This window comes from Elephas maximus, chromosome 24, assembly GCF_024166365.1.
Source record: "Elephas maximus indicus isolate mEleMax1 chromosome 24, mEleMax1 primary haplotype, whole genome shotgun sequence".
NCBI lineage: Eukaryota > Metazoa > Chordata > Mammalia > Proboscidea > Elephantidae > Elephas > Elephas maximus.
Window position 1 is genome coordinate 56382353 of NC_064842.1, and position 72089 is coordinate 56454441.

Sequence of the window (72089 nt, forward strand, 5' to 3'; positions counted from 1 at the left end):
TCCTAGAAACACACTACCTACCTAAACTAACAGGAACAGAGACAGAACAACTAAATAGACCCATAACAAAAGAAGAGACTGAACAGGTAATAAAAAGACTCCCAACAAAAAACAGCCCTAGTCTGGACAGATTCACTGCAGGTTTCTGCCAAACTCTCAGAGAAGACTTAACACCACCGCTACTAAAGGTATTTCAGAGCATAGAAACGGACGAAATACTACCAAACTCATTCTATGAAGCCATCATATCCCTGATACCAAAACCAGGTAAAGACACCACAAGAAAAGAAAATTATAGACCTATATCCCTCATGAATGTAGATACAAAAATCCTCAACAAAATTCTAGCCAACAGAATTCAACAACATATGAAAAATGTAATTCACCATGACCAAGTGGGATTGATACCAGGTATTCAGGGATGGTTTAACATTAGAAAAACAATCACTGTAATTCATCATATAAATAAAACAAAAGACAAGAACCACATGATCTTATCAATTGATGCAGAAAAGGCATTTGACAAAGTTCAACACTCATTCATGACAAAAACCCTCAGCAAAATAGGAATAGAAGGAAAATTCCTCAACATAATAAAGGGCATTTATTCGAAGCCAACGGCCAACATCACCCTAAATGGAGAGAGCCTGAAAACATTCCCATCGAGATAGGGAACCAGACAAGGATGCCCTTTATCACCACTCTTATTCAACATTCTGCTGGAAGCCCTAGCCAGAGCAATTAGGCTAGATAAAGAAATCAGGGGCATCCAGATTGGCAAGGAAGAAGTCAAAGTATCTCTATTTGCAGACGACATGATCTTATACACAGAAAACCCTAAGGAATCCTCCAGAAAACTACAGAAACTAATAGGAGAGTTCAGCAGAGTATCGGGATACAAGATAAACATACAAAAATCAGTTGGACTTCTCTACACCAACAAAAAGAACATTGAAGAGGAAATCACCAAATCAATGTCATTTATCGTAGCCCCCAAGAAGATAAAATACTTAGGAATAAATCCTACCAGAAATGTAAAACACTTATACAAAGAAAACTGTAGTACACTTCTGCAAGAAACCAAGAGACTTACATAAGTGGAAGAACATACCTTGCTCATGGACAGGAAGACTTAACATTACAAAAATGTCTATTCTATCAAAAGCGATCTATACATTTAATGCAATTCTGATCCAAATCCCAACGACATTCTTTAATGAGATGGAGAAACAAATCACCAACTTTATATGGAACGGAAAGAGGCCCTGGATAAATAAGGCATTACTGAAAAAGAAGAACAAAGTGGGAGGCCTTACTTTACCCGATTTGAGAACCTATTGTACCGCCATAGTAGTCAAAACTGCCTGGTACTGGTACAACAACAGATACATGGGCCAATGGAACAGAATTGAGAATCCAGACATAAATGCATCCAAATATGAGCAGTTGATATTTGACAAAGGCCCCAAAACAGTGAAATGGGGAAAAGACAGTCTTTTTAACAAATGGTGCTGACATAACTGGATATCCATCTGCAAAAAAATGAAACAAGACCCATACCTCACTCCATGCACAAAAACTAACTCAAAATGGATCAAAGACCTAAATATAAAATCTGAAACGATAAAGATTGTGGAAGAAAAAATAGGGACAATGTTAGAAGCCCTAATACATGGCATAAACAGTATATAAAACATTATAAAGAATGTAGAAGAAAAACTAGATAACTGGGAGCTCCTAAAAATCAAACACCTATGCTCATTCAAAGACTTCACCAGAAGAGTAAAAAGACTACCCACAGACTAGGAAAAAGTTTTTAGCTACGACATTTCCGATCAGCACTTGATCACTAAAATCTACATGACACTGCAAAAACTCAACTGCAAAAAGACAAATAACCCAATTAAAAAATGGGCAAAAGATATGAATAGACACTTCACTAAAGAAGACATTCAGGTAGCTAGCAGATACATGAGGAAATGTTCACCATCATTAGCCGTTAGAGAAATGCAGATCAAAACTACAATGAGATTTCGTCTCACTCCAACAAGGCTGGCATTCATCCAAAAAACACAAAAGAATAAATGTCGGAGATGTTGTGGAGAGATTGGAACACTTCTACACTGCTGGTGCGAATGTCAAATGGTACAACCACTTTGGAAATCGATTTGGCACTTCCTTAAAAAGCTAGAAATAGAACTACCATAGGATCCAGCAATCCCACTCCTTGGAATATATCCTAGAGAAATACAATCCTTTACATGAACAGATACATGCACACCCATGTTTATTGCAGCACTGTTTACAATAGCAAAAAGATGGAAGCAACTAAGGGGCCCATCAAAGGGGGAATGGATAAATAAATTACGGTATATTCACACAAAGGAATACTATGCATCGATAAGGAACAGTGAGGAATCTGTGAAACATTTCATAACATGGAGGAACTTGGAAGGCTGAGTGAAATTAGTTGGAAAAGGACAAACATTGTATAAGACCACTATGATAAGAACTTGAGAAATAATTTAAACTGAGAAGAAAACATTCTTTTGTGGTAACGAGAGAGGGGAAGGAGTGGGGTGGGAGGGGGCATTCACAATTAGTAGGTGAGAACTACTTTAGGTGAAGGGAAAAACAGCACACAGTACAGGGGAGTCAGCACAATTGGACTAAACCAAAAAAAAAAAAAAAAGAAGTTTCCTGAAGAAATTGAATGCTTCCAAGGCCAGCGTAGCAGGGGCAGGGGTCTCGGGACCATGGTTTCAGGGGACATCTAAGTCAATTGGCATAATAAAATCTATTAAGAAAACATTCTGCATCCCACTTTGAAGAGTGGCATCTGGGGTCTTAAACACTAGCAAGCAGCCATGTAAGATGCATCAATTGGTCTCAACCCACCTGGATCAAAGGAGAATGAAGAACACCAAGGACACAAGGAGATTATGAGCCCAAGAGACAGAAAGGGCCACATGAACCAGCGACTACATCATCCTGAGACCAGAGGAACTAGATGGTGCCTGGCTACAACCAATGACTACCCTGAGAGTGAACACAACAGAGAACCCCCGAGGGAGCAGGAGAGCTGTAGGGTGCAGGCCCCAATTTCTCATAAGACAAGACTTAAGGGTCTGACTGATACTAGAAGGACCCCGGTGGTCTTGGCCCCTAGACCTTCTGTTGGCCCAGGAAAGGAACCGTTCACGAAGCCAACTCTTCAGACATGGATTGGACTGGACAATGGGTTGGAGAAGGATGCTGGTGAGGAGTGAGCTTCTTGGATCAGGTGGACACTTGAGACTATGTTGGCATCTTCTGCCTGGAGAGGAGAGGAGAGGGTGGAGGGTGTTAGAAGCTGACAAAATGGACATGAAAAGAGAGAGTGGAGGGAGAGAGTGGGCTGTCTCATTAGGGGGAGAGTAATTGGGAGTTTGTAGCATGGTGTATATTGGTTTTTGGGTGAGAGACTGACTTGATTTGTAAACGTTCACTTAAAGCACAATAAAAATTATTAAAGAAAAAAAAGTCAAATTACCCAATTAAAAAATGGGCAAAGGATATGAATAGTAACTTCACAGAGAAGATATTCAGGAGAATACCAGATACATGAAGAAATGCTCAGGATCATTAGGCATTAGAGAAATGCAAATCAAAAGTGCAATGATCTCATTTCATCCCCAATAAGGCTGGCATTAATCCAAAAACCACAAAATAATAAATATTGGAGAGGTTGTGTAGAGACTGGAACAATTATACACCGCTCATGGGAATGTAAAATGGTACAACCAATTTGGAAATCTATTTGGTGCATCCTTAAAAAGCTAGATGTAGAAGTACCATACAATCCAGCAGTCCCACTCCTCGGAATATATCCTAGAGAAATAAGAGCCCTCACAGGAGCAGATATATGCACACCCATGTTCACTGCAGCACTCATTACAATAGGAAAAAGATGGAAGCAACCATGAATGAATGAATGAATGAATAAATTATGGTATATTCACATAATGGAATACTACACAACTATTAAGAACAAGGATGAATCTGTGAAATATCTCATAACCTGGAGGAAGCTGGAAGGTATTAGGCTGAATGAAATTAGTCAGTTGTAAAAAGACAAATATTGTATGAGACCACTATTATAAGAACTCAAGAAAAAGTTTAAACAAAGAAGAAAATATTCTTTGGGTGGTTAAGAGGGTGAGGAGGAAGGGAGAGGATTATTCCCTGATTTGATAGTAGACTATGACTGTTCTAGGTGAAGAGATAGACAACACACAATACAGGGGAGGTCAGGACAACTGGACTAAACCAAAAGCAAAGGAGTTTCCTGAAAACAATCAAACCCTTCTAAGGCCAGAATAGCAGGGACAGGTGTCTGGAGATCATGGTTTCAGGGGACATCTAGGTCAACTGGCATAACAAAATGTTTTATGAAAATGTTCTGCATCCCACTTTGGTGAATTGCGCTTGGGGTCTTAAACACTAGCAAGCAGCCATCTAAGATGCATCAATTGGTCTCAATCCACCTGGAGTAAAGGAGAATGAAGAACACCAATGACGCAAAGTAAATATGAGCCCAAGGGACAGAAAAGGCCACATAAACCAGAGACTACATCAGCGATGATGCCTGGCTACCACTGATGACTGCCCAGACAGGGAACACAACAGAAAATCCCTAATGGGGCAGGAGTACAGTGGAATGCAGACCTCAAATTCTTGTAAAAAGACTAGATTAGGGGGACCCCGGAGGTCATGGTCCCTGAGCCACCTGTTAGTCCAAGAGTGGAACCATTCCCAAAGCCAAGTCTTCAGACAGGCATTGGACTGGAGTATAAGACAGAAAATGATACTGGTGAGGAGTGAGTTTCTTGGCTGAAATAGACACATGAGACTATGTGGGCAGCTCCTGTCTAGAGGGGAGATGAGAAGGCAGAAGGGGACAGAAGCTGGCTGAATGGATACAGGGAATACAGGGTGGAGAGGAGCGCGCTGTCTCATTAGGGGGAGAGCAGCTAGGAGTACATAGCAAGGTGTACATAAGTTTTTGTATGAGAGACCGACTTGGTTTGTAAACTTTCACTTAAAGCACAATAAAAAAAAAATTAGTTGACAAGTGATGTCTGTAGCAATAATCCTCTGTGAGTATTGTAATATATTCTGTTATCATGCTTTTTTAAAAGATTAAAGAAACATTACGTTGTATAAAAAGAAAATGTTCATAATAGAAAACATAATTTCAGAGCTCCTTTGATATGACTTTTAAATTATTCCTCTGTGCAACAAAATGCCAGGGCAGAGCAATTTAACAAAATTCTTGAGATGAAAATTTGTAATAACAGTGGGAAGTGTAAAAAAAAAAAAAAAGACAATACCTAAGATATATGTTAATTATTTCTAGGACTCCAATTAACTGCTTGTTTTGTTTTTATTTCTTTTTTTGAGGAAGAGTGTTTATTTAAAAGATATATTGCTTTATTCCATACTTCTTTGAAATGAAGCCATAGAGATAACATATTTGAGTATTAAATGGAAGTAAAGGCTCTTTAAAGTGAATAGGTTACTACACGTATCTTAAAAAATTTTGTTTTATAAACCACCTAATATATTTCTTAAAAACACTTATCTCGTAGAATTATATAGGACAGATTAGAGATAGATGTTGTTGTCCTCAGTTGCCCTCTAGTAGGTTCTGACTCATGCTGACTCCAAGAGTAGAACTACTCTATCAGGTTTGCAAGGTTGTGACCTTTTGGAAGATTAGACTGATTATTCCAAAGCAAAATCAAGAACAAGTATGATATCACTTTGAATACCATGAGGCCCCTTCCTGCTATCTCAACAGCCAAATATCTGCATATATTTTATATCCCTTCTGGAAAATTAGAGACAATAATAAAAATAATTGAAGGAAGTTCCTATTATGTAATACACACTGCTTTACTAAACCTGAGAGCTTTCCAGTACAATTAATAAAATCTTCCTGAGCCTTCATGTGTGGTATATGGTTCAAGCTTTGGTCTGAATATTACATTTGGTTGAATATTGTTCAGCACTATACAAATAGGACAGAGAAAAGTACCACTGTAGAAGGAAAGAAAATGAGTTTTATTTCTCATTTAGTTAATCTAAGGTCCACATTTACTATTTATTTATAGCATAAAAATCAAAATTAAACTTTTTGTAAGTAGTAATCTTACCCAATCCAGTGCCGTTGAGTCGATTCCGACTCATAGCGACTCTATAGGACAGAGTAGAACTGCCCCATAGAGTTTAGCTGTGGCTTATTTTACAGTGTTAGAATTTTGAACTGCCACTTGAGATTCAACAAGTTAATGTCACATGCGCACAGGGAAATTCTTTATTTTCTTTTTTTAAATTATATTTTAGGTGAAAGTTCACAGCTCAAGTTAATTTTTCATACAAAAATTTATACACATATTGTTTTGCGATGTTAGTTGCCATCCCTGTAATGTGTCAGCACACCTCCCAGTTCCATCCTGAGTTTCTTGTGTCCATCCAACCAGTTCCTGTCCCTTTCTGCCTTCTCATCCTGCCTCCAGGCAGGAGCTGCCCATTTGGTCTCGTGTATCTGCTTGAACTAAGAAGCACACTCTTCATGAGTATTATTTTATGTTTTATAGCCCAACCCAATCTTTGTCTGAAAATTGGGTTTTGGGAATGGTTTTAGTTCTGGGTCCACAGAATGTCTGGGGGCCATGGCTGTGGAGTTCCTCCAGTCTCAGTCAAGCCATTAAGTCTGGTCTTTTTATGTGAAATATGAGTTCTGCTCCACACTTTTCTCCTGCTCTGTCAGGGGCACTCTGGTGCGTTCCTTGTCAGGGCGATCATTGGCACCATCTAGTTCTGCTCTCAGGCTGACGAAGCCTCTGGTTTATACGGCCATTTTGTCTCTTGGGCTAATATTTTCTCATGTCTTTGGTGTTTTTCATTCTTCTTTGCTCCGAGTGAGTTGGGACCAGTGGATGCATCGTAAATGGCCATTTGCAAGCTTTTAAGACCCCGATGGCACTCACCAAAGTGGGATGCAGAACATTTTCTTTAAACACTTTGTTACGTCACTTGTCCTAGATGTCCCCCAAAACCATGGTCTCCAGACGCTACTCTGTCCCTCGTAGTGATTGTATGTGTTCAGGAAACTTCTTAGCTTTTGCTTTAGTCCAGTTGTATTGACTTCCCTTGTATTGTGTGTTGTCCTTCCCTTCACCAAAAATGATTCTTTTCTACTACATAGTTAATGAATTTCCCCTCTCCCTTTGAAATTTTATTTTTAATCTTTTGGATTTCTATTTCATGTCTTCAGTGGATTCTAGCAACCTGTCATTTTCCTCTTGTATAGCTTTCCTAAGTTCCTCTATCGCTTTGTCTGTGTGTTCCTTGGCTTCGCCTGAGTTTTGCCTGATCTCCTTCCTGATCTCCTGAAGAGCTCCGTATATTCATCTTTTGAATTCTCCCTTTGGTAACTCTAAGATTTTATCTTCCTCTGGAGGTTTCCTGGTTATTGGTTTTGGTCACTCACTGGAGCAATCATGATCTGCCTTTTTATGTGATTTGAAATTGACCGTTGTCTCTGAGTCATCAGTAACTTGTTATATTTATTTATTGTATGTTTGCCTGTGTCCTTTTTTTTTTTTTTTTTTTGATATGCCCAAATAGGCTGGGTGTATGAGCTACTTTGGTTATTGGTGTCTTTGAAGCTCTCACATTCTGTCACCAGGTGGTTAGAACTGCTACTAGCTGTGTGAACCCAAGAGTATATTTATTTTCATGTGTGGATTCAGCTCAGGTGTTCAGGTAGTTGGTTATCAAATGTGTGGTGCAGGCTCTCACCTACAGTCCTAGAGAGGCAGGGCTATGTAGGGGTGATTGGAGCAGGCACAGGTATCTGGCCGCAGTAGGTGATTTTGGGCTAAGCATGTTGGGGGTTTATGGCTGCCCCTGAATGCCTAGGTGGAAGCTATGTTCCTGTCCCCTACAGCACACAGATGGGTAAGTTTTTGTAGCCAGATTTGGGCACCTAATGCTGTTGGCTATAAGGACTGGGAGGCACCACTTATTCTTGAAACAGTGTCATGGGTGGCTAGGTGGAATGGGTGAAGTCGCCAGCCATCAGGCCCCTGATGTGGGTTGGTGAGGATCCTGCTTAATGGGCAACGTGGTGTCAAATCTCACAAATCTGCCACTTCCCCTTAGTTGTTCCCGTTGAAAATAGGCTTCAGGTATATACCCTGTTGTATTTTTTTATTATGCTAATGAGAGCCTATGCTGTTGAATAGGCCCACACAGGTCTAGGCAGGGGAAAAAGCATTTGAAGCCTGTGGACCCCTTATAAGTGTGCTTAGATAAAGGGGCAGTGCCTGCCCTGAGTTTCCACCTTAGGGGTTGTGGTGTTTTTTAGAGACTAGTTTGGGTGCTATTAGTCTTGAGTACCCAGCTTATGGGAGTTAGCGGGGTTTTTTTGTTTGTTTAATTTTCCCCTGAACCCAGGACACCGATTTGGGCACAATAGGCTCTATTTCTGGCTTGGGGGCGTGGCAATTGTTGAATACAGCTAGACTGGTATTGGAGCACACAGGGTAGGTGAGGCGAAAAGAGGCACTCCTTTGCTACTAAGGTCCCAGAGGGAAAAGGGTTATTTTGATCCCGCACAGTAGGTTAGATGCTTGCACTTAACTTTCACAGATTCAGCATTGCTTCCCTTGTCTCTGGAGGCTTGTGCAGACTCTTCACTGCCCTGTCTCTCTCGACGCGGTAAAATGTGTCCTGAGTGCTACTGCTTGCCTCAGCCCACATGCACCAGCCTATCCTGTCCGTTGGGTTCTGACTAGCTCATGTCTAGCATCTCTTTGCTGCTTCTGAACTGTCTCTCCCACCCCCTGCTGCTCAGTCAAACTCCTTAACTTTGTCTTTGATGTTCAGGGCTTCTAGATTGTCACATATAATTGATTCACTTGTTTTTTCAAGTCTCTGTTGAAAGAGGGACCACAGGAAGCATCTGACTATTCCTCCATCTTGGCAATATTTTCCAACAAAAGTTCTTAGATCTCTGAACCCTGAATACTAGTTCATAAATTATGTCAATAATACATTATATTATGAAGGCTGTAGTGGCTTAGTCCTTCTTGATGCCAGGATTTGAGTCTTACAAAAAATAGCCGCTTTATCTCCGAACGCATGTAGTTATGAGAAAATACAAGAGCTAGCCTAAAATATTTGAGCAAAATTATGGCTCACTTTAGCTGCCTAGGTAGTACCTTGGTGGCGCAAAAGGTTAAGCACTTGACCACTAGATGAAAGATTGGCAATTCAAAGCACCCAGAGGTGCTTTGGAAGACAGGCCTGGGAATGTGCTTCCAAATGTCACCATCTTGAAAACTCTGTGGAGCAGTCCACACATGAGGTCACTATGAATAGGAATCAATGGCAACTAACTAGAAAAACTAGCTGTCAAACTTTAGAATTGTTTCTTTTGGAAGTAAAAAACAGTAATCATTGTTAAACAAAAGGACTGTGAATGAGAAGATTATATCGTATAATGTTATTAGACATACATACTATGTATATACACAATGGAAACCCTGGTGACATAGTGGTTAAGAGCTGTGGCTGTTAACCAATAGGCTGGTAGTTTGAATTCATTAGGCACTGCTTGGAAACCATATGGGGCAGTTCTACTCTGTCCTGTAGGGTCTCTATAACCAGGGAAAGAATAGTACTGTGTTTTTTGTTTTTTTTTAATTTGGCCAGAATAATACAGTTTATGTAAGAAATCTCTTTCTAAAAATGGGAGCATACTTTTAAAATAAACCAATTTTCTTAGTTATATTTTGGAATTTTTTCTAGATTTAAATTGCATTCAAACTTCCCAAGCTAGACATTTTTTTTTTAACATAACCTGAGGCCAATATTTATTAATTAAAAATATGTCTTATACTTTACAAAGAGACTAGTTGACAACAAAAGTATAATTGACCTTAAAATCCTCAGAAGACTGAGTCTTCACAGCTTCTTCAGAATTCTGATGGATTCTCCAGGCAGTGGTTGTGGCACATAAGTTCACAGGTATGGCACCTGAAAACTGCAGGATCTGAGATCAAAAGGTTTCACAGAACAAAATATTCTGGTTAACTTGGGAAGTTCCATTTCCCAACCCTCATTGCCCTTATATTTCCTTCTCCCCAATTCCGTCTCCCAGGCAAGTCCTCAGTCTATCGGCCAGAGAATTTGTTCTTGGAATCTCTAAATTCGTGGCCATCATTGGGGCAATTTTCTTCACAGCCAGTTTCCTAGGATCAAAGGAGACAGAGCTGCTGACCACTGTCTCCAAGTGGGTACTGCTGGTGCTCAGGCCATCATAGGCTGGCTCCACTGTGGAGGGGTTAAAGCTGTTGCTGCTGCCACTGCTGGAGGAGCTTGGCTGCTTCCCGTGGTGTACAGATCTGACTTGATCTTGACTCTCTCGGGGATAGCTGCGTCTACTTTTCCGAATTTTTCCTGCCTCCTTCAGATATCACAAGGCAGCTTGGCCACAGAGTTGAAAAAGGCCATTGTTGCTTGTCAGTACTCGTAACTTTTTACTTGTAACTGCTGCCCCTGGGCATCCTGAAGCCACAGGTACATCTCCCACCATGACTCATACTCTTCTGGCCTTTCTTCCTTAAAGCCTCAGTGACAGTGAATTTTCCATAACTGACTTGTTTTTTCAATTAATATGTGATTGTACTCCTCATTGAGATATAGCTGATCTGGTGTACACCTCTCTAAAATAGGTTCAAGAACAAAATATGGGACTTTTCCCTCTTCAAAGATTGAATCGATGTTGCTTTTTCAGTACTCGGATGCACTGCTGGTGCAAGGTCATCATTTTGGGGAGATGGGCACACTTGGAACCAAAATACACCTGCATCTTAGAATTCATTCTGTGGTCAGTAAATTGGATTTTTTCCTCTTCCTGGTGTAAAGAGAGTGCTTTTTGCTTTGGCTGCAAGGAGAATATCAACTCAAAGGAAAGAAATGGAGGATAGTTGACCAGCATCATGGGTAACAGGAGGTCTGGCGACACTGGCAACACATCGGTGGGGACATTTTTCAGCTTGGCTGAGTTGGCTCCAGACGGCTGCAACTTCTCTGATTTCTTTTCATTCACTTTAGGTAATTTCTGAACCAAGTCCAAGTTTTTACCAGTGCTTTCAGAATCACTTTTTTTTTTTTTAAGTCCGTTTTCTCCAAGTGCCTTGGGTGAAGTTTTCACGATCTTTCTTTTTCTTCCAGGGCTGGTCATAGCTGAGGTATGACTCAAAAGACATGGCGGGCTGCTCAAATTCATCATCCATACCTGCCTCTCTAGCTTTAGGGAGGAAGCTTGCTGATTTTCTATTCAGATTGGAAGTTTTTAGTTTCTCTTCTTGAGTCTTAAGATTGTTGGAAACCTTCTCTCTTAGCTTGGGCACTAGGTCTCCTGCCCCCTTTCTTGTGTCTAAAGTGTCTAAACTTAGCTTATTTTTGTCTCATTTGGTTTTCTATGAGTCTTTGTGCTTTGGTTTTTTAAGGTGTCTGTCTGAAGCAACCTCTAAGGCAGGCAAAAACTTTTTCTTGATGCTGCTCCCTCTTTCTTGGCACCACTGGAGGGTGATTTCTCCTTTGTGTTATTGCCTGAGAGCGGCCTTCAGCTTTCCTCTTTGGAAACAGCCTTGGGTGATTTCTCCCTGCTCAGAACGGAAGACTTTTCATCTCCCTTGGCATCCAACAGACATTTTTCCTTGTGGGAGGCTTTATGCTCCTCGCTTTGAGTCACCACCCCTTTACTCTGGGTTCACCCAGGTGTCCTCGGCTGACCCCCAGACTGTCCTGAAAGGCATTACTGTGGCCTTTTCCAGGCTTCTGGCATGGAACAGTGTGTTCATGGTCCTCCTCCTGGGATCTGAAGTGGTCCACACCTATCTGATGAAGACTGGTAGAAGATGGAGGAGACTGAACATGGCCTTTATCGGAAGATTTGTGGTCTGAAGAACAAGCTGGTGAGACTCTGTGGCACTCTTTCTCTTGTCCATTCTCTCATGAATGTGAGAGACTTTGTGAGGTCTCTCAAGTTTTGAGAGTTATCTTTTTTTTTTTTTTTTTTTTCTGTCTGTGATCAGGGCTGTAGGATCGGCTACCAAAGGCTTTCCAGTTTTCTTGGTAGTCCACCTTCAACTCCTCCTCCTTCAGAAGAGCATTCCTGGAGCACTTTTGGAAAATACCTTCTCAAAGTGCTGTTTGGAAAATACCTTCAGTTGTGGGACCTGGTCTCCCATAGCCAGTAAGTTCCCCCTTAAGGCCGGCACTGGGCAGATGTTCCACACACACTTCTTTCGGGCTGTGGTCAAACCAGAGACCCCGTCCCTTCCTTGCTGGGAAGAGATACAGAAGAGTGGGGTTGGCTAAGTGTCGTATGTTGTCCACACATGTGCAAGAGACAGAGGAAGAAACTATGTGTGCCCCGAAAAAGGAGGAAGGCATCTATAATAACAAGAGAGCAAGTTCTCTGCTTTGGCAGCTCAGCTGCAAGATGTAGAGGCAGACCATCCTCCAACAGTTTTCTTTCATGGTGTATCTGTCAACCGTTTTTTTTTTTTTTTTTAAGTAGGCTAGCAATAAGTTAGGAAATGTCTTTTCTTTAAAAAGTTTTAGGAGGGGATTTAGTCTCATTAATTCTCACAGCCTGCCCAAGCCAGGGGTAAATAGAAAGTGCTATTAATAATGAGGCAAATGAGATTCAGTGAGATTACATCCCAAAACATGAGTTGGTAGCATAAATGACAAAGAAATAGCCTTTTTTTGTTGCTGAATTCACATCTATGAATTTATAAAATCTGTTGAATTATGAAAGTGTATCAACCCATCATAGGCATTAATGACCCTCACCAGCGCTTTCAATCTCAATGTAACATCACCTTATATTTGAGAAGTAAACCATCTCCAAATATAGAACTTCAAAAGCAAAACAATCTATCTATTCTGGTATGAGATCAAAACAATCTATTATATAAAAACTATTAGAGCATGCATATTTGACTCTCATCAATAAAAACTATTCCTGACATTTCCTGTGGTTCAATATATTGACATCATAATCCTATTGCTAGGAGGTTTTCATCACATTTTTTTTTCCTTTATTGTGTTTCAAAATATACACATATACATATCAAAATCAGTTCTTAAAAAAAATTTACTTTTCAAGATTAAATAATTCTTACAACTAAAAATAGTTAATGTTCTGAATTCTTAGCAAAACAAAAAAATTAAGAGTATGTGAAGATTATTGGGAATATTATGGTTCTGAATTAATCTATGACTAAAAGTAAAATAATTTAGGTTTCCAAAAAATTGTTTAAATTCTTGCCATCCCCTATAAAGACATATGCATTTATTGAAGTCAGGTTATATTTGAAAGGCATTTCAATAAATAGGGAAAAAAATTAATCTAAAAAAAATCTGGACATGCCTATCATGAAATTTTGACAATTATAATTAACAAGTTCTTAAGACTTCTGAATTAAAAAAATATTTTCCTTATAAAAACAGGTAATTGATAAATATTTGGTAAATATACAAATGTAAGGCTAGGCAAATGAATAAACACAACTATATGTGGAGTACATTGATTGTTGATAAAAAGATTTTTGTTAACTTGTCACATATATTTTTGAAAGTAGTGGAAGCTTACATGCCATCACATGAAATCTGGTCCTGCTTTATCCTTTTACTATTGTCCTAAATGTCCTTCTGTTGTGGACTGTAGAATCGATTCCAACTGATAGCTACCCTGTGTAACAGAGTAGAACTGCCCCACAGGGTTTCCCATGCTGCAATCTTCCAGGGAGTAAATCACCAGGTATTTTCTCCTGTGAAACTCTTTTTGGTAGGTTCGAACTGTTGACCTTTCAGTTAGCAGCTGAGCACTTAATCGTTGCATCACCAGGGCTCCTTTGACTTAGGGCACACAACAATACACTGTCCAAAATATCACAGACCACACAATTACACCATCCCTCCATCACATCATAAACGAAAATAATTGTCAGATTAAATATTCCAAGATGCAAAATGAAACCATGCATACTATAATGTAGATAAAAAATTATCTGATTTAGAAATGAGATCAAAAAACTAATTAAAAAAAACAACAAAATAGTCCCACAGAAATAGATTGATTAACTTAATCATATTTAAGTTAAAGGAACGCCACAGCTCACCACAATGGTATATTTTACAAATGAATTTGGGAACCATGACTAAAAACATATATAACACATTAAGGATCACTATCCTTCATAGGGAAACCCTGGTGGCATAGTGGTTAAGAGCTATGGCTGCTAACCAGAAAGTCGGCAGTTTGAATCCACCAGCCACTCCTTGGAAACCCTCTGGGGCAGTTCTACTCTGTCCTATAGGGTCACTGTAAGTTGGAATTGACTCGACAGCAACGGGTTTGGTTTGGTTTTTGGTATCCTTCATATGTGAAATGCAATTATAAATTAATACATGAAAAACTACACCTAACAGGAGGATTGGTAAGAGATGTACATAAGTGGGATGAAAGATTGTATATATATTATATAATCAAAATTTTCTAAAACCAAAAGCAACACATTTGTGCATATGCTTCTGTGTGGTCTTCTTTTCCTCCAGCTGCGTATTCTAACCACATGAGCTAATTTCACCTTGTAGTTATACTGTATCTTCAGTAGACTATTGTTAAGATTTGACATGTTTTTGGAATAGCATGTCATAAGGTTGTTGATGTCAGCTGCTGTCGACTCAGTTCCAACTCATAGCGATACTATGTACAATAGAATGAAAAACTGCCTGGTCCTATGCCATCCTCACAATCATTTCTATGTGAGCCCATCACTGCAGCCATTATGTCATTCTGTCTTGTTGAGGGACTTCCTCTTTCACTCACTCTCTACTAAGCATAATGTCCCTCTCCAGGGTTCCATCCCTCCTGATAAACATATCTAAACTACGTGAGATAAAGTCTTGCCATCCTCTCTTCTAGAGAGGATTCTGGTTGTCCTTCTTCCAAGACAAATTTGTTCATTCTTCTGGCAGCCTATGCTATGTTCAATATTCTTTGCCACAACAATAATTCAAAGGTATCAATTCTTCTTTTATCTTCCTTATTCATTGTAAAGCTTTTTCATGCATATGAGGTGATTGAAAGTACCATGGCTTGGATCAGGTGCATCTTAGTACTCAAAGTCACATGCTTGTTTTTTTTTTTTTTTTAAAGCTTTTAAAATTTCTTTTGAAGCATATTTGCCCAATACAGTACATCATTTTATTTCTTCACTGCTACTTCTACTGGGCATTGATTGTGGATCTAAGTAAAATGAAATTCTTGATAGCTCCAGTATTTTCTCCATTTATCATCATGATTCTTATTGATCCAGCTGTGAGGATTTTTGTTTTCCTTATGGTGAGGTGTAATCCATAGAGGTGTAGATTTTGATCTTCATCAGTAAGTGCCTCAAGTCCTCTTCACTGTCAACAAGCAAGGTTGTATCATCTACATATTGCAGGTTGTCAATTAGTCTTCCTCCAATCTTAATGACGTGTTCTTATTCATATAGTCCAGCTTCTCAAATTATCTACTCAGCATACAGACTGAATAAGTATGATGAAAGGATACAACCCTGACACACATCTTTCCAGACTTTAAACCACACAGTATTCTTTTCCTGTCCAAATGACCACATCTTCTCCTATGTACAAGTTCCTCATGAGCATAATTGTTTTAGAATTCCTGTTTTTCACAATGTTATCCATAATTTGTTACTATCCACACAGTTGAATGCCTTTGCATAGTCAATAAGACACAGGTGAACAACTTTCTGCTCTCTTCCGCTTTCAGCCAGGATACATCTGATATCAGCAATGATATCCCTCATTTCACATGTCATAGGATAATATAATAATATTGTAATATGGGTCTAACTGTAGTGAAAACTCTTGAGGGAACCATCATTAAAACAAGATATTTATGTGTAAGTGAGATAATGGAAAAGCCTGGATCATAAGAATTAACTTCTGTGAAAACCCTGAGGCCCTTATGGGGAGATATTCTAGCATAAATATTAGATTTCTTTGTCCCAGGCAGAAAACCCTGGTGGCATAGTGGTTAAGATCTCAGGCTGCTAACCAAAAGGTCCCAGTTCAAATCCACCAGGTGCTCCTTGGAAACTCTATGAGCCAGTTCTATTCTGTCCTGTAGGGTCTCTATGTGTTGGAATTGACTCCATGGCAACAGGTTTTGTCCCAGGAATACATTCACAACAGGGGTGATGTCACTGATAAGCAGGTGCAAATTGCTTTTGGGATAGTGAAAACAACTTAGGTATTACAGTGGTTTGTGGTTCTCTATATTGGAAACCCTGGTGGTGTAGTGGTTAAGTACAATGGCTGCTAACCAAGAAGTTGGCAGTTTGAATCCACCAGGCACTCCTTGGAAACTCTATGGGGCAGTTCTACTCTGTCCTTTAGGGTCACTATGAGTCAGAATCAACTCGGCAATAGTGGGTTTTTGGTTTTGGTATAGGCCCACAGTACATAAATGGCATAAACAAATATATGCCAATCATGAGTGGCAGGAGAGAAATTAAGGGGGGAAAAAAGGTTGCTTAGTGGGGTGACAGCAACAACAAAAAAAGTGAGACACACTAAATTGGAAGATAGTCAAATTAAAATTTTATCCTCTTACTAACCTACTATTTTGAGCACCATAATCTTACAGAACTGAAATTTAATGAATTTTCAAAAAATAACAAAATACTATGCTAAATCAAAAATTAAAGAAGTATTCAAATATTGAAGATGAATTTTATAATATAACATAAGCCAAGGATAGTAATCTTTAAAAAATAGAAGAATTAATCTGCAAAACCTTCTGTGTACAATTGCATAAAACTAAATGCTACAGTTTAATGCATTTTGGAAGAAGAAAAATGTTGCTTCTGACAAATTGAGATAGTATGTTACTATTGGAAATTGTATACTTTACTCGGTGTAAAGCAACAAATAAAACAATAATCAATATAAAGCAACAGAGTAAGACAAAAGAATTCTCATCAGTTTATTAATTTGAGAAAAGAGAATTATTGTTTTAGCACATCACATAGAGTTACATTTCCAGAGAAAAAGTGCTCTATTTACTTCTGTGTTTGAAGGTAACATTGTCAAAAAAAAAAAACAAAATATAGGCTTGACAATTTTCTGATTTCCCTAAGAGAATACAAAATCCATTTAGATGGATTTTTAGACAGCATCTGGTATATTGAAACATTTTCTAGAAGAAGATTGTAGCCACAAATATGATTACATACATCTAGTAACGGAAGATTAGTGATTACTGCAAGTTCTGCAGACACACCAGTTAGACATCTTTATTGTAAGACTGGAAAATACAATCTGTGGTATCACTGAGTGAAGACAAGTTATAATAATGAAAAATTTAAAAAAGCAAAACAAGTCAGCAAGTCAAAATTTAGAAAATAGCACAGCACCTATATCTCAACACAAGAGATTTGTGACAGGGTATGAATCCAACACTTTATAAAAAGTAACATAACTTAGAGAGAAAAGAGCTAGTGGTATTCATGCAGTAAATATTAGCAAGTAAATTCTGTGAGCATTCTTCTGTAGTTCTTGTGCACTATCATAAATATAGTAATTATTTATTTGGTTTGTTTTTTGTCCTTTAGTACCGTTATAATATTTTTTAGAAACAGATTAGGCATACAGTCTATGTTTATGCCTTTGCACTAATCAATTTGTTATTACTTCTTAACCACTGTAAAAAAAAAAAATTGTCATCAATAAATATTAACTATAGAGTAGGCAGTATTCATAGGACGTGATTTCATATATGAGATTTCCATTCAAGTGGATTTATTTCCTTCCTATGATCATTGCTGGGGCATAATTTCCTGAGGTTTTTTTTTTTTTTTTTAACCCAACTTTTCTATGATTGCACCAATAATTAAAATAACATGCGCTACTGGTGGAAAGTCAAAGGAATCTAAAGCCATTTGAAGCCATGAGTTTTACAGAGGAAAGATCACATATAGGGAATGATAGAGTTTTAAGGCCAAAAGGGAGAATCCCGTTGGAGAGAAAACTGTTTTTTCACTGGAGGAAGCTACAGAACAGACCACTCACTCCCCTGCTGCCTAAAGGCTAAGTGCGAAAGGGTGCTTTCTTCACAGGACCCCTCATCCTAAGAAGATGGGTTTCCTTGTTCACTACTGACATTACTTCTTTCTGGGTCCACAAATATTTCCTGGTAGAGCAGTTATCAGAAAAATTCCACTATAGAATGAATTGAATTTGTGTGGCCGTTCTAATTGAGATGATAGGACTTGCTCTATCCACCACCTACTAAAAATCCAGGATAACAGAAGTGCTTGGTAAGGAAGTCTCACCAAAGAGGTCAGAACTTGCATATTGTTTACTATCCAGCCATGAAAACAAAGATTTTTACTATATTGTCTACCTCTTTCTAGGTAACAATTCCAGAGACAATCTAGAAGAATGACCTATATGAGATGAGAGGAAAGGAATGGGTAAGGGGTGCACCTCACTAGTACCCTAACTAGAATTAAACACAATTAAATAGGTAGAATATTATAAGTAGGATACAAAGCTGAATTAATAGAACAGATTGTTCACATTGAAAAAAAAATTAATGGAGGAGATAAAAGAACATATAAAAAATCACGACTACTCCCAAGAAAATAAAACATAAGTGAGATTTTTTTTTTCCTTGATGAGAAAAATCATAATGGTAGAAACAATAAAAAACTTAAAATGGAGTACCCTGCTGAGAATAAACTCCATGTTCCGGAAGGTGAAATAGAAGAGATTGCTCAAAACAGAGCAAAAATACTAAGCAAATGAGACCATGGCAATAAAAGTAAGAGTCATGGAGGATGGAACTAGGAGATGCATGTGAGAATAATACGTATTTTGGAAAATAAATTTGGTAAAGCAAGAACAATTTAAAAATCATTAAAAAAATTCTGCAATAAGAAGTTATTTATAATAAATTATCTACAATAAAATAATTTTTCTTTGTATAAAAATTAATAATTGGAAAATGTGTTAACACATCCCATTATATTGAGAAATTAAGAGAAAACATATATTTTTAAAATTGCTAAAAAAAACCTTTTGTTAAACATTTTTTTCTTATAAAACCTTAATTTAAAAAGAAATGAAGTAATATTTCCTTAAATGTTATATAGTGTATTTGCCAGAAGCAAATGACAAAAATTTTATTAAATGGTTGAACAATATAAAATTCCCATAAAAATCAAGAACAAAAGAGTAATCTAATCTATTACCACTACTACTCAATATTTTTTTTAAGGGCTAATTAATGTTATGTGGCAAGAAAAATAACGAGCTCTGAAGAAAGAATAGTTGTAATTTACAGATGAATCCTTTACTTAGCAGTTTTTAGTCACCGCAAACTTTTAAATTAAAAACAACAAACATAAGAAAAGTGATAAAATACATGAAAGATGAATAATAACCAAAGCCAACCAACAACGATTTTTATACAATTAATAGCCAATTAGAATCATAAATGAGAACAAATAATACCATGCTGTATACATATGGAGCAGTTCTACTCTGCACACATGGGGTTGCCATGGTGTCAAAACTAACAATAACAAGCCTTATTAATTTAAAAAAAAAAAATTGGAATCAAATTATAAAAGATACCGTACCCACATGAAGAGAAGAAAAATGGAAAGGCATACCTTGCTGCTGGTGGGAAAGATTTACTAACAGAAGTCTGTGAACTATTCAAAAGTTAATAGATTGACTCTGAGGCAGAGCCAAGATGGCAGAATAGACAGACGCTTCCGTCGAGCCCTCTTTACAACTAAGACCCAAAAAAAACAAGTGAAATGAGTATATTTGTGACAAGCTGGGAGCCCTGATAATCAAAGGCAAGCTGAGACAACGAACTGAGGTGCAGGGGGAGGAAGAGGTGATTCAGAAGTGGAGAGGAGTTACCAAACCTGAATCATGGGGAGCCCTCAGGTACCATTCCCGGAGAAGCGGCAGCAGCGGCAACGGGCTGGTATTAGCCTTCGGCTGCATTTCCTCAAGGAGAAGCAGCCAGACACACAGCCCACTCACACCTCAGGAACCTGAGGAGAATGGGGCTCCTGGCAAAAGCTAAGTACTTGCGTATATTTTACCGCGCCCCCCTACCCCTAAGCCAGGTTCAGCAGCAGAATCCCTGGGCATGAGATAGATGCTGGTGAGCACCTAGAGCCATCCTCCTAGCCTTGGGGAAGGAAGAAACTGCAACTGGGGGGAAAAGATGATTTGTTACCTCCATTAACCGGGGGAGATCAGGATAGAAGCGGCTCCTGTCCAGGCATAAAAACTCCGTGGACCTTGAGCACCTTTCCCTTCTGCGTGGACCTATGTGGGCCTATTTTGGGAGAATAGGCCCGTTGGCAAACTCCAACCAATTCAGGTGTGCGGTAGAGAGGTGGGTGTTTGACTTTTGACATTTCTTTGCCTATTAAACAAGGTCCTCACCTACATACATCAGGGACCTAAGGACTGGTAGCTCCACTCAGGTCACCCAGCCACCTGCGACAGGGGTCTAAAGATAACTGATGCCTACCAGTCCTTGCAACCAAAAACTTTGGGTGTCCATGGTCCCTCTGCAAAACCCACCCACCAGCATGCTCCAGGGAACAGAGACACATTTTCTTCAGAGACACTTGGGGGTGGGTTCTCAAACCCCTGCCTTGTTCAGAGAGTGACCTCCTGCTGCAATCAGATACCGGTATATATGCCAATCACCCCTGCCCCTCTAAGACTATAGGACAGAGCCTGTAGCACACACTTGATAATCAGCTATCTGAAAACCAGAGCAGAATTCATACAAGAAATCTGAATAGACTCCTGATGAAAAGCTCTAGCCAGCTGGGAACAGGACATCAGAGCTCCAAAGATGAAAATAATCAAGCTAGCTCACTCAACCAACCCATGGGGTATAAAAAAACAAAACAAAGCAAGCAGCTAGGACACAGTAAGCAAGCATAAACTAATACAATAACTTATAAATGGCTTAGAAACAACAATCAATATCAAGTCACATAAAGAAACAGACCATGATCACCTCAACATGCTCTCAAAACAAGGAATCCAGCGATCTTCTAGATAAAAGTGCATTCCTGGAATTACCAGATGCAGAAGACAAAAGTTGAATATACACAACCCTTCAAGACATCCAGAAAGAAATGAGGCAATATGCAGAACAAACCAAGGAAAACACAGATAAAGCAACTGAAGAAATTAGAAAGATTATTCAGGAACATAATGAAAAGTTTAAAAAGCTGGAAAAATCCATAGACAGACAGGATTCAGAATTTCAGAAGATTAACAATAAAATTACAGAATTAGATAACTCAATAGAAAGTCAGAGGAGCAGAATTGAGCAAGTAGAAGCAAGAATTTCTGAATTCGAAGATAAATCACTTGACACTAATATATTTGAAGAAAAATCAGATAAAAGAATTAAAAAAAAAAACTGAAGAAACCTTAAGAATCATGTGGGACTCTATCAAGAGAAATAACCTATGAGTGATTGGAGTACCAGAACGGGGGGGATAACAGAAAATACAGAGAAGATTCTTGAACATTTGTTGGCAGAAAACTATCCTGATATTGCAAAAGATGAGTAGATATCTATCCAAGATGCTCATCAAACCCCACATAAGTTAGATCTTAGAAGAAAGTCACCAAGACATATTATAATCAAGCTTGCCAAAACCAAAGATAAAGAGAGAATTATAAGAGCAGTGAGGGATAAATGAAAAGTCACCTACAAATGAGAGCCAATGAGAATAAACTCAGACTACTCTGCAGAAACAAGGCAGGCAAGAAGGCAATGGATGACATATTCAAAAAACTGAAGGAAAAAAATTGCCTGCCAAGAATCATATATCCATCAAAACTGTCTCTTAAATATGAAGGTGAAATTAAGACATTTCCAGATAAACACAAGTTGAAGGAATTTGTAAAAACCAGACCAAAACTACAACAAATACTAAAGAGACTTCTTTGGTTAGAAAATCAATAATATCAGTTATCGACCCAAGAATAGAACACTGGGCAGAGCAACCAGAAGTCAACCCAGACAGGGAAATAAAAAAAAAAAAAGCAAAGCAAGGTAAAAAAAAAAAAAAAAAGCCCAACACAGGGTAATGGCGATGTTATTATGTAAAAGAAGACAATATTAAAATAATAAAGAGGGAATAAGAAATGTAATCATACACCTTCCATATAGAGAGGAAGATATGACGATACAAAGAAATAAAAGTTGGTTATAAATTTAGAAAAAATAATGGTAAATAACAAGGTAACCAAAAAGGAGACAAACTATCCTACTCATCAAAATAAAATACGAGGGAAAAATACAGACTCAGAAGAAACAAAATCAACAACAACAAATATGAGGAAAGGACAATATATAAAGAAAATCTACTCAGCACATAAAATCAAGTGGGAAAAAGAAACTGTCAACAACACACAAAAAAAGACATCAAAATGATAGCACTAAATTCATACTTATCCATAAGAAAAAACCCAGTGCCATCGAGTCGATTCCAACTCATAGCGACCCTATGGGACAGGGCAGAACTGCCCCATAGAGTTTCCAAGGAGCGCCTAGCGGATTCAAACTGCCAACCCTTTGGTTAAACCAATTACATTGAATGTCAATGGACTAAATAAAGAGACAGAGAGTGGCAGAATGGATTAAAAAACAAGATCCATCTATATGCTGCCTACAAGAGACACACCTTGGACAATGAGACACAAACAAACTAAAACTCAAAGGATGGAAAAAAATATATCAAGCAAACAACAATCAAAAAAGAGCAGGAGTCGCAATATTAATTTCTGACAAAATAGACTTTAAAGTTAAATCCATCAGAATGGATAAGGAAGGACAGTATATAATGATTAAAGGGACAATTCACCAAGAAGATATAATCTTATTAAATATTTAGGCACCCAATGACAGGGCTGCAAGATACATAAAACAAACTCTATCAACATTGTGAAAAGTGAGACAGACAGCTCCACAATGAAAGTAGGAAACTTCAACACACCCCTTTCAGTGAAGAACAGGACATCCAGAAAGAAGTTCAATAAACACACGGAAGATCTAAATGCCACAATCAACCAAATTGACCTCATAGACATATACAGAATACTCCGCCCAACAGCAACCAAGTATACTTTCTTTTCTAGTGCACATGGAACATTCTCTAGAATAGACCACATATTAGGTCATAAAGGAAGCCTTAGCAGAATCCTAAACATTGAAATATTACAAAGCATCTTCTCTGACTATAAGGCCATAAAAGTGGAAATCAATCACAGGAAAAGCAGGGAAAAGAAATCAAACACTTGGAAACTGAACAATACCCTGCTCAAAAAAGACTGGATTATAGAAGACATTAAGGATGGAATAAAGAAATTCAGAAAATCCAATAAGAATGAAAACACTTCCTATCAGAACCTTTGGGACACAGCAAACGTGGGGCTCAGAAGCCACTTTTTATCAATAAATGCACACATTCAAAAAGAAGAAAGCGCCAAAATCAAAGAATTATTCCTACGACTTGAACAAATAGAAAGAGAGCAACAAAAGAAACCCAGAGGCACCAGAAGAAAACAAATAATAAAAATTGGAGCTGAACTAAATGAAATAGAAAACAGAAAAACAATCGAAAGAATTAAGAAGACAAAAAGCTGGGTTTTTTTGAAAAAAATCAACAAAATTGATAAACCACTGGCCAAACTGATAAGAAAAAAAAAAAAAAAAAAGAAGAGGAAGCAAATAACCTGAATAAGAAATGAGATGGATGATATTACAAAAGACCCAACTGAAATTAAAAGAATCATATCAGATTACTATGAAAAAGTATACTCAAACAAATTTGAAAACCTAGAAGAAATGGATGAACTCCTAGAAACACACTACCTACCTAAGCTAAAACAAACAGAGGTAGAACAAATAAATAGACCCATAACAAAAGAAGAGATTAAACAGGTAATCCAAAAACGCCCAATGAAAAAAAGCCCTGGTCCAGAAGGCTTCACTGCAGAGTTCTACCAAACTCTCAGAGAAGACTTAACACCACTACTACTAAAGGTATTTCAGAGCATAGAAAAGGATGGAATACTACCACACTCAGTCTATGAAACCACCATATCCCTGATAACAAAACCAGGTAAAGGCATCTCAAGAAAAGAAAATTATAGACCTATATTCCTCATGAATGTAGATGCAAAAATCCTCAACAAAATTCTAGTCAATAGAAATTAACAACATATGAAAAAAATAATTCATCATGACCAAGTGGGATTCACACCAGGTATTCAGGGATGGTTCAACATTAGAAAAACAATTAATGTAATCCACCACATAAAGAAAACAAAAGACAAGAATCACATAATTTTATCAATTGATGCAGAAAAGGCATTTGACAAAGTACAACACTCATTCATGACAAAAACCCTCAGCAAATAGGAATAGAGGGAAAATTCCTCAACATAATAAAGGGCATTTATTCAAAGCCAACAGCCATCATCACCCTAAATGGAGAGAGCCTGAAAACATTCCCATTGAGATCGGGGACCAGACAAGGATGCCCTTTATCACCACTCTTATTCAACATTCTGCTGGAAGTCCTAGCCAGAGCAATTAGGCTAGATAAAGAAATAAGGGGCATCCAGATTGGCGAGGAAGAAGTCAAAGTATCTCTATTTGCAGATGACATGATCTTATACACAGAAAACCCTAAGGAATCCTTAACAGAAGAGTTCAGTAAAGTATCGGGATACAAGATAAACATACAAAAATCAGTTGGATTCCTCTACACTAACAAAAAGAACATCGAAGAGGAAATCACCAAATCAATGCCATTTACAGTAGCCCCCAAGAAGATAAAATACTTAGGAATAAATCTTACCAGAAATGTAAAAGACTTATACAAAGAAAACTACAGTACACTTCTGCAGGAAACCAAAAGAGACTTACATAAGTGGAAGAACATACCTTGCTCATGGATAGGAAGACTTAACATTATAAAAATGTCTATTCTACCAAAAGCGATCTATACATTTAATGCAATTCCGATCCAAATCCCACTGACATTCTTTAATGAGATGGAGAAACTAATCACCAATTTTATATGGAAGGGAAAGAGGCCCTAGATAAATAAGGCATTACTGAAAAAGAAGAACAAAGTGGGAGGCCTTACTTTACCTGATTTGAGAACCTATTATACTGCCACAGTAGTCAAAACAGCCCGGTACTGGTACAACAACAGATATATGGACCAGTGGAACAGAATTGAGAATCCAGACATAAATGCATCTACATATGAGCAGCTGATATTTGACAAAGGCTCCAAAACAGTTAAATGGGGAAAAGATAGTCTTTTTAACAAATGGTGCCGGCATAACTGGATATCCATCTGCAAAAAAATGAAACAAGACCCATACCTCACTCCATGCACAAAAACTAACTCGAAATGGATCAAAGACCTAAACATAAAGACTAAAGCGATAAAGATCGTGGAAGAAAAAATAGGGACAACCTTAGGAGCCCTAATACATGGCATAAACAGTATACAAAACATCATAAGAATGTAGAAGAAAAATTAGATAACTGCGAGCTCCTAAAAATCAAACACCTATGCTCATCCAAAGACTTCACCAAAAGAGTAGAAAGACTACCTACAGACTGGGAAAAAGCTTTTAGCTATGACATTTCTGATCAGTGCCTGATCTCTCAAATCTACATGATACTGCAAAAACTCAACTGCAAAAAGACAAATAACCCAATTAAAAAATGGGCCAAAGAAATGAATAGACACCTCACTAAAGAAGACATTAAGGTAGCTAACAGATATATGAGGAAATGTTCATCATCAGTAGCCACTAGAGAAATGCAGATCAAAACCAGAATGAGATTTCATCTCACTCCAGCAAGGCTGGCATTATCCAAAAAACACAAAAGAATAAATGTTGGAGAGGCTGTGGAGAGACTGGATCACTTATACACTGCTGGTGGGAATGTCAAATGGTACAATCACTTTGGAAATCAATTTGGCGCTTCCTTAAAAAGCTAGAAATAGAACTACCATACGATCCAGCAATCCCACTCCTTGGAATATATCCTAGAGAAATAAGAGCCTTTACATGAACAGATATATGTACACCCATGTTTATTGCAGCACTGTTTACAACAGCAAAAAGCTGGAAGCAACCAAGGTGCCCATCAACCGGTGAATGGATAAATAAATTATGGTATATTCACACAATGGAATACTACGCATCGATAAAGAACAGTGATGAATCTGTGAAACATTTCATAATGTGGAGGAACCTGAAAGGGATTATGCTGAGTGAAATTAGTCAGTTGCAAAAGGACAAATATTGTATAAGACCACTATTATATGAACTTAAGAAATAGTTTAAATGGACAAGAAAACATTCTTTTGTGGTTACGAGAGGGGGGAGGGAAGGAGGGTGGAAGAGGGGCATTCACTAATTACATAGTAAATAAGAACTACTTTAGGTGAAGGGAAAGACAGCACACAATACAGGGAGGTCAGCTCAATTGGACTAAACCAAAAGCAAAGAAGTTTCCTGAATAAACTGAATGCTTCCAAGGCCAGCGTAGCAGGGGCAGGGGTCTGGGGACCATGGCTTCAGGGGACATCTAAGTCAATTGGCATAATAAAATTTATTAAGAAAACATTCTGCATCCCACTTTGAAGAGTGGCATCTGGGGTCTTAAACGCTAGCAAGCAGCCATCTAAGATGCATCAATTGGTCTCAACCCACTTGGATCAAAGGAAAATGAGGAACACCAAGGACACAAGGCGATTATGAGCCCAAGAGACAGAAAGGGCCACATGAACCAGCAACTATATCATCCTGAGACCAGAAGAACTAGATGGTGCCCGGCTACAACCAATGACGGCCCTGACAGGGAACACAACAGGGAACCCCTGAGGGAGCAGGAGAGCAGTGGGATGCAGACCTCAAATTCTCATAAAAAGACCAGACTTAATGGTCTGACTGATACAAGAAGAACCCCAGTGGTCATGGCCCTCAGACCTTCTGTTGGCCAAGGACAGGAACCATTCCTGAAGCCAACTCTTCAGACATAGATTGGACTGGACAATGGATTGGAGAGGGATGCTGGTGAGGAGTGAGCTTCTTGGATCAGGTGGACACTTGAGACTATGTTGGCATCTCCTGCCTGGAGGGGAGATGAGAGGGTACAGGGGGTTAGAAGCTGGTGAAATGGACACAAAAAGAGAGAGTGGAGGGAGAGAGCAGGCTGTCTCATTAGGGGGATAGTAATTGGGAGTGTGTAGCAAGGTGTTAGGAAACCCTGGTGGCATAGTGGTTAAGTGCTATGGCTGCTAACCAAAGGGTCAGCAGTTTGAATCTGCCAGGTGTTCCTTGGAAGCTCTATGGGGCAGTTCTACTCTGTCCTATAGGGTCGCTATGAGTCGAACCGACTCGACAGCACTGGGTTTGGTTTTTGGGGTTTTAGCAAGGTGTATATGGGCTTTTGTGTGAAAGACTGACTTGATTCGTAAACTTTCACTAAAAGCACAATAAAAATTATTTTAAAAAAAGTTAATAGATTAATGTAATGAATTTTAATATGTACCTCAGGGGAACTTATAGTTTTTCCTGTAGAATACAATGAAATGTTTTTAAAGCTCAATTTTTCATTTCAACATGAGATTAAAAGAAAATCTTGGAAATATTATGGATGGGTAATTAGTTCACCAGAAGTATAAGTTACCAACGAATTTTCTCTCAGCTACAAATCTACCGTTCATATCCTGCTCTGTAATAACGGAGCTGGACCTTATAAGCCTTTCTCCTTTGCAGCTGGCAGGATAGTAAGCTCTGTCAGTGAAGGATCCTGAAGGGAAACTGCAGGAAGAAGAGATTCTCATCCTGTCGCTGGTATGCTTGTTTTCCTTTATTCTACTCTTAGCTACCAGGAGAACATGCAGGGGACCAGAGGTGATTATCACCATCCGTTTTCAGTAGATGACTTTCCACGTGGAGTTTCAGCTGCTCCCCCGTGGGCAGGTGCCAATGGGTTTCATGGTTGCCCCAGGGGTGATTTTGCAGCCTAAGTCTACTGCATTCCAATGGAGGAGAAGAGAATGGGTTCTGGATTGCTGGCCTGTAGATTTCTGCCAAAGGGGCTGGCCTGCCCGCTCTTCAGTGGGAGGTTTCCTGCTTGTCAGTCTGGACTACAGTTCCCTGCCCACCAGTCTATTAGGACCACTGGCATCACGGTGAAACACATGTAAGTCCCACGCCAAATTTTCTTGACTTTCTGCAAATGGTTGGTGACTACGAACTAGCTCTGGGATGGGGGTAACCCAGCACATTTCTCCTTCATTCAGTGATTTGCAACTCTACCTCCTCTAATGAGGTCCGAATTTCTGCCTTTGGGGAAAGAGGTCCCTTTCTAAGTTTATGTCCTCTTCCTTTCTCTCCTGTAATCTCAGAGTATTCTTTAGAGTTTTCTTTTTACAGTTAATCCCTTTCACAGTTAATCCCTAATAATTGTTAATAATTTTTTTATTAAAGAAATTTGGAAGACAGTTACCTGGCCAATCAACTGGAAGAGATCCATATTTGTGCCCGTTCCAAAGAAAGATGATCCAATGGAATGTGGAAGTCATGGAACAATACCACTAATATCACAGGCAAGTAAAATTTTGCTGAAGATCACTCAAAAGCGGTTGCAGCAGTACATCAACAGAAAACTGCCAGAAATTCAAGCCAGAGTCAGAAGAGGACATGGAAAGAGGGGTATCATTGCTGATGTCAGATGCATATTGGCTGAAAGCAGTTCTTAACAGAAAGATGTTTCCCTGTGTTCTATTGACTATGCAAAGGCATTTGACTGTGTAAATCATAACAAATTATGGGTAACATTGCAAAGAATAGGAATTCCAGAACACTTAATTGAGCTCATAAGGAACCTGTTCATAGACCAGGAGTCAGTCTTTCAAACTGAACAAGGGAATACTACGTGGTTTAAAGTCAAGAAAGGTGTGTGTCAGGGTTGTATCCTTTCGCCATTATTTATTCAATCTGTACGCCGAGCAAATAATCCTAGAAACTGGACTATGTGAAGAAGAATGCAGTAAAGTAGGTCAGTGAAAAAGAAAGAAGACCCTCAAGGAGATGGAATGACATAGTGTCTGCCACAATGGGCTCAAGTATAACAACCAGTGTGAGGATGTCACAGGACTGTACAGTGTTTTGTTCGGTTGTACATAGGGTTACTATGAGTCAGAACTACTCTATGGCATCTTACAACTACAACATTTTTATTAAATTTTGCCTATTCAAACTACTGTGTGGTTTCAGAATCCTGGTTAGATGCTGACTGATACAGTAACTTCCACTGCCTTCAAGTGAAATTCTGACTCAGAGCGACTCTATAGGACAGGGTAGAACTGCCCCATAGGTTTTCCAAGTCTGTAAATCTTTACATAACCAGACTGCCACATCCTTCTCCAGTGGGGCAGTTGGTAGGTTCAAACCACTGACCTTTTGGTCAGCAGATGAGCTGCCAGGGCTTCTCAAATAGTATAAATTATTTTAAAGATAATATAATAAAAAATGCATTAGGTTCCATTTAGTAAATGTTAATTAGCATATTCAGACTATCCTTTCTCCAAATAAATAAATAAATAAAACTGGAAGTCTATATATAAAGTACTAAAAATTTTCTCTGAAAGCACTAATGAGTTATCAAGGCTATGGGAGATTGTGGGGCCACAACTGTAGAGAAAAAAAAAAAAAAAGCTAAGATAACTAAGCACAATATTTGGTGCTACGTAAACCCATAAGGCATTTGCTCACTCAAAATATGTGGCCCAGAAAAGTGAGAAGCTGGGAAGAATTGACCAATATCTATCAGAATATTTGAGTCCATTATTAAAAATTTTCCCACAAGGAAACCCTAGACCATATCTTTATTGATCAAATTTTTTAAACCCAAAATCTCCAGTGAAATTTAGTGGTAAAAATACATTCTTTTCAATAAGCAATGCCTAGTATACTGGATATCCATATGGGAAAAAACATGTATCTTAAACACAATCTCAAGTTGCAAGCAAAAATCAATTCCAGATGAATTGCAGATCTAAATGTGAAGGGTAAAGCAATGAACTTTTACTGTAAAAGATGGACTTCGCAGTAAGGAAGGATTATTTTAAAGGAAACAATAAGCACTAATCATTAAAGAAAATATAAAATGCTTTTAAAGCTAAGAATGTCTATTTTTTTTAAATGATAATAGTTTTCCCTTGTTGATAAGACTTTTATAATTTATTAGATGACATTAGTCCAATGATATTAGGATGAGAATTTAATTGAAACTATACAGTGTTCAGGAAGAGTTGCCATCTTGACAATATTCAATGTTCCCATGATATGTCCTTCCACATATCATAATTTTTTATTTCTGATATATTTGTAGAGTTTTCATTATATCAGTCCAACGCATGTTTAGGAAGTTTGTGGGGCATTTTGGCTTATACTGTGAAATAGATTTTATATCTCTAATAAATAATCAATTATATGAAATACATTTATTTTTAATATTTTCTTGTTTTTCAGCTATTTTACTAAATATGACATTTCTAGATTTATAATAAATTAGTTTGTTTATCTAGACTAAAATCTAATCTTCTACTTGAAAGTTGGGTATGTATTTGCTGTTGGTAGTATGAATATCTCTTTCTCCATTTATATTACTTACTCCCTTTAAATTCATTCCTGGGTGCTAGCATTCATTCGCACAAGGTTATTCTATGATTGTTGTGCTATTTATTTTCTATTTATTTTAATGTTTTATACAATGAGATGGGCTAAAAGAATACTTCTCATTTTACCTGATACTAAGCGTTCATCTAAGGCTATAACATGTTTATAATGCCTATGTCCCTCTGTAATATATGAAGCATTTAATTATATTGCTATTCCTACTCAGCCTTTATTAACTTAATCCAAGGATATAAACTCTACCATTTTCTTTGTCTTTCCATTTCTCCTTCCTTCCCACCTTGTTTTTACAGTATATATCATACCTCTCAGAAGAAATATTTTGCAAGGGATATTGCAAGCATATCTGAAACTATTCATATATATGTCTAAATGTTTACATGATTTCAATGTTGCCAGTCCTATCTGGAAACATTTTCCTTATTTTTATTTCATGCTTTTGATTTATCATACATTGTTTTAGCTTAAGTCACATACACATATATAACTGAGGAAAAAAAAAAAAAGAATGAAGCTCTCTCAGACATTGGATTTTCACATTCCATGTAGCTTCTCAAATCATATCACATAACATTTTATGGTTAATAGTCAAACAGCCAATTAAAATAACGTACTTAAATGTTACCATTTATAATAACTTGACTACAGTAACTAGCATTCTCAATTGGATGCCAGGCATTGTGAATTTTACCTTATTGGGGGCTGGATATTTTCATGTTTATATAAATATTCTTGAACTTTGCTCTGGGATGAAGTGAGATGCTTGAAAAGTTTGCTCCACTGGGGTCTTGTTTTCACAAATGGCTAGGCCAGACTAGAATAGTGTTTAGTCTAGGACTAATTATTCCCCTCTGTAAAAAAAAAAAATTTTTTTTTTTTTTTTACTGAAGCAAGGTGAAAATCTGGTGGCTTAGTGGTTAAGAGCTATGGCTAATAACCAAAAGGTTGGCAGCTCGAATCTACCAGGTGCTCCCTGAAAATCCTATGGGGCACCTCTTGTTTACCCTACAGGGTCTCTATGTGTCAGAATCACAGAACTGCAACAATGGTTTGGTTGGGTTAACTGAAGCAAGGGAGTCTCTGGGACGTGGAAAAGGTTAAAGCGTTTGGCTGCAAACCAAAATGTTCCAGGTTCTAGTCCATGCAGAGGTACCTCAGAAGAAAGACCCAGGGATCTACTTCCGAAAAGTCAGCATTGAAGTCCACATGGAGCACAGTTGTACTCTTTGATACACGTGAGGTCACCGTGAGTCAAGAAGGCCTCAGTGACAGGCAACTGGTTACTTAGGCAAGATCCTTCCAAGTAGTCTCCCCAGTGCCCCATGAATGAGGAGGTTTGTCCAGCTGGTACAAACAAGAGTTATTTCTGGCCCTCATTTGTAATCCAGAAGGTTCTATCCTTGGCTTCAGGTATTTTCCTCACCTGTATATACTCTGCTGCATAATTGAGGGAGATGCTCCCCGCATCTCTGGAATTCACTCTCTGTGTAGTTAAATAGCAAGCCTGGTGGTGTAGTGGTTAAGTGCTAGGGCTGCTAACCAAGAGGTGGGCAGTTCAAATCCGCCAGGTGCTCCTTGGAAACTCTATGGGGCAGTTCTACTCTGTTCTATAGGGTCGCTGTGAGTTGGAATCGGCTCAACGGCAGCGGGTTTGGTTTTGTTTTGGTAGTTAAATAAATGGTTTTTTATTTAAGCTACTAAATTCCAGAGTAGCTTGTTATGAAGCAAAGTATAACTCCTATCAGTCTTTTGGTCTTTTTGCATAGTAACATGTTTTCCTCTACTCCTTTAAATAAAAAATTATAGATAATTTATATTCTGTATCTGAGAAGTTCACTATCTAAATCCTTATTGATTGAGCCCATTGCTTTTTTTCCCTGCTGGTCATCACTTCTGGCACTATGATCCATTTTTGTTTGGCCATTCATTTCTATGTTATTTATTTATTTTTAATTGTGAACCCATGTTCCTTGGAACTTTATCCGTCAAATGCTTTGAAACCCCTTTGAAAATTCATTCTTCCAAAGATGGTTTGCATTTGCTTCTTCAGTTGCCTGGAGGAACTTCCAATGAGGGAATACTGTAAATTAAATTTTCAACTTGAAAATTTTAAGAGTACACAGTACGACCAGCATCTGCTTTTGAATTCTTTGGAGAGGTTTTTGTTTGTTTGTGTTTCTTTTCTCTCCCACTATTAAAGTTAAGAGAGTTTTTTTTTTTTTTAATTGCAAGTTAGGTTCATTTCTCATTCACTAGTACACTGAGAACCTTGTAGCTTGCCACTCATGTTTATATGATCACTTACTACCAGACTTCCCACCTTCGGCTTTATCTCCTGTCCGCTAAAACTTAGGCAATCATCAAAACAGACTTTCATTGTTTCCAGGGTCAAATAGAAAATCTCTAGTAAAAACTATGTTTGTTGCTTGATTACAGTTCCTGCTTTTGCATTGTTTTAGCCTCTGCAAATTTCTTTTGTGACAGTGCAAAACTACATCTAAATGTTCTCATAGGAGGGTTATTCAAGGTTTATTTTCTACCATACTGACATAAACGGGTAACTTATTCTCTCATATGATTTACTTGGTAAATCATGCTAGAAACCATTAATTTCTCCTATTACCTTCACATTCTCATATATTGACTATATGGATCCGGTTTCGCCTTGAGTCACATTAGCAACTTTAGTTTGTTCAGGTTATTGTATATGTGTAGTCAATCAATGTACAACTACATCAGACAGCTGTCTTATGAAAGGTTCAGCTGTCCCGAACTCTCAAGCTGTTAACTTGCAATGATGCTTGAAAAGCCAACGTTGGAATCAATCATTTCATTTAAGAACCCTTATGTAGGATTCTTTCTAAATATAAGAGACAACCAGTGAACAGGGGAAAATTAAACACACATTTTATTTTGCTTAACTGTTTTGCGTTATGCAAGTCCTGTATATAACAGTGTATATTTTTCATTAAACAGAATAACAAAAAATCAAATGTAATTAACTGAGCTAATATGAATGACAAGATAAATGCTATGTCCTAATAGAATTCCAGTGCTAACAACTTCAAGCCATAGCTGGTTTGTTTGTGGACTGAAGCAAATAGCGTTAAGCTAAAGAACCAACTAATATATGATTAATGTTCCTTATTAAATTAGATGAAGGAAAATAACAATGTTAGTTGTTAGCAAATCACCAGAGTGAGGGGAAAAAAAAAAAAAAGAAACTTTGACAAGGATAATTTTTCTCGTTTTATTTTATAAAGATAGTGATTATAATTACCCAGAGAAATGGGATTTTGTCTATTATTGGCTGCAAATTTTCTCTCTAAATTTATATGAAAATATAGTTTAGGATTGCTTTTACAAATGGATAGCTGCCTGCTTCTATGTTGTATATTTGTGTGTACATAAACCAAAAAGCCAAACCCGTTGCCATCAAGTTGATTCTGACTCACAGCGACTGTATACGACAGAGTAGAACTGGCCCATAGAGTTTCTAAGGAGCACTTGGTGGACTCAAACTGCTGACCTTTTGGTTAGCAGCCGTAGCACTTAACCACTACGCCACCAGTGCATACATAAGACATACTATTTTTGAGATACGTTTTCCTGTGCTTTCATTAAAAAAGCCTTTATGGATAATTTTTATTAAAGATAGCTTTATAACACACTCCAAAAAGATGTCATTTTCCTTTATTTAGCATTACCTTTTACAGCATCATTTATATAATTCTCTTCTCTATGACATTAATCACATGAGCAGACATAGAAAACGGGGAATCTTCCTCAACACTACTTGTGTGAAACTATTTTTGTGCATATTTATAAGATCAAGTAGAAAATCAGGAGAGCGTCCTAAAAGGCAGTTAATAATGTCTTGGTGCTGTAGTAGATAGTCTTCAGGATTACAGTACAGGCCAAACCTTATAATCAACATTAAATTTAATGAAACATTACCTGCACAAATGCTTGAATGTTGGTAGACTGCCTTTGCTTTCATCGCTCAGTTCCAAACTTACTTATCTTCTGGAGATTAGGAATAAATGGCACACAGGAATAGGAATCAACTCTTCTGTTTAACATGAATGTTTACTGATGAAACAAATTTATTAGTTAATAAAATATCAACTAATTACATTTCCATTTGTACATACTTTTATAATATTAAAATAATATTATAAATCCTTCCCTCTCATCTCTTGTGTCTTTGTTCTTCTTATATGTGTATATATATATATATATATATATAAACAGCCAACACATCATTACGGTTATTGCCTTAAACAGTCAGCTATCTTTAAAAGCCTATATATATATACACACACATATCTTTATATGTGTGTATTATACACACACACATGTGTAAGACATATGTATATTTATACACATACATGCAAAATATACATAACCTTCATTTATTCCATTTTCAATGTTCCTCATTTCTCTATGTAGATCCAAGTTTCTGATGTTACTCATTCATATTCCTTCTGTATGAAGAATTTCCTTCCTTGACTTATCTTATAGGGTGGTTGGCTGACGATAAATTTTCTCTGATTTTCTACACCTGAAAAAGTCTTCTTCACTTTTGAATATTATTAATTTTTATAAATGTAGAATTCTGTAGTTAAGATGTCCCCTCATAATTGCTACCTTGAAAATATTTTCTTTTTCTTGAGTGTTCTGCAATTCTAACATGATACGCCTAGATATAGGTCTTTTGTGTTGCTGTTGTTTTTCTTTGCAATTTATTGTGCTTGGTGTTCTCTGGGCTTCTTAGATCTGTGGCTTGGTGTCTGTCACTAATTATGGTAAATTTCTAGCCATTTTAAAAATATATATATTTCTTGAGCTTTATTCTCTTTTATTTCTGCATTCCAATCAAACATATGTTATACCTTTCAATATTGTCACAGCTCTAGGATACTTTGTTTTTTATTGTTTCACTCTTTTCCCTCTTTCTTTCTCTCTTTGTATGTCACCTCGGGAAATTTTATTGACCTGCTTTTAAGTTTATTTATTCTTTCCTCAGCTTTGTTAAATCTGCTGATGAACTTTATTGAAAGCATTCTTCATGTCTTGTATTGTGTTTTTATTTCTAGCATTTCCAACTATTCTTTGCTATACTCTCCATCTCTCTCTTAAAATTACCTATCTTATCTTGCATGTTGCCTAACTTTTCTGTCATAGACTTTAAGATATTAATCACAGTTATATTAAATCCTCTGTCTTATAATTCCAACATCTGTATCATATCTGAGTCTAATTGTAAAAATTGTTCTTCTGTCTCTTCAGACTCTTTTTTTCTTTCATTCTGGCAAACCATATATATATATATATATAATTTTTTTTTTATTGACTGACATTTTGTATAGGGCAGCATATAATGAGGTAAATAAATTTTTAGTGTGGAGAATTATGTTCCCACCACTCCAGGGAAGAATTGAACTGTGTTTGATGTCTCTTGTATCTGTGAACATCAGAGACTTTCAATTCCTCTAGTAACCTTATTTTTACTCTTGGCGTTGGGTCATCCCTATGTGTTGCTTCTCAAAGAAAATCTCTTGCAGCTCTCAGCTTCAATCTATTATTATTACTGGAGGCTGGTTAGCATGAAGGTATGTGTGGAAGGGGACAGGAATTTCTCTAATCTTCTGATTAAGACTCAGTCTTTGTAATGCTTTAAAGTTATGGACTTCACATGTGTCCAGGGTTAGAGCTTTTATCCCCCTGTTCCCTCTTCCCTTCCTCAGCTGTAGTGCCTGTCCTACCGTGTTCTCAGTCTATGGCCTTGATGTCCTCCCCTGCAGATTAAGACTCTTTTTTTACTCCTGTGAGACAGGGAGGCTGGGGTTGGATGGAGTTCCCTTCTCCCAGGTCTTCTGGGGAAGATTAAACCTTCCCTACAGAGTAAGCCTTTTATTCCACTAAGAAAAAAAAACAAAAACAAAAACTGTTGTTGTCTTGTCAATTCTCAGAGCCACGCTAGGCAGAAGAATCTGGCCAGGTTTCACAGTGGGCATTTTTTGTTTTCCACACCAGCACCCGGGGTGTGCGGTGGGGAGGTGAGGGGGTTTCTCTGGGTTCACCCTGATCTCCTCTGTGAGAATATGATGAAGTTCCTGGAGAAAAAGCCTGAAAAAGGGTCGGAATCCTTCCATGAGTGTGATCCCCAGGAGTTTTACATTCCGTCTGGCTAACCCATACTTGGCTTACCCATAACAATTCACCAAAAATTTTAGTTTAGTATTTAAACAGTTAAACCCATGAGAGCAGGAACCTGTGTAAGGCAGAAACTCATCAGAGAAGGGCAAGTCAAATATTTTCTACTAACAGAGAACAATAAAAGAATGGAAGACTGCACCCTGTCAAAGGCAGAAAACTTGTGAGATCCAGAAAAACAAGGCAGTCCTGTCAAGTTCCAGCTCTCACAGGTTTCACTATATGATGTCAGGAGTCTTCTGCCTCAGTCGTGAAATGCTCAAGTTTTGTATCTCTTTGCAGACACCTGTCTTTCTTCAAGATGGCTGTTTGTCCTAGGACCTTTGTTCTCTGAGGACTTAAGCTCATTTAATTCTCAACATGTCTGAGATGAGCTTTAAAGTCTTATAATACTAAAATAAACAATAAGGACATTAAAGTGAACTGACATTGAATATTAATTATTCTACCCTTTATATGTAAAAAAAAAAAAAAATTTTGTATGTATTTAGGAAACCGTGGTGGTATAGTGGTTAAGTGCTACAGCTGCTAACCAAAAGGTCGGCTGTTCAAATCTACCAGGCACTCCTTGGAAACTCTGTGGGGCAGTTCCACTCTGTCCTATTGGGTCGCTGTGAGTCGGAATCAACTCGACAGCAATGGGTTTGTTTTTTTGTTTTCTTTTATATATGTATTCAATCATTATATATATGATTGAATACATATATAAGAATATAAAAAAAAGTGCTAAAGATTTCTGGCATCATGAATGGCTAGGGATTTTTGAAATCCTGCTTTCTAAATCAACTAAAAATATAACTTTTCTTATTAGATTACCAAAGATTTGGGGGAAGAGAGAGTTCAGTAAGGAGTAAGAAAAGATCGGTCTAATATCTGAGTGCAGGAAGGAAGCCAGGGAAGGATGAAGAACACTGAAGCAGTATTGTCAAAACTAGATAGCTTTATACTTTTATGATATTGAGGATCTCAAAAGAAAAAAAAAAAAAAAGCCAATATTCCATCGAAATGAAAGTAAATAGGAAAAGGGATCCTAAAAAGCTAAATCTTCAGAGGCGAGGTGCATCAGTGGTAAACCTGCTCCACATCCCCCACATTCCTTAGACTACAAGAAATTTGGCCCTGCCCTGGACAGAATAAGAACAAAATCTAAAGCCCTACCCAGAGGTTGTAACCACATGCTGATTCTCTTGATTACTTCCACAAAAATTTATTCCAACCAGTTTTCTAGGAAACCTCAAACTGAAATTTAGTTTAAAAACTTCAAAAATTGGGAATTACTTTGTGGTCATTGTAAGTTGCTGTTGATTCTGACTCTTAGTGACCCCATGTATATAGAGCAGAACTGCTCCATAGGGTTTTCAAGGCTGACGCTTTGAAAGCAAATCTCAAGGCTTGTCCTCTTAGGTGTCTCTGAGTAGATGTGAACCTCTAACCTTTGGGCAAGTAGTTGAGTGCTTACCATTTGCTCCACTCAGGAATCCTGGCTCCATTATAAGAAAAGGCAAACATTTTTCAAATGAATGTACTTCCAAAACATCAATAAGTTATCTCACAAATATTTCCTATTAAAATTGACATCCTAGAATAAAAGTTACTGGACATACAAGGAGATGGCACAATAGTCAGTAACAATGGGAACAATAAGCATATTCAAGAAAAAGCAGAAATAGAAGCCCCAAAAATCACATATTATATTATCATATGCTAATTTGTGTCTGTCATTTCATCATACTGTGGGAGATTTCGTGTTGCTGTGGTGCTGAAAGCTATGCCACCAGTATTCAGATACCAGCAGGGTCACCCATGGAGGACAGGTTTCAGCTGAGCTTCTAGACTAAGACAGACTAGGAAGAAAGACACAGCAGTCTACTTCTGAAAAGTATTAGCCAGTGAAAACCTTATGAATAACACCAGAACATTTTCTGATTTAGTGCTGGAAGATGAGCCCCCCAGGTTGGAAGGCACTCAAAAGATGACTGGGGAAGAGCTGCCTCCTTAAAGTAAAGTCGACCTTAATGACGTGGGTGGAGTAAAGCTTTCAGGACCTGCATTTCTGATGTGGCATGACACAAAATGAGAAGAAACAGCTACAAACATCCATTAATAATTAGAACCTGGAATGTATGAAGTACGAATATGGCAAAATTGGAAATCATCAAAAATAAAATGTAATGCATAAACATCCATATCCTAGGCATTAGTGAGCTGAAATGGACTGGTATTGGCCATTTTGAATTGGACAATCATATAGTCTGCTATGTTGGAAATGACGACTCTAGGAGGAACGGCGTTGCATTCATTGTCAGAAAGAACATTTCAAAATCTATCCTGAAGTACAACGCTGTCAGTGATAGGATAATATCCATATGCCTACAAGGAAGACCAGTTAATACAACTATTATTCAAATTTACGCACCAACCACTAGGGTCAAAGATGAAGAAAAAGAAGATTTTTATCAGCTGCTAAAGTCTGAAAATGAACGAACATGCAATCAAGATGCATTGATAATTACTGGCAATTGGAATGCGAAAGTTGGAAACAATGAAGAAGGATCAGCAGTTGGAAAATATGGCCTTGGTGATAGAAAAAATGCCGGAGGTCGAGTGATAGAATTTTGCAAGACCAATGACTTCTCCATTGCAAATACCTTCCCTCACCAACATAAACGGTGACTATACACATGGACCTTACCAGACGGAACACACAGAAATCAAATTGACAACATCTGTGGAAAGAGATGATGGAAAAGCTCAATATCATAAGTCAGAACAAGGCCAGGGGCCAACTGTGGAACAGACCATCAATTGCTCATATGCAAATTCAAGCTGAAACTGAAGAAAATCAGAGCAAGTCCACAAGAGCCAAAATATGACCTTGAGTATATCCCACCTGAATTCAGAGACCATCTGAAGAATAGATTTGATGCATTGAACACTAGTGACTGAAGAACAGATAAGTTGTGGAATGACATCAAGGACATCATACATGAAGAAAGCAAGAGGTCATTGAAAAGACAGGAAAGAAAGAAAAGACCAAGATGGATGTCAGAGGAGACTCCGAAACTTGCTCTCATATGTCAAGCAGCTAAAGCAAAAGGAAGAATTGAGGAAGTGAAAGAACTGAACAGAAGATTTCAAAGGGTAGCTCGAGAAGACAAAGTATTACACTGACACGTGCAAAGAAATGGAGATGGAAAACCAAAAGAGAAGAACACGCTCGGTGTATCTCAAGCTGAAAGAACTGAAGAAAAAATTCAAGCCTCGAGTTGCAATAGTGAAGGATTCTATGGGGAAAATATTAAACTACACAGGAAGCATCAAAAGAAGATGGAATGAATACACAGAGTCATTATACCAAAAAGAATTAGTTGATATTCAACCATTTCAAGAGGCATCATATAATCAGGAGCCAATGGTACTGAAGGAAGAAGCCCAAGCTGCTCTGAAGGCTTTGGCGAAAAACAAGGCTCCAGGAATCAATGAAATATCAATTGAGATGTTTCAACAAACAGGTGCAGTGCTGGAGGTGCTCACTCATCTATGCCAAGAAATATGGAAGACAGCTTCCTGGCCAACTGGCTACAAGAGATCCATATTTATGCCTATTCCCAAGAAAGGTGAACCAACCAAATGTGGAAATTATAGAACAATATCATTAATATCACACACAAGCAAAATTTTGCTGAAACTCATTCAAGAACGGCCACAGCAGCATATCGACAGGGAACTGCCAGAAATTCAAGCCGGTTTCAGAAGAGGGCATGGAACCAGGGATATCATTGCTGATATCAGATGGATCCTGGCTGAAAGCAAAGAATACCAGAAGGATGTTTACCTGTGTTTTATTGACTATGCAAAGACATTCGACGGTGTGAATCATAACAGATTATGGATAACATTGTGAAGAATGGGAATTCCAGAACACTTAATTGTGCTCATGAGAAACCTTTATATGGATCAAGAGGCAGTTGTTCGGACAGAACAAGGGGATACCGATTGGTTTCAAGTCAGGAAAGGTGTGTGTCAGGGTTGTATTCTTTCACCATACCTCTTTAATCTGTATGCTGAACAAATAATATGAGAAGCTGGACTATATGAAGAAGAACAGGGCATCAGGATTGGAGGAAGACTCATTAACAACCTGCGTTATCCAGATGACACAATCTTGCTTGCTGAAAGTGAAGAGGACTTGAAGCACTTACTAATGAAGATCAAAGACCACAGCCTTCAGTATGGATTACAGCTCAACAAAAAGAAAACAAAAATCTTCACAACTGGACCAATGAGGAACATCATGATAAACAGAGAAAAGATTGAAGTTGTCAAGGATTTCGTTTTACTTGGGTCCACAATCAACAGCCATGGAAGCAGCAGTCAAGAAATCAAAAGACACATTGCATTGGGCAAATCTTCTGCAAAGGACCTCTCCAACGTGTTGAAGAGCAACGACGTCACCCTGAAGACTAAGATGCGTCTGACCCAAGCCATGGTATTTTCAATCCCATCATATGCATGTGAAAGCTGGACAATGAATAAGAAGAGCGAAGAAGAATTGACGCCTTTGAATTGTGGTGTTGGTGAAGAATATTGAATATACCATGGACTGCCACAAGAACGAACAAATCTGTCTTGGAAGAAGTGTGGCCAGAATGCTCCTTAGAGGCAAGGATGGCAAGAGTGCATCTTACATACTTTGGACATGTTGTCAGGAGGGATCAGTCCCTGGAGAATGACGTAATGCTTGGCAGAGTACAGGGTCAGCAGAAAAGAGGAAGACCCTCAACAAAGTGGATTGACACAGTGGCTGCAACAAAGAGCTCAAGCATAACAATGATTTTAAGGATGGCTCAGGGCCGGGCCGACTTGACGGCACCTAACAACAACAACAACAATTATTCAAGTGTATTATTAAAAATAAAAATTCAAGTTTAAAAACATTTTTATGGAAATGGAAGCAAAAAAATGACCATAAAGATTGTGGATGAGAGAGATAAGTTTTTTGAAATATATATCAATGGGAAAATATATGTATAAATAGGTAATCATAGATTAGGCATAGTTGAGGAGAAAAATAGTGTACAGAAAAATAAATAGAAAGAAATTTTTCAAAATATATTCCTAAGAGACAAAATGGTGGAAATATAAAAGGGATTGCAGATGTATGAAAGTAAGAGAAAGTCTAATCAGAGTTGCAGACAAAATGAAACACAGAAACCAAAACTCAGGCAGCTGAACAAATCCTGAGATTGATAAATAAAACATTCCAGACTTAGAGAAACCACAGAGTAAGAAAAAACATAAAATATAAAGAGAAGATATTTTAAGCAGCCACAAAAATTAGTGCCAGATGGACAGCTGAAGTTTTATAACTTCCACTGAGTGTCCAGAAAGATTGAGATTAAAACTTCAATAGACTAGAAGAAAGTTACTGTTAGTGAGATGTCTATAACCAGGAAAAACATAATTCAAAAGAAACTCAAAGTAAATACAATTTCAGACTACAAAAATAAACAAATTTAACGCTAGTATATATCAAAAAGAAAGCAATGAAGAGGAAAGGAAGGAAGAAAATTATAAAGATCCTTCAGACAAACAAAATATCACTAGATAGAAAGTCTGAGGTAAAAGAAGGAATGAAGTAAAGTATGTGGTAAATATTTGAGTCAGCCTATGGCTATTGACTGTATTTTTAAAAGTATTCGTAGCATATTTTTGGATTTTAAAAGAAAGGCTAGTATTACAAAACAAAATTATATAAGATGAGATAAATAAGAGTAAATGTTCTATAAGCTAAGTATTTTGGGGAAGGATATAAAAGATTTTGATTAAATTTAAACAATGATACATTAAGTAAGCATGTTGAAGGTTCTTTTGTAACCACTAGGAGAGAAAGGGATTATGAAAATTTCAAACTTGTGAACAATGTAAAATAGAAAGATAAAGAGCTCATTTGGTCCCAGGAAGAGGCAAGAAAGGAAGGAAAAAGAAACAGAAGATGCAAGATAAATGAAAAGCCAAAAATAAGATGGTAGATATGACCCCCAAATTTCTACTTATGTTAAATATAAATGATCTAAACATTTTTAAACATCAATTTGAAAAGAAAAATAGTGAAGTTATGGAAAACAAACAAACAAACAAAAAATAGAGTTCTATATCCAACCATCCACTAGCAATTCTTAAGGATACATAAAAGTTGGTAGTAAAAGTGGAATATGCTAGAATATGAAAACACTACCAAAAAAAAAAAAAAAAGTTATAGCCCTATCAATAACAAACAAAAAAGATTTTTGTGCCAAAAAAACAATTAGATGTAAAAACTTACCTTGACAAAAGAAGCATTCCTAACGGATAATAAATAGATGAAATAAAGGCGAGTCTATGAGTAATCAAGAAATGTCTATTACCAGAACAATTAAGAAATTTTCACACCTATTATAATAGAGAGAAAAATAAAAAAGGAACCCTGGTGGCCCAGTGATTAAAGTGATCAGCTGGTAACCAAAAGGTTGGAAGTTTGAATCCATCAGCCACTCTGCAGGAAAAAGATGTGTCAGTCTGCTTGCCTAAAGATTTACAGTCTTGGAAACTCTACAGGGCAATTCTACTCTGTTGTGTCAGTCTGCTTGCCTAAAGATTTACAGTCTTGGAAACTCTACAGGGCAATTCTACTCTGTCTTATAGAGTTGCAGTGAGTCAGAATAAACTCCACAACATGAATTTGGTTTTTTTAATAATAGTGAAACTATAAATTCTGTAAATGTTAGTAAGACACACAAAAAAGGAATGTCTCCTAAACTGCTGGTGGGAGTGTAAATTGATGCAACCATTTTAGAAAACAGTTGTTTTTGTTTGTTTTTACTCTGAAAAAGTTGAAGGCTAATTGTATTATAATAATTGTAAAACTCAAAAATTCCAGATCCAGTTAAATGCTGGAGAAAACCTCTTGACATATGCAACTGATATTACAATGCTGTTAAAAATGTAATTGTTCGTATTCACAAAAATTGAAAACAAAAAAAGTCACCTTGAAGACTAAGGTGAGCCTGACCCAAGTCATGGTATTTTCAATCACATCATATGCATGTGAAAGCTGGACAATGAATAAGGAAGCCTGAAGAAGAATTGATGCCTTTGCATTGTGGTGTTGGGGAAGAATATTGAATATACCATGGACTGCCAGAAGAATGAATAAATCTGTCTTGGAAGAAGTAAAACCAGAATGCTTCTTAGAAGCAAGGACGGCGAGACTGCATCTTACCTACTTTGGACATGTTGTCAGGAGGGATCAGTCTCTAGAGAAGGACATAATGCTTGGCAAAGCACAGGTCAGCGGAAAAGAGGAAGACCTTCAACGAGGAGTATTGACACAGTGGCTGCAACAATGGGCTCAAGCATAACAACTATTGTAAAGATGACACAGGACCGGGCAATGTTTCGTTCTGTTGTGCATGGGATCGCTATGAGTCAGAACCGACTTGCCAGCACCTAACAACAACAACAACATGGGGGAAGGGAATGAGGACTAAAAGAGAACTTAGGTACTAAAGATTTTTGGGATGCTGACAAAGTTTTGTTTCTTGACTTGTGTGGCAATTGAACAAGTGTTTGCTCTGTAATTTTTCTTTAAGAAACATATATGTGTTTTAAAGCTTTTTCTTTAAGGAGAGCATATATGCTTTAGACACGTATACCTTTAAGTGATGTATCTAAAAAAAAAAGAAAAAGGAGTGTCTTAGGCTGAATTCTCCAGAGAAGCAAAACCAGTAAAGCGTACGAATATATAAAGAGGTTTATATCAAGGAAATGATTCACGTGATTGTAGAGACTGGAATGTCCCAAGTCTGTGGATCAGGATAGAGGTTCCCCCTGATTCACGTAACTGCAGGGGCTGGCAAACCCAAGATCAGCAGGTCAGAGAGCAGGGCTCTTGCTCAGAGGCTGTGAAGATCGATGAATCCCAAGATCGCAGGCAAGACCACAGGTAAGCTACTAGCTCAAGTCCCAAGAACCAGAGGTCAGATGAACAGGAGCCAGCTGCAGGATCTAGAGCAGACAAAAGCCTGAAGGTCTGTTTATACTTGGATGCAGGCCACACGCCCAAGGAAATTCCCTTTCAACTGATTAGCTACTCACAGCAGATCCCATTATGGGGGTGATCACATATCAAATCTCAACAGGGAAGCAATCACAACATTATATGACTGCCAAAATACTGACAATTATGGCCCAGCTAAGTTGACACACAATCTTAACCAACACAGGGAGGGAAAAGAAATGAAAATATCACAAGGAAATAAAACAGTATTTAAACAATACGAAGAAGCCCTGATGGCTCAACAGTTAAGCACTGCTAACCAAAAGGTCAGCAGTTCAAACCTACTAGTTGCTCTGCAAGAGAAAAGACCCGGCAATCTGCTCCTATAAAGATTACAGCCTAGAAAACCCCATGGGGTAGTTCTACTCTGTCCTATATGGTTGTTATGAGTCAGAACCGACTCAATGGCACACAATAACAACAATAACAAACAATGAGAACAGTGGGAAAAGGAAAACAAAAATCTGCTCTTTATATTTCTGCCAAATATATATACATATAAAATAATTTGGCAATGTTACACTCTTCATAATAATTGCTTTTATATTGTGGCTATAATCCTGCATATCTGTTTAAGTTTTTAAGGTCACAGTGATGATTGCCAATATGTGTTGATTAAAGAATATTTTCAAATTTTTTAAAATCAATGAATGATCTCAAATTTATAGAAGATAGGTATTAATGAAATAAATTCTCTATTATTCTTTCTGGTTTCTTTACGTTCAATTAATTATGAAAAAGAAATTATTTTATGCCATGCTTCCTTCTTAGCTTTCACTAGCACTTTAAAAATGATAGCATCCTTTAAAAAAAAAGTCCACAAATAAAAGCAGGCCAAGAGTCTTTTATTTGCTGACATCTTAGACAGGTGAATAGGAAAAAAAAAATTTAAAAATATTTTCTTATAATAAAAGCATTGCATTTTTATTTTGCCCCCAAACACTTATGTAATTGGATATTTTTCAGCATTAAAGAGTTTTTTTTTTTTTTTTTCCACATTCTAGTTACATATCGTCTTGGAATATCCTGAACACTTACTAAAAGTCTTTAATCATTCTTTTGGCACTCTCACTGCAAAAATCAGTAGAATAAAGTATATTTGATTGACATAAATTATCATACCTTACTTTTTAAGTAATATTAAAAACTAAATCAAAATGTGATGCAATAAAAACTAAAAAAAAATCTGAATTTCATTATTTAATGCAACATTTGCTTTCTTCCAATTTGAAATTCCCTGAGGAATTATTCAGAACATTTTCTCTTATCCATTTTAACAAAAAGTAGATGACTTCTTTTTTTAAATTTTCTAATGTTCTAAAAATGTCTTTTTAATATCTGCATTCCTTTTTTTTTTTTTAGGAACCTATCCTGAAATATGAGAAGACATTTTACTTTAACTTAATGGGAAAAATAAAATAAAGAAAGAAAAAAGAAATGGAAAGTAGAAGAAAGAAGACTCATTTCTCTGTTTTTCTCTCTCTGCTGACCCTGAAATGAACCATCTCTTTTATACCTACATTCATAGAGAATCTGCACAGAGAATAAGGCTTCTCTGCTTTCCTTCAGCACAACTAAGGACCTGAGTTTTACACTCTTCAAGAGCAATGTTAAACTTTTACGGGGTTTTTACATCATGGGCTTGTAAAATATCTGACAATACAATGTCAGGAGTCACCTCAGAATATTCTGACAATGGTCTTTAACTCTAACACATAAATTTAAGTGACTTTGAAATTAGCTTGCACCTAGAAAGGATTCTGGTCTTTTTCCTTCTCTTTAACCTGTGTTCTTAGCATGTTCATCTAAAATTGTCATTTGGACAATAATTAAATTTTTACTTATAAATGTTATGTCTATACTGTGTTTATTTTACTGACTTCCATGGGACCACTGACATGGTTTTACCGCTTGTGACTCACAGGTTTTCTCTTAAAATAAAAAAATTAAATTAAAAAATAGGGAGGGTCAAATCAGCAAAATTCATGCATTCCAAACATTAAGTTGACCTTTGGTTAGCTCAGCCAAACTGCTAAAAGATAAAAAAAATAAAAATAAGACCATTGCTAAAAGATATAGAACTGCATAAAATTTGACATTACTTAAAAAAAATCCATAAAACTGTTTGGTTTGTTTCTAGCTACTATAGCTTTCTTGGGAAACCCTGGTGGCGTAGTGGTTAAGAGCTACAGCTGCTAACCAACAGGCTGGCCGTTCAAATCCGCCAGGCGCTCCTTGGAAACTCTATGGGGCAGTTCTACTCTGTCTTATAGGGTCGCTATGAGTCGGAATCGACTCGACGGCAGTGGGTTTGCTTTTTTTTTTTATAGCTTTCTTGACTTAAGGAAAACAAGCACCGTTGAATTTTCCAAATAGCTTGAATAAGGTCCTGTTCATCTGAAGATTTGTTTCACTATGCAAATATTTGCAGGGCTCCTACTTAATAATTCATTCAAAGTAAGTTTCCAGTGAAGGACACTAGCTTGAAAACTCACAAGTTTGGTTTCCAAATACTTGATGACTCTTCAATGTGTTGGTTCTTCAGTCTCTGAGGTCATGATGCTACTTAGATAAAATATTTCTGGGAGGCAGAGTCAACATGGTGCTCGAGATAGACACACCATGCCATCCCTCTGCAACAAAGATCTGAAAAACTAAGTAAAACAGATACAAACATCAGTCCTGGAACCCTAAGCATCAAATGAAGTGATAACTAGATCAAACATTGAATGGAAGGAGAACTGATGAAAAACAGAGATTGAAGAGAGATATGGAGTGGAGGTCCCCTGCCAACTAACACAGCATAGAATTGTCATCTTGGAAAAGAGGTAGTAACAACCCCAGAGAGGGAGTACAGGAAGACAATTCATAGAGCTCCCAACAGGAGACAGAAAACCTGGTAACAGAGAAACACATTTTCCCAACCCTCGCCCTTCTGGTGAGTTAAAGTAAGAAACCCCCCCCCTCAACCCAGCAGCCTCCACCATTGGGGTCCAAAATATGATCTCACGACCAGGCCTGCTCCACACCGTCCTGCTACATGGCTTTTTTTCCTCCCTCTTTCATCCTTTTCTTTCTGCTTCCTGCCTAGCCCTGTACACTACCACCCCTCCTTACCACAGGCCCACACCATGCCACTGCAACTAGAGAGCCACCAGTCCTCAACTACCCCAGACCCACCCCACCCCCACCCACTGGCTTCTACCACAGAGCAATTTTGTTTGTTTTCTATTTCCATTTCTCTGTTTTCTTTCTCTCTCCCACCTAGCCTGATATACCACCTCCCCTTCAGTCCTACCAGCTCCCAGGTCTGCCCAGTTCCCCCTTGCCAGCCCCCACCAAGCCACCATTTTTGTTTACTTTTTTTTCTTTTAATTCTCTTTCCTCCTTTTTTTCACACTCCCACCTAGCCCAATACTCCATCATTCCTCCTTCCTGCAAACTCCCACTGCAGTAACCTGGCTAGAGAGCCACCGCACACTGGCCTATTGCTGCACTGGGTCCACCCCACCGGTACCCACTGGCTGCCACTGTGCAGTCATTTCTTTTTCTTTTCTTTCTTCTTCTCACTATCCCTGTATGTCACCTCCTCTCCCTTCCTGTCTGTCCCCATTGTCCACCCACCCACTCACTGGCCCCCATTGAGCCACCTTTTTTTACTTTCTTCCTTTAATTTCTCCCTCCCATCTATCCATATATGCCACCTCCTCCCTTTCTTATCAGGTCCTGCCATGCCACCACAGCTAGGGAGCCCCTGATGTACTGACTGAATGCTGCCCCAGGTCTGCCTCATCCCCATCCACAAGACCTTGCTGTGCCACAATTTTTTCTTTTTTTCTCCCTCTGATGTAGCCCTGTATGTCACCTCCACCAGCCTCTGGGTCCACCCACCACTACTCATGGGTCCTCACCATGCTGCCACTTCTTTTTTTCTGTTTTTCTTTTCTTATTTTCTCTTTCTTTCTTTTATTTCTCCCTCTCAACTAGCCCTATATGCCACATCCCCCCCCCCATTCCCACTAGCTCCCACAGCACCAACACGGATAGAGTGTAACCAGTCCCCTGGCTCACAGCTACCCCAGGTCTGAACTGCCCACCCACTTATCCCCATCAGGCAGCCATTATCCTTCTTATTATTTTTTTTTTAATTTTTCTTTCTTTCTTTTATTTCTCCCCCATACACCACAGTACCTCCTTTCCTAATGGCCCCCAGGACCACCATGTCCCCACATGTCAGCTACTGAAGACACCACACCTTTTTTCTTTCTCTCTTTTCTTATCTTTCTCCTACCCACCTAGTGCCATATGCCACCACACCACATCACCCTGCCAGCTCCTGCTGCACTGCCACAGCTAGAGTGTTCCCAGTGCTCAGACTTACTGCCACAAACGACCTGTATCACCCCTCCCTGCCTGCCACTTAACGAGCTGCTGAATGGCAGGAAGCAAGCCCGTATCACTCCCTGTCCAATACCCCTGTCCATCAGGTGAGGGGCTGTTAACACTCCTACACTGCTGGACCAACATCAGAAGGCAGACAGCTCCCTCCCAGCCCACCCTAAGCCACCAAGCCAAACCAGTGTACATCGAAGTGGGCTCACCCTGCCTGCGGCTCCCCTGCCAACCTGGACAAAGTGCTGAGAGCTATCATGCCCACAGACAAGCAAGCAGCAAAGCATGCCCACCCAGCCACCCTGCCATTTAAAAAAAAAAAGGCAGAAAGAAACACACAATCAATAAATGAAGAGAATAAAACATACAAAAATCAGAACAAGATGGCTCTAGGGAGTGACCAAAATAAAGAATCAGATAACCTTAAGATAGAAGAAAAGGCAGTGGAACTGCATGATATGGAGTTCAAAAGACTGATATGTCAGTCTCTCCAAGGGATTAGGAAAGGGAACAAGGAAAATACACACAAAACCAGCAAAAACATAGTGAAAATCAAGGAAAACACAGAAAAAGCAATAGAAGAATTCAGGAAAATAATAAAAGAACAAAAAGTCTATCTTCATTATCTAGTGCTGCTATAACAGAAATACCACAAGTGGATGGCTTTAACAAACAGAAATTTATCCTCTCACAGTCTAGGAAGCTAGAAGTCCAAATTCAGGGCACCAGCTCCAGGGAAAGGCTTTCTTTCTGTCGGTTCTAGAGAAAGTTTCTCGTCATCAATCTTCCCTTGGCCTAGGAGCATCTCTGCATAGGAACCCTGGGTCCAAAGGATGAATTATACTCCCTATGTCTCTCTTCTCACCTCTTTTTCATGTCTTTCATATCAAGATTGGCTCGAGGCAGGGTCAAGATGGCTAACTAGATAGAAGCTACCTTGGATCCCTCTTGCAACAAAGACTCGGAAAAACAAGTGAATCGATCACATACATGACTATCTATGAACCCTGACCATCAAACACAGATATAAAGAGTTGACCTGAGTGACAGAGACTGAGAACGAACAACCACAGGGAAGCAGCGACTGTTTTTGGAGCCTGGAGTCAGCATCCCAGTCAGGAAACCTTGGCGCCGGACTTTGGACTAGGTGCAGGAGAGCTGAGCAAGGCATCCCAAGATAGCGCAAACACGGGATGCAGCCCTAGCCCCCTGAAGTGACCTCAGGGGAAGCCCAGCCAGGGCACGCAGGCAGCGCAGCAACGCGGCTGACAGGAGGAGAAGTCACCAGGAGGCAGTGACTGTTTTTGGAGCTGGGAGTGCGGCATCCCAGGCAGGGAACCTTGGCGCTGGGCTTTGGACTGGGAGCGGAGGAACTGACCATGGCTTCTGAGACAGCGCAAGCATGGGACGCGGGCCTGACCCTTGGGGACAATCTCTACCCAGCCGGCACACACGGTCAATGCGCCCCTCAGGAATCTCAGATAAAAGAGTTATCCTAAGCAAGATAAGTAACTTTGTCTATATTTCAGGGTGCTACTCTCTCCTATTTATATGAAATCTCCCCTCCTGTTCCCAGGCAGCTTCATTAATGTTGGAATTTCCTGAGCCAGAGAGAGAAGTGCGCTGCAGTTTTTCTTTCCTTTATTTATTTATTTATTTTTTTTTTGATCTTTTCCTAACCCATTCTCCTGGCCTGAGAGAAGCAGCTACAAAAAACCCAGGGACCAAAAATCCTTCCCTAATTGGACTAAAAAACACAGAACCAGCTCCAGCCAAACATATGTGATCAGGGAACAAGGTGGCTATTATAATGCAAAGGCATTTCTAATAGGGATCTGACTGTAATTGTTTAAGCGGATTACTGGAAACACAAATTTCCCAGGTCTGATATCTCTGCCTATTCAACAGAGCCCTCACTGACCCACAACAGGGCACTGAGGGCTGAAGCTCCCCCCAGACCACCTAGCCTCCTGCCTTAGGGGTCTAAGGAGGGTTACACCTACCAATCAGTAGAGGTACTTGCATTGGGGCCCTAAGGTACAGCTGCAGAGCCCACCCACAAAAGTGCTTTAGCAAAAGAGACACACCTACCTCGCTGGCATTTGGGGGAAGCCTGTCAGCATCCTGCCCTCCCTAGAGTGGGAAACCCTGCTGCTACTAGAATCTGGTGCACACAACTATCACCAATACTTCTCTAGGTGGATGGGTGACAGTCACAACCACACTATTGATGGCCCCAAATCAGATTCTACTCTTGAATAGTGAATGGACTCTTAGGCTTATATATCTGGTAACGGTACAAACCAGCTGTTAATGAGACATAAGTGATTCAAGGGCTACAACAATCAAGACAGCGCAACCTAGTAGCCCATCTACGTATATTGAAAGAAAACTAAACAAGATAAGACTCAGTGAGCAAATATAGAATAAATCACTACAATATCTTAGTGATGGCTCGGAGACAGCAGTCGATATCAAACCACATAAAGAAGCAGACCATGATTGCTTCTACAACTCACCAAACTAAAGAATCAAAACCTTTCCCAAATGAAGATACAATCCTGGAATTGCCAGATGCAGAATATAAAAAACTAACCTACAGAATGCTTGAAGACATCAGGGTTGACCTCAGAAATGAAATAAGGCAATCTACAGAAAAAGCCAAGGAACACACTGATAAAGCGGTTGAAAAACTCGAAAAGATTATTCAAGAACATAGTGGAAAAATTAATAAGTTGCAAGAATCCACAGAGAGACAGTATTCGGAAATTCAAAAGATTAACAATGAAATTACAGAATTAGACAATGCAATAGGAAGTCAGAGGAGCAGACTCAAGCAATTAGAACGCAGTGTGGGAGATCTGGAGGACCACGGGAATTGACATGAATATAGCTGAAAAAAAAATAGATAAAAGAATTAAAAAAAAATGAAGAAACCCTAAGAATCATGTGGGACTCTATCAAGAAGAATAACTTGAGTGTGACCGGAGACCCAGAACAGGGAGGGATAACAGAAAACACAGAGAGAAGAGTTGAAGATCTGTTGGCAGAAAACTTCCCTCACATCATGAAAGACAAAAGGATATCTATCTATCCAAGATGCTCATCGAACCCCATTTAAGATTGATCCTAAAAGAAAATCACCAAGTCATATTATCATCAAACTTGCCAAAACCAAAGATAAAGAGAAAATTTTAAAAGCAGCCAGGGAGAAAAGAAAGGTCTCCTACAAAGGATAATCAATAAGAATAAGTTCAGACTATTCAGCAGAAACCATGCAGGCAAGAAGGCAATGGGATTAAATATATAGAGCACTGAAGGAGAAAAACTGCCAGCCAAGGATCGTATATCCAGCAAAACTCTCTCTCAAATATGAAGGCAAAATTAAAACATTTACAGATAAACACAAGCTTAGAGAATTTGCAAGAACCAAATCAAAGCTACAAGAAATACTAAAGGAAATTGTTTGGTCAGAAAACCAATAATATCAGATACCAGCACAACACAAGGTCACAGAACAGAACATCCTGATATCAACTCAAATAGGGAAATCACAAAAACAAATTAAGATTAATTTTAAAAAGAAAAAAACGTTCAAAACAGGGAATCATTGAAGTCAATATGTAAAAGATCACAATAATCAAAAAGACGGACTACATACAGGTGGCATAGAACTGCCATATGGAGAGGGATACAAGGCGATATAGGACAATACAAGTTAGGTTTTTACTTAGAAAAATAGGGGTAAATATTAAGGTAGCCACAAAGAGGTATAACAACTCCATAACTCAAAATAAAAACCAAGAAAAAAATAATGACTCAGTAAACATAAAGTCAAATACTATGAAAGTGAGGAACACACAATTTACAAAGAAAAAAGTCTCAGCACAAAAAAGTAAGTGGAAAAATGAAATTGTCAACAACACACATAAAAAGGCATCAAAATGACAGCACTAAACACATACTTATATATATTTACACGGAATGTAAATGGACTAAAAGCACCAACAAAGAGACAGAGAGTCTCAGACTGGATAAAGAAACACAATCCTTCTATATGCTGCCTACAAGAGACACACCTTAGACTTAGAGACACAAACTAAAACTCAAAGGATGGAAAAAAATATATCAAGCAAACAATAAGGAAAAAAAGACCAGGAGTAGTAATATTAATTTCTGACAAAATAGACATTAAAGTTAAATCCACAACAAAGGATAAAGAAGGACACTACATAATGATAAAAGGGAGAATTGATCAGGAAGACATAACCATATTAAATATTTATGCACCCAATGACAGGGCTGCAAGATACATAAAACAAACTTTAACAGAACTGAAAAGTGAGATAGACACCTCCACAATTATAGTAGGAGACTTCAACACACCACTTTCGGAGAAAGACAGGACTTCCAGTAAGAAGCTCAACAGAGACACAGAAGACCTAATTGCTACAATCAACCAACTTCACCTCATAGACTTATACAGAACACTCTGCCCAACTGCTGCAAAGTATACTTTTTTTTCTAGCACACATGGAATATTCTCTAGAATAGACCACATATTAGGTCATAAAACAAACCTTTGAAGAACCCAAAACATAGAAATATTACAAAGCATCTTCTCAGACCATAAGGCCATAAAACTGGACATCAATAACAGAAAAATTAGGGAAAAGAAATCAAATACTTGGAAACTGAACAGTACCCTGCTGAAAAAGACTAGGTTATAGAAGACATTAAGGAGGGGATAAAAAAATTCATAGAATGCAACAAAATGAAAACACTTCGTATCAAAACCTCTGAGACACAGCAAAAGCAGTGCTCAGAGGTCAATTTATATCGATAAATGCACACAACAAAAAGAAGAAAGAGCCAAAATCAGAGAACTGTCCCTACAACTTGAACAAATAGAAAGTGAGCAACAAATGAATCCATCAGGCACCAGAAGAAAACAAATAATAAAAATTAGAGCTGAACTAAATGAATTAGAGAACAGAAAAACAATTGAAAGAATTAACAAAGCCAAAAGCTGGTTCTTTGAGAAAATTAACAAAATTGATAAACCATGGGCCAGACTGACTAAAGAAATACAGGAAAGGAAACAAATAAACCGAATAAGAAACGAGATGGGCCACATCACAACAGACCCAACTGAAATTTAATGAATCATATCAGATTATTATGATAAATTGTACTCTAATAAATTTGCAAACCTTGAAGAAATAGATGAATTCCTAGAAAAACACTACCTACCTAAACTAACACAATCAGAAGTAGAACAACTAAATAGATCCATAACAAAAAAAAAAGATTGAAACGGTAATCAAAAAACTCCCAACAAAAAAAGCCCTGGCCCGGATGGCTTTATGCAGAGCTCTACCAAACTTTCAGAGAAGAGTTAACACCACTACTACTAAAGGTATTTCAAAGCATAGAAAATGACGGAACACTGCCTAACTCATTCTATGAAGCCACCATATCCCTGATACCAAAACCAGGTAAAGACATCAAAAAAAAAAGAAAATTACAGACCTGTATCCCTCATGAACATAGATGCAAAAATCCTCAACAAAATTCTAGCCATTAGAATTCAACAACATATCAAAAAAATAATCCACCATGAACAAGTGGGATTTATACCAGGTATGAAAGGCTGGTTTAATATTAGAAAAACCATTAATGTAATCCACCATATAAATAAAACAAAAGACAAAAACCACATGATCTTATCAATTGATGCAGAAAAGGCATTTGACAAAGTACAACACTCATTCATGATGAAAACTCTCAGCAAAATAGGAATTGAAGGAAAATTCCTCAACATAAGCCAAGAGCCAACATCACTCTAAATGGAGAGAGCCTGAAAGCATTTCCCTTGAGAACGGGAACCAGACAAGGATGCCCTTTATCACTGCTCTTATTCAACATTGTGCTAGAGGTCCTAGCCAGAGCAATTAGGCTAGACAAAGAAATAAAGGGCATCTGGATTGGCAAGGAGGAAGTAAAATTATCTCTATTTGCAGATGACATGATCTTATACACAGAAAACCCTAAGGAATCCTCCAGAAAACTACTGAAACTAATAGAAGAGTTTGGCAGAGTCTCAGGTTACAAGATAAACAAACAAAAATCACTTGGACTCCTCTATATCAACAAAAAGAACATTGAAGAGGAAATAACCAAATCAATACCATTCACAGTAGCCACCAAGAAGATAAAATACTTAGAAATAAATCTTACCAAAGATGTAAAAGATCTATATAAAGAAAACTACAAAGTACTACTACAAGAAACTATAAAGGACCTACCCAAGTAGAAAAACATACCTTGCTCATGGATAAGAAGACTTAACATAGCAAAAATGTCTATTCTACCAAAAGCCATCTATACATACAATGCACTTCCGATCCAAATTCCAATGACATTTTTTAATGTGATGGAGAAACAAATCACCAACTTCATATGGAAGGGAAAGAAGCCTCAGATAAGTAAAGCATTACTGAAAAAGAAGAAGAAAGTGGGAGGCCTCACTCTACCTGATTTCAGAACCTATTATACAGCCACAGTAGTCAAAACAGCCTGGTTCTGGTACAAGAACAGGCACTTAGACCAATGGAACAGAATTGAGAACCCAGATATAAATCCATCCACATATGAGCAGCTGATATTTGACAAAGGCCCAGTGTCTGTTAATTGGGGAAAAGATAGTCTTTTCAACAAATGGTGCTGGCATAACTGGATATCCATTTGCAAAAAAATGAAACAGGACCCATACCTCACACCATGCACAAAAACTAACTCCAAGTGGATCAAAGACCTAAACATAAAGACAAAAACGATAAAGATCATGGAAGAAAAAATAGGGACAACGTTAAGAGCCCTAATACAAGGCATAAACAGAATACAAAACATTCCCAAAAATGATGAAGAGAAACCAGATAACTGGGAGCTCCTAAAAATCAAACACCTATGCTCATCTAAAGACTTCACCAAAAGAGTAAAAAGACCACCTACAGACTCGGAAAGAATTTTCAGGTATGACATCTCCGACCAGCGCCTGATCTCTAAAATCTATATGATTCTGTTAAAACTCAACCACAAAAAGACAAACAACCCAATCAAGAAGTGGGCAAAGGATATGAACACACAGTTCACTAAAGAAGATATTCAGGCAGCTAACAGATACATGAGAAAATTCTCTCGATTATTAGCCATTAGAGAGATGCAAATTCAAACTATGATGAGATTCCATCTCACTCCAACAGGGCTGGCATTAATCCAAAAAACATAAAATAATAAATGTTGGAGAGGCTGCGGAGAGATTGGAACTCTCATACACTGCTGGTGGGAATGTACAATGGTACAACCACTTTGGAAATCCATCTGGCGTTTTCTTAAAAATTTAGAAATAGAACTACCATACAACCCAGAAATCCCACTCCTCGGAATATACCCTAGAGAAATAAGAGCCTTCCCACGAACAGATATATGCAATTTTTTTATGTTTATTGCAGCTCTGTTTACAATAGCAAAAAGCTGGAAGCAACCAAGGTCTCCATCAATGGATGAATGGTTAAATAAATTGTGGTATATTCACACAATGGAATACTACGCATCGATAAAGAACCGTGACGAATCTGTGAAACATTTCATAACATGGAGGAATGTGGAAGGCATTATGCTGAGTGAAATTAGTCAGAGGCAAAAGGACAAATATTGTATAAGACCACTATTATAAGATCTTGAGAAATAGTATAAACTGAGAAGAACACATACTTTTGTGGTTACGAGGAGGGGAGAGAGAGAGGGAGGGAGAGGGTTATTTAGTGATTAGTTAGTAGATAAGAACTACTTTAGGTGAAGGGAAGGACAATGCTCAATACACGGAAGGTCAGCTCAAGTGGACTGGACCAAAAGCAAAGAAGTTTCCAGGATAAACTGAATGCTTCAAAGGTCAGCGGAACAAGGGCGGGGGTTTGGGTCTATGGCTTAAGGGGACTTCTAAGTCAATTGGCAAAATAATTCTATTATGAAAACATTCTGCATCCCACTTTGAAGTGTGGCGTCTGGTTTCTTAAATGCTAACAAGTGGCCATCTAAGATGCATCAGTTGGTCTCAACCCACCTGGATCAAAGGAGAATGAAGAACACCAAGGTCACACGATAACTATGAGCCCAAGAGACAGAAAGGGCCACATGAACCAGAGACTTACATCATCCTGAGACCAGAAGAACTAGATGGTGTCTGGCCAAAACCGATGACTGCCCTGATAGGGAGCACAACAGAGAACCCCTGAGGGAGCAGGAGATCAGTGGGATGCAGACCCCAAATTCTCATAATAAGACCAGACTTAATGGTCTGACTGAGACTAGAGGAATCCCGGTGCTCATGGTCCCCAAACCTTCTGTTGGCCCAGGACAGGAACCACTCCCAAATCCAACTCATCAGACATGGAAAGGACTGGACAATGTGTAGGAGAGAGATGCTGATGAAGAGTGAGCTACTTGTATCAGGTGGACACTTGAGACTGTGTTGGCTACTCCTGTCTGGAGGGGAGATAGGAGGTAAGAGAGGGTTAGAAACTGGCAAAATTGTCACGAAAGGAGAGACTGGAAAGAGGGAGCGGGGTGACTCATTAGGCGGAGAGTAAGTGGGAGTATGGAGTAAGGTGTATATAAGCTTATATGTGACAGACTGACTTGATTTGTAAACGTTCACTTAAAGCTCAATAAAAATTATTTTTAAAAAAAAGGGATTGGTTCAAGGCACCATCCAATCTTGTAGATTGAGTCCTGCTGCAAATGCCATCTCATCAATATCATAGAGGAAGTGTTTACAACACTTAGGAAAAGCACATCAGATGACAAAATGGTGGACAATTACACAATACCAGAATCATGGCCTAGTCAGATTGATGCATATATTTTGGGGGGACACAATTCAATCCATGACATTCCACCATTTGGCCCCCTAAAATTCATGTTCTTGCCACATGTAAAATGCTCTCATCCCATCATATCTGTCATGGATTGAGTTATGTCCCTCCAAAAATGTGTGTATCAATTTTGTGATTGTAATCTCATGTTAAAGAGGCTTAGAGTGGAATTGTAACACCCTTACTAAGGTCAAAACCCTGACCCAGTCTGGAGTGTGGGCTGCACCACCTTTTATCTTACAAGAGATACAAGGAAAAGGAGGCAGGCAGAAAGTGGGGGATCTCATACCACCAAGAAAGCAGCACCAGGAACAGAGTGCTTCCCTTGGACCCAAGGTTCCTGCATGGATAAGCTCCTTGATCAATGGAAGATTTATGACAAGAACTTTCCTCCAGAGCTGACAGAGAGAAAGAAAGGTTTCCACTTCAGCTAATGCCCTGAATTTGGACTTCTAGCCTACTAGACTGTGGTAGAATAAATTTCTCTTTGTAAAAGCCACCCACTTGTGGTATTTCTGTTGTAGCAGCACTAAATGACTAAGACAATATTATAGCAAATGTCTTAAATCAACTCCAAGTCCAAAATCCAAAAATTCCTCTTCATCTGTGAAAACTAGAATACAAGTTATCTGCTTCCAAAGTGCCATGGTGGAACAAGCACAAGCTACACATTTCCATTACAAATGGAAGATATTGAAGTGAAAGAAGAGATAATAGGCATTAAGAAAGTCAGCAGAACACATTACATTAGCCCTCAAGGCTTGGAAATAATCATCTGTTCTCTGAGACCATTTACATAATGGCCCTGCCCTCCAGACTCCAGGTATTGGTCACACTCTCAGAATTCTGAGTGGAGGCCCCTCAGCTCTGGGCTCCAGTTCTGCCTTCCAGGCCCACTGGAATGGCAACTCTGCTGTCTCGGCTTTAGGGGCACAATTCTTCTAGTCCACCTGAGTGGTGACTCCACCCTTATAAACACCAGAGGCCATGGCTCCACCCTTTGAGACCCCAGAACTTGTGGCCATACCCTTTGAGCCTGAGGCAGACTGGCTTCCTGTGTTCCCTGTCTCTTCAGCTTCTTCCTGGTTTCTTGGGCTCTCAGGCCCCCAGAACTTGCTGCTCACATTTTTCCTGCTAGGGTTAGTGTCCCAAAGCTCTGCAGGTCCACCAATAAGTGCCTGGAGGCACTCCACACCATCAGTAGACTTTGTCCAGAAGGCGCTCAGCTGTCTTACTCCATGGCTTGGCAAGTCTAGCCCAACCAATAACTGCCCAGAGGCACCGCACTCCTCCATGAAGCCCCCTGTGCAAAAGCACTTAGCTTCCTTGCTCAATGAGGAAGCTCCAGCACTGTGTCACTTTGGTCTCCTGACTCTGCTGCTGCTGTTTTTCTGCTGCTGCTGTTTCTCTGATGCTCCTTCTCACCATCTGCACCATCATCAGTGTAACAGCTCACCTCATTTCCTTTTGAGTCTTCACCAGAATTGTCTGATGTCCATAATTCCACCAACCATCTCTTCAAGGCAATCTAGACTTTTACTATTATTAAAAATTTTTTTTTCTTTTTTTTTTACTATTTACTATTAAAAAAAAAAAATTACTATTAGGCACTCCAAATCTTTTCCAGCCTCTATCCATTCAGTTTCAAACCTGCTTCCACATTTTAGGTATCTGTTAAAGTAGCACCCCACTCTCAGCACCGAATTCTGTCTTAGTTATCTAGTGTTGTTATAGCAGAAATACCATAAGTGCATGAATTTAACAAACAGAAATTTATTCTCTCACACCCTAATAGGCTAGAATTTCAAATTCAGGGTGCCAGCTCTAGGGGAAGACCTTCTGGGCTGGCTCTGGAGAAAAGTCCTTGTCAGTGTCAAAATATACAAACAATTAGAAATCAGACAAAAACAGCAACTAGAAATCCAAAAGATAAACAAATTTTCAGAAATGGACAACTCAATAGAAGGTTTTAGGAGCAAATTTGAAATGATAGAAAACATAATCAGTGAGACTGAAGACAAATATATGTATGTCACTTTGTTTAAGGAAAAATCAGAGAAAAGAATAAAGAAAACTGAAGAAAATCTAAGAATTATGTGAAACACACTCAACAGCAAAAATTTGTGCATGTTTGCAGCTCCAGAATGGGGGAGAATATGGAAAACACAGAGAATATTGTTGAAGATTTGTTGGCAGCAAACTTTCCAAATATCATGAAAAGCTGACCATTCAAGAAGCTCAATGAACCCCATATAAGATACATCCCAAAACAAAGTCACAAAGATGTAGCATAATCACACTTGCCAAAATCAAACACAAAGAAAGAATCTTGAGAGCAGATAGAGAAAAAATGACAAATCGCATAAAAAGGAGAACCAATAAGTCCAAGCTCTGATTATTTGACAGAAACTACTCAGGCAAGAAGGTAATTGGAAACTACAGTACACTTCTGCAAGAAACCAAAAGAGACTTACATAAGTGGAAGAACATACCTTGCTAGTGGATAGGAAGACTTAACATTATAAAAATGTCTATTCTACCAAAAGAGACCTATACATTTAATGCAATTCCTATCCAACTCCCAACGACATTCTTTAATGAGATGGAGAAACAAATCACCAATTTCATAGGGAAGGGAAAGAGGCCCTGGATAAATAAGGCATTACTGAAAAAGAAGACTGGAGTGGGAGGCCTTACTTTCTCTGATTTTAGAACCTATTATACCACCACAGTAGTCAAAACAGCCTGGTACTGGTACAACAACAGATACATGGACCAATGGAACAGAATTGAGAATCCATACATAAATGCATCCACATATGAGCAATTGATATTTGACAAAGTTTCCAAAACAGTTGAATGGGGAAAAGACAGTCTTTTTAACAAATGGTGCTGGCATAACTGGATATCCATCTGCAAAAAATGAAACAAGAACCATACCTCACTCCATGCACAAAAACTAACTCAAAATGGATCAAAGACCTAAATATAAAATCTGAAACGATAAAGATTGTGAAAGGAAAAATAGGGACAACATTAGGAGCCCTAATACATGGCATAAACAGTCCACAAAACATTATAAAGAATGTAGAAGAGAAACTAGATAGCTGGGAGCTCCTAAAAATCAAACACCTATGCTCATCCAACAACTTCACCAAAACAGTAAAAAGACTACCTAGACTGGGAAAAAGCTTTTAGCTATGACATTTCTGATCAGTGCCTGATCTCTAAAATCTACATGATACTGCAAAAACTCAACTGCAAAAAGACAAATAATCCAATTAAAAAACGGACAAAAGATATGAATAGACACTTCACTAAAGAAGACATTCAGGTAGCTAACAGATATATGAGGAAATGTTCACGATCATTAGCCATTAGAGAAATGCAGATCAAAACTACAATGAGATTTCATCTCACTCCAACAAAAAAAAAAAAAAAACAAGGCTGACATTAATCCAAAAAACACAAAATAATAAATGTTGGAGAGGCTGTGGAGAGATTGGAACACTTCTACACTGCTGGTGGGAATGTCAAATTGTACAACCACTTTGGAATTCAATTTGGCGCTCCCTTAAAAAGCTAGAAATAGAACTGCCATACGATCCAGCAATCCCACTCCTTGGAATATATCCTAGAGAAATAAGAGCCTTTACATGAACAGATATATGCACACCCATGTTCACTGTAGCACTGTTTACAACAGCAAAAAGCTGGAAGCAACCAAGGTGCCCATCAACCGGTGAATGGATAAATAAATTATGGTATATTCACACAATGGAATACTACTCATTGATAAAGAACAGTGAGGAATCTGTAACACATTTCATAACATGGAGGAACCTGGAAGGCATTATGCTGAGTGAAATTAGTCAGTTGCAAAAGGACAGATATTGTATAAGACCACTATTATAAGAACTTGAGAAATAGTTTAAACTGAGAAGATAACATTCTTTTGTGGTTACGAGAGGGGGGAGGGAGGAAGGGTGGGAGAGGGCATTCACTAATTAGATAGTAGATAAGAACTACTTTAGATGAAGGGAAAGACAGCACACAATACAGGGGAAGTCAGCACAATTGGACTAAACCAAAAAAAAAAAGAAGTTTCCTGAATAAACTGAATGCTTTGAAGGCCAGCATAGCAGGGGCAGCGGTCTGGGGACCATGGTTTCAGGGGACATCTAAGTCAATTGGCCTAATAAAATCTACTAAGAAAACATGCTGCATCCCACTTGGAAGAGTGGCGTCTGGGGTCTTAAATGCTAGCAATAGCCATCTAAGATGCATCAATTGGTCTCGACCCACCTGGATCAAAGGAGTATGAAGAACACCAAGGACACAAGGCGATTATGAGCCCAAGAGACAGAAAAGGCCACGTGAACCAGCGAATACATCAACCTGAGACCAGAAGAACTAGATGGTGCCCAGCTACAACCAATGACTGCCCTGACAGGGAACACAACAGAGAACGCCTGAGGGAGTAGGAGAGCAGTGGGATGCAGACCCCAAATTCTCATAAAAAGACCAGACTTAATGGTCTGACTGAGACTGGAAGGACCCTGGTGGTCATGGCCCCCAGACCTTCTGTTGGCCTGGGACAGGAACCATTCCCAAAGCCAACTCTTCAGACATGGATTGGACTGGACAATGGGTTGGTGAGGGATGCTGGTGAGGAGTGAGCTTCTTGGATCAGGTGGACACTTGAGACTATGTTGGCATCTCCTGCCTGGAGGGCAGATGAGAGGGTGGATAGGGTTAGAAGATGGCAAAATGGACACAAAAAGAGAGAGTGGAGGAAGAGAGCGGGCTGTCTCATTAGAGGGAAAGTAATTGGGAGTGTGTAGCAAGGTGTATATGGGTTTTTGTGTGAGAGACTGATTTGATTTGTGACTTTCACTTAAATCACAATAAAAATTATTTTTAAAAAAGAAGTTAACGTGCTGACATATATAAAAACATTGAAATAAAAAAAGAAATGCCAACCAAGAATAATATATCCTGCAATACACCCTCTCAAATACAATGGTGAAATTAGGACTTTTCCACAGAAATAGAAACTAAGAAATTCATACAAAACAAACTAAGCTTACAAGAAATATTAAAGGGGGACCTTCAGCTAGAGATGATACCTGGTGGCACACTGGTTAAGAGCTCAGCTGCTAACCAAAATATTGGCAGCTGAAATCTACCAGTCACTCCTTGGAAACCCTATGGGGCAATTCTACTCTGTCCTATAGGGTTGCTACAAGTCAGAGTCGACTCACTGGCAATCAGTCAGTTAAAGAACCAACATCAGAAGACAACAACTGGAGTCTAGGATGCAGGACAGCATCAGCCAGATAACAACCTAGGTAAAGACCTCTTAAAAATAAAAAAAGCTAAAAGACTTAGAACAGGGAAACAGAGACATCAGTCTGTTTTATTTTGACAACAAAGTCAAAATAATGAAAAGGGGAAAAATGATGTAGGTATAGAACTTTCAAGTAGAGAGGAAGTCAAGACATTATCAAGTAATAAAAGATTTTTTCAAACTTAGGAAGATAAGGGTAAATTTCAAGGCAACCTCATAGATTGTTAACAAACCTACTTATCAGAATAAAAAAGAAAAAAGTTAAAGACTCAGTAAACACAAAATCTACAATAACAAAAGAAAAGAAAATTCACAAACAAAACAAACACAGCAGTGGAGATTAAGAGGAACAAGGAAAAACTCAGTACCACAAAAAAAAAAAAACACAACAACATGACAGCAATAAACTCATACTGATCAATAATGACACTGATTGTAAATGGCTCAAATATACCTGCAAAGAGACAGAGAATGGCACAACGGAAAAAAACAAAATAGAACAGAACAGGTTACACCTTAGACACAAAGGCTTACATATATTAAAAATCAAAGGATGGAAAAAAATATAAAAAGCGCACAATAACGAAAAAATAGATAGAAGTGGCAATACCAATTTCAGATAAAATAGACTTTAAGGCAAAATCGACCATAAAGACAAGGAAGGATATGGACAATCCACAAAGAAGACAACTCTAATAAATATCTATGCACTCCAAAAACGAGGCTCAAAAATACATAAAACAAACTCTTAGAGCACTAAATTGTCGGGGTCACAATAATAGTAGGAGTCTTCAAAACATGACCCTTGGTGAAGGGTAGAGTATCTAGAAAGAAATTCAACAAAGACACAGAAGCTCTAAAGGCCAAAATCAACCAACTTGACCTCATAGACTTATATAGAACACTCCACCCAACAGCAGGAAGTATACATTCTTTTCCAACACACATGGAACACTCTCCAGAATAGACCACACTTTTGGCCAAAAAGCAACTGTCAATTAAATCCAAAACATCGAAATCATACAGAGCATTCTTTCTGATCACACTGCCATACAAGTAGAAATCAATAACTAGAAAAGCAAGGGAAAGAAAATCAAAGAAGTGGAAACTGAATAACACCTTGCCTCAAAACAACTGAGATATAGGAGAAATCAAAGAAGGAATAAAAAAATTCCTAGAATCAAATGGGAATGAAAACACATCATACCAAAACTTTTGGGACACAGCCAAGGCAGGGCTCAGAGGTCAATTTTTAGCAATAAATGCATACACTAGAAAAGAAGAACAGGCTGAAATCAAAACATTAGCCCTACAACTTGAACAAATGAAAAAAAAGAACAAGAACCCCACAGTCACCAGAAGGAAGGAAATAATAAAGATGAGAGCAGAAATAAATGAAATAGAGAACAGAAAAACAATAGAAAGAATCAACAAGACCAGAAGTTGTTTCTTCGAAAAGATCAACAAAATGGACAAATCATTAGCCAAACTCACAAAAGGAAAACAGGAAAGTAACCCAAGTAAAATATGTGATGAGAGACATTAAAACATACCCAACTGAAATAAAAAGGATTGTAACAGAATGCTATGAAAAAATGTACTCCAACAAATATTAGAGTCCAGAGGAAATGGAAATGGATAAATTTCTAGAAACACACTACCTACCTAGACTAACACAAACTGAGGTAAAAAATCTGAACAGGCCCATAACAAGAGAAGAGACTGAAACGGTAATAAAAACTCCCAACCAAAAAAAAAAAAAAAAAAGCCCTGACTTGGATAGTTTCACTGGAGAATTGTACCAAACATTCAGAGAAGAGCTTATACCAGTACTGCTCAAACTATGTCAGAGCATAGAAAAGGAAGGAGTATTCCCAACTTCAGTCTATAAAGCCAACAAAACCCTGATACTAAAGCCAGGCAAAGACACCACCAAATGTATATATATATATATATATATAAAACCAAAAAAAAAGCTCACTGTCGTCAAGTTGATTCCAACTTTCAGCGACCCTATAGGACAGAGAAGAACTGGCCCGTTGAGTTTCCGAGGAGCACCTGGTGGATTCTAACTGCTGACCTCTTGGTTAACAGCCATAGCACTTAACCACTATACTGCCAGGGTTGCCATATATATATAAAATTACAGACCAATATATCTCATGAGTATAGATGTAAAGTTTCTAGCTAATACAACTCAGAATCATATAGAAAAAATAATACCCCACAGCCAAGTGAAATTCATACCAGGATGGCTCAACCTTAGGAAATTAACCAACATAATCCACCACATAAATAGAACAAGAGAAAAGAGTCATAAGATCATCTCAATCAACGGAGAAAAGGCATTTGATAAAGTCCAACACCCATTCCTGATAAAAACTCTCAATAAAATCAGAATAGAAGGGATATTCCTCAACATAATAAAGGGTATCTGACATCATTCTTAGTGGAGAAAGGCTGAAAGCATTCTGCCTGATAACAGGAACAAGGTTAGCATGCCTTTAACACCACTTCTATTTAACATTGTGCTGGAAATCCTAGCTAGAAAAATAAGGCAAGAAAAACAAAGGGCATCCAAACTGGAAAGGAAGAAGCAAAACTATCCCTATTTGCAGATGATATGATACCATACATATAGAACTCCAAAGATTTCATAAGGAAAATACGGGAACAAATTGATTCAGCAGGGTAGCAGGATACAAGATCAACATACAAAAATCAGTTGGATTCCTATATACCAACAAAGAAAACTTCAAAAAGGAAATCAGGAAAACAATATCATTTATAATAGCCCATAAAAGGGTAAAACACTTAGGAATACACCTAACCAGGAAAGTAAAACTACACAAAGAAAACTATGGAACACTACTGAGAGACACCAAAAGAGACCTACAGAAATGGAAAAACATATCATACTAACATTAAATGAAATGCATTTTTTTTAAGTTTAGAGATTTGTAAAATCCTCTATATTCAATAAAACAGTAGTTTAATTTCCTGTTTTTCATTTGGTGTTTTACTTGAGCATTATATTCCCATAGTGGTATAACCCCAACTACAATAAAATAATATTTGATGTTTGTTAATGTCCATATGCACAAATTTCTTCTGAGTCATTGTAAATGGTCACTTAATATTCAGTATAATGTTAGTGTTAAAAGAGTACTCTTATTATTTGAGCATTCATATTTAATATATGACATAAAAGGAATCCTGGTGTTGCAGTGGTTAAGCACTTGGTTGCTAACAGAAAGATTGGTGGTTCCAACCCACCAGCTGCTGTGTAGGAGGAAAATATAGTAGTCTGCTTCCATAAAGATTACAAAGCCTTAGAAACTCATGGAGCAGTTCTACTCTGTCCTATAGGGTCATTATGAGTCAGAATTGACTTAATGGTGATTTTTTTTTTAAATGGTTTTTATATAATTAAAATATTTAATTAATAGGAATATTATAAAACCTGATAATAACAGGTAGTAAATATAAAAGATAAATGACTTCTGAAAAATATTTAAGTCTTTGACATTAATAGAGGTTTTTTTTTGCTGATTTTTAATTTAATTGTACAGAGATAGAAGTTCGTGATTAAAAAAGCTATCTTATTTAATTTTGTAAAAGTGTTAGGGTTTCATCAACTTTCTTTTTGTTATTCAATATTCTTTTATATATTTTATTTTGGAAGTGTGTTTTTGATAATTATCTATCACAATGGTGGCAGGCATTTTAATCCCAATTAGTCTGGTTCTATCTGTTACAGGACAAAACAATGGATACTCCTACAATAGAGCCCCCAAGTGAATCTTGTATCTCATACCTGTGGGGACTTTGTGGGAGACAATTTAATTCTAGCATCCTCATAAAATCATAGAGTTTCCATCCCTTAGGTTAAAAATCAAGTAAATCATCAAAATGATAAAGACAGAGAGGTTATGCTTCTGACACCCAATGGATAAATAAACATGAAGAACTTAAATGGAAAACCCAGTTATTAGGAATGTTAGGAAGTATTTAACATTTAAAAAATATATATTAATAACATAAAATAAGTTATCTGGAAGAGCAAAGTAGTCATTTTTAGTCACTTGTCTAAATATTTTCTACCAGTCATAACCCAAAGTGATCTACAAAATCCACAACCAGTAGAGTATCCTGAGGGAGTGGGGGCAAAGAGTATAGAAAAAAGCATTCATACTCATAATGAGCTCCGGTAGGTATTTTGAAGATCATGCCTTGAAGAAGAGCTATGCTTTCATAAGCTTCAGCACTGAACTGAATTTACAGTGAGTGGTTGTAGATAGAGGAATAACTATAGCAATAAGAAACTGTTTTCAAAATCCATAGACAAGGCCATTTCCTCTTAATTTTTTTGTAATAACTGATCCCGTAAGATACAAAATGGAGTATATCTATGCTCTAAAAGTAAGAAATTTGCATATAGCAAATTATTTAATAATTATAACAACCCTATGAGGTAGATCTTATTTTTATTATTTTATCTATTTCAGACATGAGTAAAGTGAAGCGTAAGTATGTTTTCCTGAGTCACACAACTAGAAGTGGAAAGAAGATATCTATACATTTGGCAGTATGATGGAATAAATATTTGGAGTACTCTTCCATTCAAAATCAAGTAGATTTTGGATAAGGTATATTTTAAAGTATGTTTTAAAAGATTAATGCACTTATGCTGATGTCATAGATAACATGTTTTAGATCACATGCAGTTAAGTGAGAATTAATTTAAAATAAACTAAAATCACCACTTGAAAACACTGCAAGGACCACTTCTACCTTAAGACAGTCTAACAAATAATCACAACAAATGCAGGGGAAATTAGAGTCAGTACCAATATGAAATAAGAAAACATTAAAAGCAGGGTTACCTTGAAAGCTAAAGTGACTATCCAACAAAGACTGTCAAAACGGCTTAACAAATATATATATTGTAAAATTCAGAGCAAGATGGCACTATAAACAACAGCATGCTCTTATTTTGTCACAAAAACTCCAAAAAAAAAAAATCCCAAGTAGAAACTGGCAGTATCAATAGTGCCAAAATTCTAGAAACCAGTGAAAGGGTTCCAGAACTAAGCAGAAGCTGAATAAAAAGAAAGAAAAAGGAGAACACATAAACATTGGAAAACTTTGGTTTTCTATCCCCCCACACCTCACCCTTTCCTAGGCCTGGTGTGGCAGTGTTAAAGCAGTACCAGCACACGCTTCCAGAGAGGGATCCTGGTCTCTGGATCTAGAAGTAGAGCAGACCTTATTAGCAAATTATTGTGTGTGTCTATTCTAGCCTGTCTGTGGGCTGCCTGAATGACTGAAGCAAAGCACTGGTCTCAATTTTGCATGTTTGGGAGCTTATGCAGAGCTGAGTTGCAGGAGGCAGCAATCTAGGTCTGTGATGGAGTATAGCCAACTGGAGCTAAAGAGCACCATTAAGGCAATTAATAGATGACTAAAGGCTGGACAGAGAGGCCAGAGAGGGATTTTCTTTTGGAGATTAAGGTTTTCAAAAGGACTATCTACATGTGAGAATTGAGAAAGCCACATTTATGCCCACAAGATGCATTCTCAGAAATAACCTGAGAAGACCTTATACTTTTACCTCAGGATTGATCTCTCGGCTCAGTGCAAACCTGGACATGGGCTGAGAAAGAGCTATGTCACAGAGGACTATGTCACAGAACCAATTTGCAAAGACTTGGAGAGGTTTAAAAACAAAAACAAATGAAAAAACAGCAAACCCTGGGGAAGGGGAAGAATCTGACTTCCAGAGTTACTGCATAAAATATTCAAATGTACCAGTGTCAACAACAACAAAAATCACAAGGCATATGTTATAGAATGAATTGTGTTTCCCAAAAATATGCATTTTAATACCTAACCTCTTATAATCCCATTTGGGAATGGGTTGTCTTTTTATGTTAATAAGACAGGATTAGTGTGAGGTGTACCTGGGGTCAATCTTTTCTGAGGCGTATCTGGGGTCAATCTTTTCTGAGGCATAAAAGATTAACCAAGCAAGCAAAAGAAGCAAAGATGGGGGAAAAGATATAGCAAGCCACATGACAATTGCCCAGGAGCAGAAGCTCAAAGAGACAAGGACCTTCCTCCAGAGCCAACAGAGAGAAAGCCTTTCCGTAGATCCAGTGCTCTGAATTCCATTTCTAGCCTTCTAGACTGTCAGAAAATAAATTTCTGTTTGTTAAAGCCACTTTTTTATGGTATTTCTGTTATAGCAGCACTAGATAACTGAGACAACATACAAAGAAATAAGAAAGGGTGGACCACTGAAAAGAACAAAAATAAAGTGAAAAAAATTGTCCCTGTGGAAGCCCAGATAATGGACTTATTAGACATAGACTTAAAAGCAACAATATTAAATATTCTCAAAGGGCTAACAGAAACCATGACAGAAAGCTAAAAAAAAATCAGAAAAATGATTCAAGAAATTCATGAACAAAGCAAGAATATTGTTGTGGATTGAATTGTGTCCCCTTTCTACCAGCAAATATGTATTGAAATCCTAACCCTTGTGCCCATAAATACGATTCTGTTTTGATAATAGGGGTTTTTCTTTTGTTATGTGCTTTAGGTCATACCACTGTAGGACGGATCCTAAACCTAATCACATCTGAGTTACAAAAAGAACAGAATAGACACAGAGACATACAGAGGAAAGATAAGATGCATCTACAAGTTCAGGAACTACAAGGATTGCCAGCTACCAGAAGCTAAAGTACACAAAGAAGGACATACTCCTACACCGATTCCCTGAATTCAGACTTTTAGTCTCCTGAACTGTGAAAAAATAAATTTATGTTCTTTAAGGCCACCCACTTGTGCTATATGTTGTCAGGGCAGCACCAGTAACTGAGACAAATATCAATAAAGACATAGAAATCATAAAAAAAGAACCAAACAGGAGTACTGGAGCTGAACAGTTCCATAATTATAATGAAAAACTCACTAGAGAGTTTCAAAAGCAAATTTTAGCAGACAGAAGAATCAGCAAACTTGAAGGTAGGATGATTGAAATAATAGAGTTGGAGAAACAAACAGAAAAAAAAAATAAAGAAAAGTAAACACCACATAAGGGACTTGTGGGATGCCATCAAATGGACCAATGTATGCATTACTAGAGTCCCAGAAGAAGAGGGTGGGAAACAGGGAAAAATAATATTTGAAGAAATTATGGCATAAAATTTTCCAAATATTATGAAGACATGAATCTATACATTCATGAACCTAAATGAGCTCCAAGGAGATAAACCCAAGGAGATCCACACCAAGACATTTTATAATCAAGCTCTTGAAAACCAAAGACAACAAAAGAACCTTAAAAGCAGCCAAACAGTAGTCCCTTATTAAAAATGCTTAAGCAAAATAACTATTCTGAGAATTCTGCATCTGGCAAAGCTGTCTTTTAAACATGAAGGCAAAATTAAGACATTTCCAAATAAACAAAAGTGGAAGGAGTTCATTAACATGGGATGTGCCCTACAAGAAATGCTAAAGTGGGTCCTTCATGTTGAAAATAAATGGCACTAAATAGTAACTTGAAGAGATATGAAGAAGAAGAAGAAAAACTCCAGTAAAGGCAATTTCTTGGGTAAACATATAGGGAAATTTCATGGTATTTCCATATTTCATCTCAACTTGTTATATCATGGAAACCCTGATGGTGTACTGGTTAAGAGCTACAGTTGCCAACCAAAAGGTCAGCAGCTGAAATCAACCAGGGTCTCCCTGGAAACCCTATGGGGCAGTTCTACCCTGTCCTATAGGGTCACTATGAGTCGGAATCAACTCAACAGCAATGGGTTTGTTCATTTTCGGCATTATGTCATACATGATTTAAAAGACAAATGGATGAAAATAGGTGTAAATTTATTAGTGGAACACAATGTATAAAGACGTAATTTGTGATAATAACAGCATAAAGGGAGGCAAGTGATATAGAAACAGAGTTTTTGGGTGTTGGTATTTTTTATTGAAGGTTAGTTGATATCAATTTAAACTAGGTTGTTATAATGTTTGAATGATAAATGCAATCTCCAGAGTAACCACAAAGAAAATAAATTAAATACATACACACACTCACGTATATATATATATATATATATATATATAC

General features: G+C 37.9%; 1 pseudogene; it reads right to left on the reverse strand.

Moving 5' to 3' along the window:
- Positions 1 to 10180: 10180 nt before the first annotated feature.
- On the reverse strand, positions 10181 to 59891 carry LOC126066865 (elongin-A-like; annotated as a pseudogene).
- Between the last annotated feature and the right edge of the window lie 12198 nt (positions 59892 to 72089).